The 72,089-nt window shown below is 40.4% G+C and overlaps 2 protein-coding genes, 1 long non-coding RNA gene and 1 pseudogene across 3 annotated transcripts; 3 read left to right on the forward strand and 1 right to left on the reverse strand.

Moving 5' to 3' along the window:
* Nucleotides 1–26,488: 26,488 nt before the first annotated feature.
* Nucleotides 26,489–28,400, forward strand: LOC138932789 (uncharacterized; annotated as a pseudogene).
* Nucleotides 28,401–31,956: 3,556 nt separating this feature from the next.
* On the forward strand, nucleotides 31,957–32,790 carry LOC138932791 (uncharacterized). Its single transcript, XM_070294954.1, has one exon. The coding sequence runs from the start codon at nucleotides 31,957–31,959 to the stop codon at nucleotides 32,788–32,790; it is 834 nt and encodes a 277-aa protein (XP_070151055.1).
* Nucleotides 32,791–34,904: 2,114 nt separating this feature from the next.
* On the forward strand, nucleotides 34,905–35,797 carry LOC138932793 (uncharacterized). Its single transcript, XM_070294964.1, has 2 exons — nucleotides 34,905–35,017; nucleotides 35,062–35,797. Exons 1-2 carry the CDS (start codon nucleotides 34,905–34,907, stop codon nucleotides 35,795–35,797), a joined length of 849 nt encoding a protein of 282 aa, XP_070151065.1.
* Nucleotides 35,798–67,428: 31,631 nt separating this feature from the next.
* LOC138932143 (uncharacterized) lies at nucleotides 67,429–67,956 on the reverse strand. Its single transcript, XR_011446748.1, has 3 exons — nucleotides 67,918–67,956; nucleotides 67,714–67,843; nucleotides 67,429–67,512 (listed from the first exon to the last, which is right to left on the reverse strand). It is a non-coding gene; the product is annotated as an uncharacterized lncRNA (long non-coding RNA).
* Between the last annotated feature and the right edge of the window lie 4,133 nt (nucleotides 67,957–72,089).

Raw genomic sequence — 72,089 nt, forward strand, 5'->3', positions numbered from 1 at the left:
ATCCTCGGTGAAACACTCCTACGCGGAAGTCCCTTCAACTTGGCAGACCCGTTTGCCTCCGCTAAGCGTGTTAGCCTCACCATTGTCTACGCTCATTGTCCCTTCTCCTCCTCCTCACATCTACTCCGTGTCACATTAAGTTAAAGGGCAGCCAAGCTAGAGGGGACAAATTAGCGGCCGCGTTAATCAGTTCCTTAATTTTCCCCAACAGTCGTCTCGCCGAGGTGGAAAATGGAGGAAATGCAAGATTCCTGCGCGAGTTTTTGCCGGCCGGAGAATCGGAAGCGGAGTCGGACGTGGCATGGAAGAATCTATTGTTCGCGAGGTATGTTCCTTCTCTAAAGTTTTAATGACTGAGACTCGCGTTCGAAATTTCAGTGATAAAAACTCTACGCTCATATAGACGCTGAAGAAATCACTGAACGAGAATCTTTCGCGGGGCTCTTTATAAGACGGCGATTTGTAAATTACGGTCATCTGAGAAAAGCGCACGCATTGAAAAGCGCAGGGTTTTTCCGAAAATTTTCTGTCTAAACTAGCCAAATGGCGCAATTTTTATGCATTATACAACGACGAAGGACGAAAGCGTTGGCTTTTAGATACGCGATGCATGCGCAATTTCGTAGAAATCGCCGTCGAGGGACGACACTGGCGCGAAAAGTCAGCCGGGTAATCTATAAAATCCTCGGCTCTCTCGTATCTCTCTCGTCTCTTTGTCTCCGAATTCACGATAAAATTGGGGAAACCAGGCATAACGCGCCTGGGATTTCCTACCGAGCAACGACGCTCGGGTGGATCGTTGGGTCGGTCCGGGACTGCGAAGCAAAAGTGACGGCGACAAGGGAAAGAGACCGGGGAGGAGGAAACTTACGCTTTATTGCGTATTTATGTGTTTCGCCGCAACCCCGCGAAGTTTCATAAAATTCAACGTCTTTACGAGAGTCGGCGGCGCGACGCCTCGTCAACACTTTATTTATACCTTTGAAATTTTCGCGACAAAGATTCGCCCGACAACGTGACCCGGTCGGACTTCCGTCTCGCGCCAAGTCGTCCCTACTTTTATTTTTCCCGGAGCGTTCTCGAAAGAGAGAGAGAATCGCTTTAAAAGGAATTTCCTTGCGATGGGCGGAGATTGTCTAAAGCTATGGCAAATGCGCGAATACGAAGCACTACGTGGGAAACGATTCCGCGGGTTCCGCGACGACCGTTTCCTCATACTCCCTTCCAATTGATATGTATGAGAAACATATTGTGCATGCGATATACATGTATTGTACATTCCTTTTGAATATCTTTGAAAATATACTTCCAATTCGATATGGACGCGAGTCGTTGCAAAATTGATAACCAAAAAGACAGCATATACGAACGATGACATGTTTAGAAATGCACCGCAATATCTCCATCCGCTGTAAATTATACGGCATTATTTTACATTTACTTCAAAAATGTATAAATTCTATAAATCATCTCTCTATTATATTACAATTAAAAAAATAAAATTGTAAGGAAAATTGTATTAAAAAATGATCTCTATTACATGAAGCGGCAAATATCATCAAAAACTTGTAAAAAATAATTTAACTCATATTATGTTTCATTATATCCTCATCCAATAATTCTTTTTTGTACCAACACGTACGGCAAAACGCTTTACACCCCTCCCGGGCATAATTTTAATCCCCCGTGTTGCGCCGCATCGAGCAAGTGTCATCGATTTTTCTTGTCAGCTACGCGACCGACCGCCCGACCTGTTGGCAGATAATTTCCACGGTCGGCAAAACGCGCCGGAGAGGGAAAGGGAATTCATTGAACCGGACCATGCGCTTTGTCTTGGCCTGAATTCGGCGCGCGAAGCCGCCTCGTGAAAGTTCCCGTCGCCGCCATACCGCAGAGGATTAAACTTGGTACCATTTCCACGGGGTTGGATCTTTGGGAGGAGAGGAGAAGGTAAATTTCAGTCTGGGGATAGTAGCGGGAAAACTGGTCGCCCCGATGGTCGCAACGTTAAACCTCTCGTTATAAAGTCGAATCGAACAAAATTAATTAGGCCGTTATTTACGAGCGAGACCGGGTTCGGCGAGACCCACCTCCGATGCAGCCTAACCGTCGTAAAACTCGACGAAAGAGTGGATTAAACCGGCTGTCTAGGGTCCGCTTCGAAGAGCCTTCGATTTTGCGCGGAATGAAAAATAATGAGGAGTCCACCACCACTACCGACGGAAGTCTACGTGCGCGCGAACTAGATCCAGCTGGATGATATTGGGCTTAGCCCAACTAATCATCGGATCCGATGGTTAGTTGCGATGAGGTACGGTAACACGTTCCACTTGGACCTGGATAATCTCATGAGCCATCTACGAGCGATGCCAGCCCCAGGGCAATGGCAACCGAACGTGTAAAATCGTATGGGGCACAGATCGAATTTCGAGCGTGTTATATCCCTCACGTGATCCTTGCTATTTGTTTTCCTATGTTTGCTATGCAGTTTCTTTCTTTCCGTTTTAGTTTTGTTCCATCTTTATAATTCTATTTACAAAGTCAAGAGGATGCAAACGCCTTCACATCTTTTATATTTTTTTTATATGCCACATGCAACTGTAACATACAAGAGAGATGACTTAAGGAATTTACATTGAAAATTTAAAATTATTAAAAAGTTATTTTTAAGACATCTCGCGAAAATTTTTTCTAAATCATGGTTTTAGTACAGTGTAGATAGAAAATAGAATAGAAACTAATATATAAATTCTATATAAATCGAATTTTAAAATACAGTACTATAGAAAATATACATATTCGATCGAGTGTTGAAAGCTTTACACGAACGCGATTATCGAATTCGTCAAAAATTCTTGATTTATTTTGTACCGCGATCACGGATTTCCGCAGACCCGAGGAAGTATGGACATACCTCGGGCTTTTCGTGCAGATTTACCAGTTGAATCCAACGAATCAGGATATCCTGGAAAACATGCTGCCAGATCCGGAACGGCCTGCCGGCGCTACATCGCAGGGGAGCCGTAGTTTGCAGGAAAGCAGGCTAATTGAGAGGTCGGCCTCCGGAGAGTAGAACGAATCGCTTAGCTATCCCACTTCCGTCCTCACCGCTTTTTTAGCCTTTCCAGCACTTATTAAAGATCCGCTAAATGGATTATTATTGGATCGCTATATCCTTATTAATAATTCAATATTCAGGAAATGCATCTTTAAGCAGACCCTAAACAGGGTTTATACCGATCCTGATGAACCGACAACTTCGCTGCAGAAGAGAACAATTTAAACTTAATCTCAAGTTAGTTTCTTATTTATCTCGCTATCCACGGTCTCTTTCCTCTCCTCTCCTCTCCTCTCTCTCTCTCTCTCTCTCTCTCTCTCTCTCTCTCTCTCTCTCTCCCTCTCTCAGAAAAACATAAACTATATTTTTTTTTAATCCGGAACGGGCTAACGATGTAAAATCCAATAAACTTTCAAAAGTATTTTATATTGTACGTTATATCGCTATTTAGTTTTTTATCGACATAATGATTTATGCATCACGATGTGAAAATCGGGTAACGTTTTTGATCCGGCTATACGCAATATATTCTATTCATCCCGTATATTTGGTACAGTCCAAATTTAAATGGATGCCCGTACATATTTTAGCATATTTTATTGAAACATATATATCCTTTTTTATGTCGAACAAGAATATATTTAAAAAAATGAAGAATCGAGCTGATAAAATTTAAAAATTCAACATTTAGAATGCGTTATAATATTTGAAGAAAGGAAAAAAAGAAACGAAACGAATCAATCGCAAACGAGACGAAAATGATAGGCTTGAAAAAAAAATCACAGCGGAATTATATACATAATAATCGCGCAGCTCGTTTCATTCAAAGCCATTCGAAGCGATACGAGAAATATCGCTTCGTTATTCGCGTATTGTGTCTCGTTTAAGAGCGCTCCATCGTGATGACGAAGATAGTCGGCGCGATTAATTTCCTCTTACCGACGGCGACGTACACGCACGGAACACGTTTCGAACGACGTAACATTGATGTGACGTATAACGTGCCTCTCCCCCCTTTCCTCCAGTTGTAACGCGACGAACGCTGCGACGTGTCGTGGTGGACGACGTTTGACGTCGGTGTCGGCTGGGTGGTGTTGTTGCTGTTGCATTGTGTTACGCCGATGTCAAGCCGCGAGACACTGAGTTACGAGCCACGGAAGAGAGGTCGCGGCCACTTCCGGTTGTAATGCAGTTTGCGCAGCAATGGGAGCCACAATGGGCCAAGGGACCCACGTAACATTGCGCTCCCTTCGGAGACGTTGGCCTTTGACCGAGGATCAAAGCGCTCCTCTCACCCTCGGCGTTTCCTCCCCCTCCCTCACCTCTTCCTTCTCCTCTTCCCTTCCCCCTCGTATAATTCGTATGAAACCTTTGTCGGCATCTTCGGTGGCGTATTCACGGTTGCCGGTGGATTATAACTTGGACGAGATAGAGAGTGGAGCAATTCCGAATTATTGAACTCTGAGTCTTGTACGAAAGAAGCGACCCGGGAGAGAGTCGGGATGCTCCGTGGAGTTTGCGGGGTGACTTTTAATTGGCGCGCAGCGCAGATTGTATTTGCGAGAGTACTGCGGGTGACGACGTTGTCGTCGATTCGAAAAATCTAGAGTAACGACCTGCAGAGATTCGATTCGGTGCATAAATAATGTTCGCGGAAAGAAAGACGAGCGATAAAAATCTATCGGGCTCATTAAAAGTCCCGATAGTTTGCGAATGCGACGTAAAGAGGGGGGTGGGGGGTAGGGCGTCGTCATTTAACAGATTTTAACTGCTAGTCGCGAAAGTTCTGGCTTATTTCAGATATCTTTAATTAATGTACTTTCGTTGCAAATCTAATCGGCGGGTGTTAATGAAAGCCTCGTTGTTCCGGTCGTTTTCTTTATTATCACAGTCGGGGGGGGGGGGGGATAGAATTGGCGGCGAACGAGCGGCGGGCATTGAAGAAGAGCCCGGCCAAGAAGTTCGCTAGTTTATCATGGAGAGAAAAAGGCGTGGACTCGGCAGAAGTGAATTGAAATGGCTCGCGATTGTTCTCGTAGCGACGATTCGTCGCTGACGTCGCATATGCGAATAGAATCTGAGAATTGATCGTAATTAATGTTGCATACCCGTGTGGCTCCCTCTCTCATGATAAATTAGAATAAGAAAATCCGATAAACTCGCATCGGTGAATATTCATGTTGCCGGCACACGTTTCTTGGCACGGATAGCAAGATAAATGCAAGCGTTACCGTGGAGTGGACAGCCGAAGATTCAATTAATTCTAGATAAGGAATTATAGCGGTCGAAGGGATCGCTTCATGGAGAGAGAGAGAGAGAGAGAGAGAGAGAGAGAGAGAGAGAGAGAGAGAGAGAGAGAGAGATCGTTAGGGTATAACGGAGAAAGAAAGTGTGCGGTGAGAAAGAGGTGAAACGAGAAAAGACTAAAGGCACAAGGTAGTAGACTTCTCTCTCTTCGTTTTTTCTCGAAAACTTTAAATAATGTTTGTAAACTCCGGTCAAAGTAATTCGCGTAAGAAAAGAGAATACGAAATTCGCAGCGAATAGAGCGGATCGAGTTTACAATTTTAAAAATAGCGCCATGATCTCGCGATCGATTATACTTCAACCAGCGAAAAGATGACAGATAAGCGAAATAAATGTCGTAGATCTTGCAAAAAAACGCAATTTATATCAATAAAAATTAATTATTTTCTTATGCGGTAGATAAATTTTATTTATTTTGTTTCGCGAAAATTAAAAAAATAATTCTAATAAATAAATCAATTACAACAAATAATTCTATTAGTAAGTGAATTAAAAATAAACATTACTTATTCTACTGTCATACTGATATTCAATAAAGATGTAAACAAGTTGTTAAAAACATGAAATATATAAAAAATGAGTAAATAATTATATTAATAATCATTTAAGATAAAAAAAATTATATTTTAAATTCTAGAAAAATTAATATCGTAATTAGACTATCCAAATAATCTCTTTGATTTTTATTATCACCTTTCATAGTGAATAATAATTTTTAATATGATATTCTGTAATTTAAAAAATAATAAATTAATGAACAAGTTGTGAATTTTGCCAGCGCAATTTTAATAATAAAAATAAAATTTTAATGTAATTTTTTAAGATCTCGAGACTCTAGATGCGAGTAACCGTTCGTCGTTATTTATTAATATCTTTGGATATATATTTTCGTCGGATTATGTGTTCCGAAAGTGGCTTAACAAACTTTCTTACGAGATTCATAAAGTCCGCAGTCGCCGTCGTTCGGAAAGTTTTTACCGCATGGGACTAGTAATACGAGCGATTTTCGAGAAGCGCTTTATCGCTCGCTTATTAACAATCCCCCCCTCCCCCCAAAGTTTCCCTCCGCGAAACGACGCGATCCGGCGACTATCTTTGATCGAAAGAGAAACCTTAAAACATACTTCTTTTTCTTTTCTTTTTCAAAGATTCAGAAACAATACGCGTTATTGTTCTTCGTGTTGCGAACGAACGTAAAAATACTTTTGCAGAGCGCGATTCGCTGTGTATGTGTATTTGTTTCTCCCTCTCTCTCTATCGCGTAACTAAGATAAAATAGAATAGAATATATCGTGCGGAACGGTATCAAAAACGCGGCGAAATGCAGTCACCGAATTTATCTGACAATCTGGCTTCCAAATGAATGTAATTGTTTGATCGTCGTCTAGTTGATAGATATGTATGTACGATGTCCGACGGCGGGGCATATTGGTATTTGCTTGTCGCATGCGTCAATACCGTCACTTAACTAGCAAATATCCGACCTGAAGCGAGATAGATAGGCGGCCAAACTCCCGGACCGATGGCACAACCACCTACAAATCCTGTGCTTGATAATGTCACCTATTGTGACTGTTCTGGCGCAGATTGCGCGCAGCAAACATCCCAGATTCGGTTACAATGAATTTTAGTCGCACTCAAGTTGTTAAAGCAATTATTATACATATTCTTTAAAAGGGTTCACTGTTTCCTTTTCTATTATTAAAGTGAACGAACATACAATTAATATTTAATTAATTCATAAATATAAATACAAATTAACGTGAAGAAAAGAACAAATTCCTCTAAAGTGCCGCTTTCAAAAATTTAATTAAATTATTTACTAAATTTGTGCGAGAAAGAAGTGGACGTGGGCGAGCGAAGCCCTGCGAGATCGCGTTTGCACCGAACGCGCAAGGGTGCTTTCCGCGAGCGGCGGATATATCTTGAATACCGCGAGCGACGGTGTAAGCGGCGCGATTCCGCGAGCGACGGAATAAGCAGCGCGTTTTGATTGCGCGAGATTAATCGCGAGCGACGAAAAACCTCTTTTATTACTGTCGAAAACTTCGCGTTTCGTAAGCGCGGGTACGAACAGGAAAAGCGAGCGACTTTTCTCTCACGAGAATTTAGACGATATAATAACACACTGTCACGGATGGAGTTCACGATCGAGTGCGCGCGGCAGTTCCCCGAGAGAGCTTATATACAACCGTTCTTGTGCTGCTTCTAGAATGTTCTATGTGTTTTTCGCGCAAGATCGAGCCGGTGATTGTTTTCGATGACTCGGAAAATTAGAACTTGTTATTCGCACTTGTTTGTGATTTTGGCTCTCTCGGGTGACCGCCACGTGGCCCGCTTTGCACGGTATGAGCAATGCCACGGGCCTGGCGCGATTTGCTGAGCGCCGCTGTTACCGCGTGATTTGATTCGCGGCGAGCTGTGCGCCGCGCGAGATGGCCGCTAACGCGCCAATTTTCGAGCGCTCCCGCTCAATCTCAAACAAAATTTAAATTGCGTTTCAAATAAGTTTTAATTCGAATAAGAAAAATCTTTTTCCTCTAGTTGTACGATTATTTTTGTTCCCGCAATATACATTAAGATAGATCGATCGCACTACTTTCTTCCACTAGTTTCGAAGAATTTCCTGGAAAGTTTTGGTCCGAGAAAATTGCAGCGGAGTTTGAACGATTAAGAGCGGGAATAAATTCCGACAAATGAACCCACGTGCTCGTTCCCCGATACAAGTGGCGCACAGAGCGTAGCTTATCGGCGATTCTACGAGCTTAGCGCCTGTTTGTTCTCACCGGCTCGCGTCTTTATTATTTTGTTTTCCCCGAAGAAACACGATCGTCTTTTGGTTTGCATTCAAAGATGCCGGTGCACTTTTATTCCCTATATCCAACTGTATAGAGAGCGAGAGCGCGACGAAATGGCCGGTAGTGCAATAACCCCCCGCTTGATTCGAATATGACGATCTCCGTACGTTGTAGGCTTCATTTCACTTGTATTTTTATTTTCTTTTTTCGACTTTAATTCCATCTCGTTCCGCATAATTATGTAGCCTTTTCCGTTTATTCGAAAAAAATCACGATGCCAATGTTAACAATGAGCAATCGAAACAGCAAATGTTGATCATTTTCAGCGCTCTTTCCGATAGAATGCTTAATTTATTAGATAGAGAGAGATTGATTGATTGATTGATTAATCTTTATTAGCTTTCTCAACTATTTGTAATACAAATCTAGTTTACATTAATTACAATATACTCCTTTAACATTCGCTTAAACTGCACAATTCTTTCATTCCGCTTTATTTCAGCTGGCAAGGCGTTATACATTTTCACTCCTTCGTAAAACATACTCTTTTGCGCACTCCTTGTTCTGCGATATTTTATTGCGATATCCCCAGCTTGTCGTGTTTGCCTTTCACTCTCATTTCCCACAATTTCTAATCTATTTCTTAATTGCTCCGGTAACATGTCCCTTAAAATCTTAAAAATAAATATACACACATTATAATATAGCCTCTGTTTTACGGACATAAACTGCAGCGCTTGCAGCATACGCTCCACTTTGGTATGTCTATCACATTGCAATATGATTCTCATGGCCCGGTTTTGTGCTTTTTGCAATTTACTCAGCTGTGTTTCTCCCATATCAATTAACAGCGTCGCACAATACTCAAAGTGAGATGCTATAATTGTCTTATATACAATACATCTAGTGTATGCCGATATATAATTACTTATTCTATTAAAAAAACTCGTTTTTTTCCCTATTTTCTTTAGCATATAATCACAGTAGTCCTTAAATAGTAGTCTATCGTCAATAATTATGCCTAGATATTTCATTATTTCCACACGTTCAATCTCAGTTCCATCCAAACATTTCAATGTTATATTACCTCGCAGTACTTTTCTTATACTTCTAACAATCATATATTTCGTTTTTCCTGCATTCATTTTTAACTTATTTATATTCATCCACTCTTCTACTATAGTAAATGTCATATTTATTTTGCCTTCTAATTCCGCGCTGCTTTCTCCAGTTACATATATTAACGTATCATCTGCAAACATTTTTATACTACATCCTTCTGGACAGATTTTTATTATATCATTTATATATACTATAAATAATAAAGGTCCTAATACAGATCCTTGCGGTACTCCATATTCTGTGGTAATTAATTTAGACCATTTATTATTAAATTGAACATGCTGTATTCTATCCTTTAAATATGATCTTAACCATTCTATAACCATTCCCCTAATTCCATATTGATATAATTTCTCTAATAATCTTTCTCTATCTATTGTTTCAAAGGCTCGCTTAAGATCCATGAAAATTACCCCTACCATTTTTGCCTCACTAACTATCAATTTCCATTCATCAATGACTGTTTGAATCGCTGTTTCACACGAATACTGTTTTCTAAAGCCCGACTGATGTTCTATTATAATACAATTATCTCCCAAATACGTTTCAATTTGCTTTTTAACTACTAATTCTAACACTTTTTCAAATATTGATAACATATTTATAGGCCTAAATTCACTTGCTTTTCTAGCTTTCTCTATTTTTGGAATCGGTATTATTGTAGACGTTTTTCAACCTTTTGGACAGCAACCTTCCTTCAAAGAATTATTTATTATATCAACAAATTCCTCTTTTATTACGTAAAATACTGCCTTTAATATATTTGTAATATATAGTTATTCCCTCCTCTGTATCTTTCTTTTTCGGTAGTCCCATAACAATTTCCTGTAAATACTCTATACTAATCATTTCAAAATTTTCCATAATTCCCTCGTTTTCAATAACATAAATAATTCTTTTACATGCATTCCCAGTTTTACTCCCATTTATAGATTTTACTATACTATTAATACTTTGTATATAATATAAATTAAATTTATCTGCTATATTGCATCCTTCAGTGCTGTCTAATATTTCAAAATCTATATTCTCTTACCTCCTGGTTCGCCTCTAATTATTTCTTTTAGTGTTTTCCACATAGATGTAGGATTTTCTTTATTAAGATCTATCATATTTTCATAATATTCTTTCTTCTTTGTCTTAATTAATTTAACTACTGTATTTCTTTCAATTTTAAATTGCAACCAATTTTGTTCCGTGTCAGCATACAATGCTTTACTATATGCCTCGTCCCTTTTAGCCGCTGCTTCTCTTATTTCATCCGAAAACCACTTTTTCCTTTCCCATATTCTCGGAATTCTAAAATTTTTTCTAGGTGCTGTAGCGTCCAACGCATTTACTATACTATCAACAAATTTCTTCGCTCTCACACTGATATTCATATCTTGGTTTTTCTCTAATTTATTTTCCACTAATTTAATAAATTCATCTATATTAAACTCTTTATAATTCCTAACACTAAGTTCTCTGTATTTATTATCACATTTATTCGCATTCAGTTCAACTTTTAGACACGCATGGTCCGTTATTTTAGGTTCATGCATTACCTGTATTTCTATTTTATTATTAGCAAAAATTAAATCTATAATTGTTTTACTATCTTTCGTAATTCTCGTCGGTTTATTTACATATTGTTTCATGCCTAAGCTCAACATTGTCGTTTGTAACTTCCTTGTATAAAACGAATCTAACATAATATCTATATTAAAGTCGACTATTACCATAATTCTCCCCGTATTATTAACTCTTCTATTATATCCTCCAGAAATCTCACGAAATCGCCATGCGATGCACTCGGTGAATGATATATTACCATTATTATTCCTCTATACAATTTTTCTTTCACCTCAATCGCAGCACACCAACAATTCGATTCTAATTTTTTTACTAATACTATTTCATATTTAACATCATCCCTTATATATAAAACAACCCCTCCTGTATTTCTATTTTCAGCATCTAATTATACTATTGTATAACCTGGTACGTTCACTTCATTGTTTTCAATTTCAGCAGTCAATCTTGTTTCTGATAACACTATGAATGTCGGATTTACTTTCTTCATAATCTGATGTTGTATCTCATCTTTATGCGCCATCAAACTTTGCGCGTTTGTATTATTTCCAATATTATTTCCGCTTCCTTCTGTAGTTGCTATTTCGCATCTTCCCAGCCGGCTCTCCTCTTCTCCTCCTGTATCGCCCTTTTAAATGTTGGACATTCTGGGCTAAAGGCGTCGTGTTCATCACTTATCTTCAGGTTGTATATTCGAATTTTAAACATACAATTTACACATTTTTTCTTTGTTGCCGTACATTCAATCACTTTATGATTTCCCGCACATTTGTGGCATGTTTCATCTCGCGTACAGTTTTTTGCAATATGATAGTATCCCCAGCATTTAAAGCATCTTTTAACATTAATGTGATTGAATATAGGACATTTTCTCCATCCTACATTTAGTTTTTCTTTTTTCAACATCAATTCATGCGTTTCTTCATCTACTTCAATTATTATCGAACCTTCTTCTTTTTCTTTTCTTCTAAGTTGACTATTATCATTTCTTTTTTCTTTAACTATTTTCTTCACTATTCGCATTTGTAATCCATCATTTATTGCATCAATTCTATTCTGCTTCTTGATTGTAGTTATTAAGTCATCATCATCCAATCTCATTTCTTCTTCGCTGACATTGATAATTTTTATTTTGAGCTTCATCTGCGGTGATTCCGTAACTGAAATTTTCTCCTAGTTTGTCCTGCACTGTGGCTTTCAATGTTTTCATTTCTTCTCCAGTTTCACAACCCATGATCACTGTCCCCTTGTTTCCTTTTTTTAGCTTCGTTATTCCCATCGCCATGTTTTTGATATCTACCTTTTCTTTTATCAATTTTTTTTGTAACTTCACTCTCTTGTTGAATCTTGGGTTTGATAATTATAACATTCTCTTTCTTTTTCTTTTTAACCGCTTCACTATAGCTCCTTTGTATTCCTCCTGTTGATCTACCTACTTCTCCCTGTATCATTCTTTTCAACTCCTTTAGCAGTTCCTGCTTAACATTTCCCAATTCTTCTCGAACTATTTCCTTGACCATCATTTTAATTTCCTTCTTACATGCTGTTTCATCTTTTATTTCTTTTACAATTTTTACCAGCCAATCTATTTTTACGTCAATAGTCGATGATCCACTCGCTCCTGATATTCTATTTCCATTACTTGGCGTCGTAAACGAACCTGTAGATCCTGTAGATCCTAGCCTGTCCCTGCCGTCCCCGGCCACTGCCGATGCCTTCTTCATGTCTGCTTCACTTTCAATTGTAAATCTGTCAAATGGGCCAGAACACGGTACCAATTCTTGATTTTTATCGTAAATCCTATGCTTGCTTACACATCCTGGATAGTAAAACAGCTTAATACGATTCACCTGATAGCAAGACTTGCATGTCACCACCTGATTTTTTATTGTTTTTTTACATGCCGAGCATCGATATTCAGCATATTCATCGTCCATGCCGATAATTATCGGCCAAAACCGCAAATATCAGCGTAAGCAATCAGTCACCTCTGTTCCACTGTCACACGTCAGCACTTTTGTGTCCACCTTTAATGTCTACCTGTCGTGTGAGACTTTGATGTCCCAGACAGGAAATGCACTTCTCACGCCCACAAATCAGCATATTCCGGCTAGATAACACCGGCTAATACCGGTCTATGCCGCTATGACTTGAATAACTTTCTATCACTTCCCGTAACTATTTAACCGTTTAAAAGTTATTACTTTTGCGGAGCGATGTTTGACACGTCTTCTCCACGGAGAGAGAGAGAGAGAGAGAGAGAGAGAGAGAAAAGTTCAATATTTTTACCCAATATCGTAGAGTGGATATCAATCGGATCACTAAATGTCCTGTCTCTCTCTTTCTCTCTCTATGCACCCTCGCGTGTACCCCACTAATATTTCCGCTTTTTCCCGGCAAAACAACATCAAATATGAATTCCGCGCACGGATTCAGTGATCGCGCGCGGATTCAGTGACAACGGCCGAACCGTTAAAAAGTTTTGTTCCGCTATTACGGCCACGCGATAACAGTCGATTCGCGTCAGCGCAACTTGCTGCCCAATGTTGCCTACCGTTTTAATATAATATATCTCGTTTTTGTCCGCGCAAAAGACGCGTTTCCTGACGAAAATAACGCGGCAATTTCCGCCACCGATTAATCCAAAGGTGACGTTATAGCTTTAATTTTGCAACAACCGTGTCAACGACAACGAGTTGTCCGATGTAATGCGGATATTGCGGGGATAAATGGTACGATGAATGGGACAGCATCTGACAACAAGACAATACTCGGATGTTAGTTGTAGAAATGCGCCGATGCTAATTAAAACCGCGAATAATTGACCATTTCTCTCTCTTTCTCTCTCTCTCTCTCTCCGGCCCTTTCCGATAATTAATTCCATCGTCAGAGATAACGTCACGATTCGTATTCGGTACAGATGTAACGCACAACAATCGTATAAACAGCCCGTGTGTTGCGCCGAATATCAAGCCTCGACATATGCATTTTATCCGCTCGTTTGATATTCGTGAAACCGCGCCGTGACGGCCACATCGCATCACATTCGTGCTCGTTCAATTTTCATGCGTATTGAATCAACTTGAAAGGGAGCTAGGGATGTACATTTCGGTTTTCGGTAAATTATTCTTGACATTTAACACGCAAGCATTGCCCCGTGTTTGTTTCCTTGGAACAAATCGATTTTACGAGGCTCGAGATCAGTTCCGGCTATTTGAGACTTTTTTTAAATTAAATATCGCCCCATGTTCCGTTTCCAACACCGTATAGAAAAATTCAACGTAATCCGTCTATTAATATATTATCTCAAGCTACTTGAATCTTTTATGCAGACAAAATAGTTGAACGCTGTTATTTATATAGAGATATTGTTAAAATTTAAGAGAGATTTATTCTTAGATGTTTTTTTAAATATAGAGAAAACAAAATAATTGAATAACGCGAGCGAGATAAAATATCTTTTTTTTCTTCAATTTGAATGTATAATTTCAATGAATTTCGCTGGGTTTAATAATGAAATATTATACGTGAGATGTTTCGAACTTTCCGTTACAGTAAAACGATATCAGACTTGCTGAAGTAAACGTAATAATGTTCGCGATCGTCGTGCATTATTTTGTATCTTTCCACGTGATATGGCTATAATTTCGTAACGTGACAAAATACATACGTTTTCATACGCAAGAATTTACGACAAACGATATGAAAAATTATCCTAAATCGATGGTAATAGCAATCGCAATAGCTTTGACGCAAAGAAATATGGAATATATCACGGAATCTCGACAAACACTTCTTGGCTAACTTTATATGGGACGAGAGATATTTCGCGAACGGACGAGATATAATTATAAGTAAACAAAATCATCGTCGGGTGGAGATGTACAGCTGACGTGGAAAAAAAGAACGCGCAGAATTTGCGGTATACGAATCTATACTATGTATGCATTTCTACAACAGATTAGGTAGATCGCCGCGAACGATTGCGGTGCGCTCTCTCTCTCTGCCTCTCTTTCTTTCTCTCTCGCAAGTTTCAGCGGAATTCCAAATGTAATTTCATCAGCGTAAGTGCTTGTTACTCTACAGCAATACGGTATGTACTACATACGGACGTGCATGCGTTTTCCTTCTTCCTCTCCCTCTTCTCTTCTTCGATATATCGCGCCGCATGGTGGTATTCTCAGCACTGCGACACCACGTTAAAAGTACGCTATCGGATTATTTAATACCGGAAGGGGAGAGGCGGCGGGGGACTTCTCTAAGGCGGGCAAGATATATGGCGCGAATAACGGCACAACGCCGGTCATACCGTGCGAGAATACGACGCGCTTCTATCTAGGGTTAGCCCTCTATCTCTATCCACCTATCTACCTACCTACGTACACGGCACGAGTTGGTTACAGATAATTGCCCGGGTCGTAGTGTAATAAACCGCTTTCGCGAGGCGGTCGTAGATAACTCGGTCGGGATCCGGGGCTCGTGAAAGGGTATCGAGAGACGAACGAAAGCCACGTGAGGTAGAATATAATTTATTGCATGTAAGTATGTGTGTATACGGAGTGAGTATATGTGTATAAACGCTGTATGGGTGTGAGCGTGTGCGCTTGTGTGTGAGTGAGATGATAAGCGAGCGAGTGCGTGTGCGAACGTGTAATATCTAAGTATGATGTATAATGTATCGAAAGTATGTGGGTGCGAACGTATAATATCTAGGTAATATGTACAATGTATTGACAGTATATGTGTGAGGCGAATGACGATGTGTGTGCGACACGATGCACTCGTGTATGTGTGAGTGTCGGAATCGGTTAGCGGTGTGGTCATGTCGGTCGCGGTGCATCCGAATTACATGCACGGATGCGCGGCGCGGAGCGCGATTTCGGCGATTCGATATAATATCGATTATACGAGCGGATCTTGATTTCGGCAGAGGCCGCTAACTATCGGGCGATAAGTTCGGTCGGGCCGGAGGGCGGTCCTTAGACGCGCCTGTATCGATTCGGTTGCGTTGATCGATGTCGCGGCAGGATTAGATCCTCCCCCTTGAGCGGGACTTAGCGCGCCGTATTAATGGCGATTCCGATGTCGTAAATGGCGGTCGCGGAATTACGGTCCGTTCGTAAGTAACGTTTTGTCGTGTCGTCCGGGATAGTCGGTCCGTGGAATTCAGGAGTGCAACGGCCGACGGGAACACCCGTCAATGGCAGGGAACTCCCTACCACTGGTAAATCGCCGTTGCACTTAGGTGGACGGATTATGTGAGGCGTCGAGAACTTTCGCGGAGGTTGAGTACGCCCAACCCCGTTTTCCTCTTTTATTAAACGGTCGGAAGGATCGCTCGTGGAGATGCTGCAAACTCTCGGCGGAGGCTAGGTACTCCCAACCCCGTTTTCTCTCTCCTTAAGCGTTTATAGGATCGTAGCGGATTTTCCAGGCGTCGTACTGACTCTGGCGGTTGCGGAAGATCTGGTCTCGAGATGTGAAATGTGCCCTTATTTATACCGCTTTTCCGGCGGGTGCGCGTGCGTAATATGCCTGACTGTTTTATGGCATATTGTTTAATGTTGAACCGCCGCGCGCGACTCGGGCGGTTTTGGGAACGGTCGGTACGGTTACTCGAGCGCGGCGACGGTTCCCGATAAACAACGCGTCTTAAACGGCGGTTATAAATTCGAACGTTTTCTATCTCTTAAAAATAGGCGCTCGGCGCCTCCGCATTATGCCCGACTGGTGTTTGTCGGGCGGCGGACTTCTGGCGGATCGACGGCCGGGTAACAGTGGAGGGATGCATCGTTACAGTAGAAGTCGGGCTATTCGGACGAAATTGTTAACTTAATTCTATTCTCTAATTCAATTAACGCCGGCGAGCGTCAGACCGCGTGCGCCCACCCCCTGCCCTCCCTTCAACCTTTGGTCTCCCAGCTGCGTGATTAAATGGAAAGTACTTTCGCGCGGGATAACGGGCGATCTTTCACGCTTTCCACATTTCCGAGCGCGGTAACACAACCGCGGAGCAGGCGGACTGGAATGTCCTCCTCCACTCGATAGTCTACCTCGGTAATCTACCTTAGCGCAACCGGGCATTTATTTCCGGCTCGTCGTCCTTTCTCGCGTCATTTCAGCGTCACCGTGACATTACGACCCGCTTGTATTTGTTATGACATTTGTTGTCGCCGTCGAGGTACTCGGACAGGCACTTTGAAAGTTGTGACGTTGATTATTCAACGTTACTCGCGCGGCCAATCTTTTCCCCGAAAGCTTTTTTCACACGATGGACATAAAAACCTGTTTAAGATGCATAACATCTTGGATGCATCGAGAAAAGAAACAACCATTTTAATTTTGATAAAAGAAAAGTCGTGCAAACTTTATATTAATTAAGGCTTATTAATTTTAAATATTAAGATAATCCCTTTATTGCGATACAGATCTCAATATTCAGGATATTTTATTTCCCTAGACGCGTTTTAATCGGCGCGGTTATTAATTTCGATTATATCGAACCTCTGCGATTTCTCGAGGACGCTAGACATACCGTGCTCGATCGAATACGCGATGTTATGGATGGATATAACATTGTTAAGGTCAATACCGCGTTCATCAGCGAGTTTGTCTCGGGTGACAAGATCGGTGTTAAGACTATCGCCACGAAGAATTATCCGCTTCTACCTCTTTCCGACTTGCGAGAGTGGTACGAGAAGCGAGTGGTCGACGCTATTCTAGCCTCATTGGAGGAATTTCAGGAGCGCGATAGCGGATGGGCGTTATCGCGAATATTCAATTTAACGGTGAATGTGAACAGGTACAATCCGATGTCATGTCGAGATACCGTGAGAGATTATGTTGAAGAAAGCGGTGGTTAATGTGCGATCTATGGATAACGCGTGTTTCGCGTGGGCGGTAGTCGCCGCTCTGTATCCAGTCGAGAAATATACGGAGAGAAGTTCGCGGTATCCTCATTACTCGACGGTGTTGAATCTGGAGGGCGTTGAGTTTCCTATGAGTTTGAACAGAATTACAAGATTCGAGCGTATTAACAACATATCTATCAACGTGTACACTGTTCGGGATAAAAAGGAGGAGAAAGGCGGCTGCCGCATTTCTCTGCGTCTCACTGGCGATAAAAAGGACAGACACGTTAATCTGCTGTATCTTGACGATACGACGCAACGAGATAACGCGGCGCATTTCGCGTGCGGATCAAGAATCTGTCGCGACTCGTCGGCTCGCAACTGAGCGGTAGGCGAAATAAATCGCATATATGCGATCGGTGAGTACGAATTAAAAGAATCGTCGCGCGATGTCGATAATGTACGCGATTTAAAAATGTGCGTTATGTCGCAGATGCATGCATTATTTTCGAACGAGCGATAAGTTATCGGCTCACAGCGTGGACTGCGGAAGGATGAACGAGTGCGCTATAATCCTTCCTACCAAAGACGACAAATGGTTAGAGTTTCGCAACTATAGTAGAAAGGAGCGACTTCCATTCGTGGTGTACGTCGATCTCGAATGCGCGCTGAAGAAGAAAGAGGAGAGGAGAACGTCGAACACATCTATCGTTCAACATCACAAAGTCTAAAGCGCCGGATATTACGCGCGATGCGCGCTCGATGGCGTTAGCTCGACTTACAGAGCTTATCGCGGCGAGGATTGCGTATCGTGGTTCGTTAAAGAACTGCACGATCTAGCGCTTCGTGCGAAGACTATTCTCGATACCGATGGTCCTATGATGGATCTTACACCGGACGAGTGGGAGAGATTCATAGGCGCGACGCACTGCAACATATGCGAGAGACCGTTCGAATCGAAAGACGCTCGCGTGCGCGATCACTGTCATCTGACCGGACGGTACAGAGGTCCGGCGCATTCGAATTGTAATTTAATTATAAAGATATTTACGTAATTCCCGTATTCTTTCATAATTTATCGGGCTACTACGCGCATTTTATCATTAAAGATATAGCTAACGCTTTTCCCGGCAGCGTGGAAGTATTGCCGATAACGAAAGAAACGTACATCTCTTTCACGAAGAACGTCGAGGATGCGTGGGACGAGGGATAGTTCGGGAGACGCTTGAAATTGCGCTTCGTGGATTCTTTCAAGTTTCTAAGCGCGAGTCTCGAAAAATTGGCGTTGTATCTCGACAAGAACGAGTTGAGGATCGCGCGTTCGGAATTTCCCCATCTTAGCGACGCCGATTTCGAGTTTCTCGCGCGAAAGGGCGTATTTCCGTACGAGTATGTCGACGACTGTAGATAAATTGCTGCAGACTCGTCTACCGCCGCGCGAGGCTTTCCACAGTTCGCTAACCGGTGACGCGATGTCCGAGAGCGATTACGCGCGCGCAATAAGAGTCTGGGAGCGGTTTCGTGTCGAAACGCTGGGCGACTATAGCGATTTATATTTAAAAACCAATGTTCTTCTGTTGGCCGATGTCTTCGAAAATTTTCGCGACGCGTGTATGAGGAGTTATAATTTAGATCCCGCGTACTATTACACGTTACCAGGATACACGTGGGACGCTATGTTAAAGTATACGGGTGTGCGATTCGAATTGTTAACCGATATCGATATGGTGATGTTCGTGGAACGCGGAATACGCGGCGGGCTAAGTCAATGTTCCAACAGATACGCGCGCGCTAATAACAAGTATTTACAAACGTACGATCCTTCGGAACCATCGTCGTATCTCATGTACTTCGATATAAATAATTTGTATGGATGGGTGATGTGTCAATCGTTGCCTTACGAAAATTTTCGATGGGTCGATGATGTTACGAGCATTGACTTAATGTCCGTGACACTGAACTCGCCTATCGGTTACATTCTAGAGGTCGACCTTGCGTATCCGTCCGACCTTCACGACTCTCACGCTGACTTGCCGTTCTGCCCGACGCGCGATAAGCCGCCCGGAAAACGAGACGAGAAACTTTTCGCCACGCTGTACGATAAGAGCCGTTACGTGATATATTATCGCAATCTGCAGCAATGCGTTGGACACGGATTACGCGTTACGAAAATACACAGAATATTGCGATTCGCCCAATCTCCATGGCTGCGCGGATACATCGAACTGAACACGCGATTACGAATTAACGCGAAAAACGAATCCGAGAAAAATATGTACAAATTGATGAATAACGCCGTGTTCGGCAAAACTATGGAGAACGTGCGCAATCATTCGAATGTCCGACTCGTGACTCGATGGGATGGGTGATACGGCGCGGAGGCGATGATCGCGAAGCCAAACTTTCACAGTAGAAGCGTCTTCGCGGAGAATCTCGTAGCCGTGGAATTGCGCAAACTCGAGGTTAAGTTCAACAAACCGATCTACGTGGGTATGTGCATTCTCGACGTATCTAAGATTCGTTTGTACGAATTTCACTACGAGTACATGCTACTATTGTATCGAGATAAGTGTAGAATAATGTACACCGACACAGATAGCCTCATTTATCGCGTCGAGTGCGAGGACGTGTACGAGGATATAAAGCGCGATATCGACAGATTCGATATGAGCGATTACGCGACGGACAACGCGTACGGTATGCCTCTCGTTAATAAAAAAATACCTGGTGCGATGAAGGATGAGCACGCTGGCGCGATTATGACCGAATTCGTCGGACTCAGAGCGAAGATGTACGCGCTGCGAGTCGACGGTAGAAGCGATACGAAAAGGATCAAGGGCGTTAAGAGCGGCGTCGTCGCGAGAACGATAACGTTCGACGATTACGCGCGCTGTCTTCGACGAGGGATCAAGATGAAGCGCGAGTAGTTTTGTATAAGGTCCGAGTTACACGAGATGTATACAGTGTCGGAGTTGAAGATCGCGCTCAGTCCGCACGATGACAAGCGATACGCGATATCGGGAACTACGGATACTTTACCGTGGGGGCATTATAAAATACCGCTGTAAGGAGCGAGAAAAACGTATATCGAGAATGTAATAAATATTATTTACGTTTAATAAATACTATTCACGTTTAATAAAATACTCCGTGAGCGCGATAGAAGAGAATAACGAGCGCATGTTTCGCGAGGATCGAACTCACAAGCGCGCGTTTCGCGAGGATCAAACTCGCGAGCGCGCGTTTCGCGAAGATAGAACTCGCGAGCGCTTCGTAATTTTGCGAAACGCGCGTTCGCTATTCTATCTACGACGCACAGTGGGGAATTTCGGCGAAAAGCTAGCCAAAAATCAAAAAACGAAATTTAGATTTGGGATCAATTTTCTATGGAGATCAGTAAAGGACTATTCCCTGCATAGAATCCCGTTTTCCTTAGCCCCCCACTATTTTAAGTTGAGCAAGTATGTTAGTTGAAAGTAGACCTTCGCCAGCGACAGACGTTTCTCGCGCGTTTCGTTAATATTTTCAATATACTTTGAGTGGGAATAACTTTTTAGATAAAAGTGAGAATAAAGTTCTGCAAAATGGATGCTCTTCCTGGAGGTATGTAGAATATTTTATATTGTTTACATTTTTGAAATAGCGTTTACCATGTTAATTTACGACGTATAACCTTAATCCGATAAAGTTCCTACTTTCCTGAATAAATCTTTACTTCGTGTAGACTTTTAGTTGCAGATCCCACAAGATCCCATGTTCTTTCTTTTTTTTTCTATTAGCCTATACTATTAGCAATTAAAATTCGCAATAATTAGCTGCTAATATTTGCTAGCCTTGTTGTACGATATTTTTTTGTAACAGTATGCGCGTCCCGAAAAGGTTAGGTTGTCGCCCGTCTGTCATCGTAGGTAGTCCCGTTTAGTTGCAGCTGTGCCCGGTTCGCTCATAACAATAGTGTTTGAAATCCGGTCTATAAAAATTATCATACCTGAGGTTTTAAGTGTCTTATATCGGGTGTTTACCAAATACAAACAAATTTCTCAGAACCGGTATTCAGAGCGCGAGTTTATTTTGAATATAACATTATGATATATATATGAATTTCGTATATAATATATAATAATATGCGCTTTTTTCATGCATTTTTTACAGGATCTGGCAATCAGTTAATTACCTATAAAAGGAAAGAGATATTCCTTATTATGCAGAATTACTTAAGCAATGAATTTAATAACCAAATTAAACATTTGGAACAGGAGTTGTCCGAACGAATTAACTGTCCTATTCAAATCCATCCAGATGCCAGATCACACATGTCAAAATTCTTCTTCAAACTGCGCACAAAATGGCAAGAGGCAAAAAGGAACATGAATTTTTTTCTTCAGAAAAATGAGACATGGCTAGAAGTAAATATGTCATTCCCTACACGTTCAAATACAGATAAATTAAGCATACGTGGTCGTCCCTCGCTGGATTTCAGTTCATGTAGTGAACGATCAAAACGGCGAAAGACTGAAGAGCTTCGTCGAACTTTTACAACTGAAGAATTGTCATACGCTACGCAAATGAGTCTTTGTTCTTCCGGAAATTTACATTCAGCACAACTTGTACAGGACATTACAACAACCTCACCAACAAGAGCTTTACGAAACAGAACAGCATTTCAAGCGACAGTCGAGATTACGTTATCTGCGGACGTAGCTCTCTCGATTATGGTTGAAGCTAAACTCACCAGAAAGCAATACAACGTCATTAGATCATCAATGAAGGAAAATAACTATCGATTATACCCGAACTATGAAGCGGTGCGAGCGGCCAAGAAATGTTATCCATCTCGATCTAGTATTACTATTACTGAAAGTAGTGCAGATATAAAGTTGCAAGATTTATTAGACCACACATGCGAACGTCTTCTTCTTACTCAGAGAGAGATTATGAAATCCTTGAATATGGAAACAGTTATAAAAGCGGACTTGATCTGTAAGTGGGGGTGCGACGGAAGTTCCGGTCAAAGCGAATATAAACAAAAGTTTAGTGACGAAAGTAATTCGGACGCAAATATATTTTTAACATCGCTTGTCCCTTTACAACTTAAATTTGCCGGAAGTGAATGTAACAAAGAAACTGAAAATATTATTTGGAAAAATCCGAGATCTTCCTCTCCTCGCTTCTGTCGGCCTATCAGATTACAGTTCCTCCACGAAAATACGAAATCTACTGTTAATGAAATGGAGTTTATCGAGCAGCAGATTACATCGCTAGTACCGTTTAAAATCGTAGTAGATGGCACAGAAATAACAATCAATTATGAAATGCTATTTACTATGATTGACGGAAAAGTATGTAATGCTATTACATCTACAACTTCTACTTTAAAGTGTTATTTATGTGGTGCTACCTCAAAAGATTTTAATGATATTGATAAAATCCTGAAAAGAGAAATAAATGAAACAAATTTACGTTTCGGGATGTCCACGTTGCACGCGTGGATTCGTTTATTTGAGTGCTTATTGCATCTTTCTTATAAACTCAGCCTCAAAAAGTGGCAAGCACGAACGGAAGACGAAAAGAAGCTAGTTAGCCAACGTAAATCAGATATCCAAAAAGGCTTCAGATCAGAATTGGGGCTCATTGTAGATCGCCCAAAGCCTGGGTATGGTAGCACAAATGACGGAAATACTGCTCGACGCTTTTTTGAAAATTCGGCAATAAGCGCCTTGATAACTGGTTTAAACGAACAGATTATTAAGAGATTCCACATAATTCTGCAAACTATTTCAAGTGGGTACGATATTAATGTGGATAATTACAAAGAATACGCCCTGGAAACTGCGAGGATGTTTGTATCTGAATATCCATGATATAATATGCCAACTACAGTTCATAAATTATTAATTCACGGTCCTCAGATAATAGCTTCCGCCCTTTTACCAATTGGGCAATTATCTGAGGAAGCTCAGGAAGCCCGAAATAAAGATATTAAAAAATATAGAGAGGGATTCTCACGAAAATGTTCGCGTGAAAAAACAATGGAAGATGTTTTGAATTGGCTGTTGGTGTCGTCAGATCCTTATATATCTAGTTTAAGGAAACTACCTCAAAAAAAATTAAAAGAGTTATTGCCTGAAGCTATTCAATTGCTGTCGAACGATAATATCGAGGATATTATTTCTGCTAATGATTCCGATTCGGATATATAATACATAATTTAAAAAATTGTAATAATAAAGTTTACCTACCCATATTGAGTCTAACATTATTTTTCTAGAAATTCTCGAATTTGATTCGTAATCGGCAACCTCTAAAATTCATTGATATTGATTTTCAGCCAAGATCGGATGAGTATTCGTAATCAGCGACCCCGAAAACATTAATCTATCAATTTTTGTGCATATCTGGTGAATATTTAATGATTTGGTCCGTTATATTGAGGCCGCCATTTTGTTTTTGAGAAATTAAACACCGGATTCGTAATCAGCGACCCCGAAAACATTAATCTATCAATTTTTGTGCAATTCTGATGATTCTTCGATTTATGGCCACGTTTTGGCCGAAATTCCCCACTGTGCGACGCTCTCGGAGACGTTTCTTAAAACATTCAAACCTTAGTAGTTTATTGTTAGTATAAACATATTTTATAAATAATATAACATATTTTATAAATAATATAACATATTTTATAAATAATATAACATATTTTATAAATAATATAACATATTTTATAAATAATATAACATATTTTATATATTCAGCATAGTATTGCCACTGCATTTTCGATATAATATTTCGCGGTCGCGCCGAAGATAGTTCGAGAAGAATCGAAATGTGTGTTTTTAACCAAGATTTTCGAAACCTGACGTTTCTCGATCGAAGAAAAGTATATTTCGATCTAAAATGTTAGGGTGAGAAACATCGGTTAACATTCTACGAATTATCGCGTCGAAAATAGTTCGAGAAGGACTGAAACACATGTTTTTAACTCAAAAAGAAAAGATTATATATTTCGATTTGAACTATTTCGGTGAGAAAACGTTGGTTAACATTCTACGAATTATCGCGAAGAGACGCGTTTCTAAATTTCACATCAAAGTATACAAGTTTTACATCACAGGCTTGTATTCTTTGATTTGGAATTTCGAGACTCGAAACATCGGTGGACATTCTGCGAATCGTCTCGAAGAACGCGCGTTTGGCGCGAATAATATAATTTGTTTTTATAAATAATATAATTTGTATATCCGAAAATGTGATAAATATTCACGTTTAAAAAATCGCGGAAACGTCCAATCAGTCCTATATGTAATAGATTTTGTTAAAATCTATTATAAATAGGACTGATCAGACATTTTCACGATCCTTCTATTATGCTCTCGGAAGTATTTTATATAGAGCAACGCGAAAAAAGTGTTAATGCGAGTTACGATGTTATCATAGTGACGTGATAAAGAATGTATATAGGGCGCGAGAAAGAGTACGTATAAAGCTCGAAAGATAGAACGCAGGATACGGCGGCCGCGTAGCGGCGCGAGAGAGAACCCGTATGGAACGCGATAATTTCGCGATAAATTTTATTTTTCTAACGAATAATTTTATTTAATATATGAAAGTTGTATTTAATATATAGTTGTACTTAATATATGTAGTTGTATTTAATATATGTAGTTTAATTTAATAAAAATACATTTTTATCATAATACAGTCGTTTTATTTATCCAAGAATTGTGCGATTCGTCCATTCCCAGCCATTTCACGTAAACCTCGTCGCCCTTTCGACGCAGCACCTTTTCCATGAGATACACGTCGGGATCGCCGACGCGCAGCAATTCGTGCTCGTAGAATTCTCCGGCGATCGGCTCGCCGCGCGAATCCTTCAACAGATACGTTACGGGATTAATCCGTTACATCTTACAAGGGGAGGGCGCGACGTTGGGGTCACCGAATTTAAAAAGGTTTTTATATAGTGTAGTACTCTACCAAAAGAGTACTTGAGCAAAGCGACAGGGCGCAACGCTCAGCCATTTTCAAGAAAAATTTATTTAAAAAATACAGAGTTCCTCATACCCGATTCCGTTAGATCGATTATCGAGAAGTCGGCGTAGGTCGGGCGTTAAGCGCGTGACTATCACGCAGCAGACTCGGGTTCGATTCCTGTCCGTCGCATTTTTTTTTTTAATACATTCCAGCAACGAATGTTTATTTATATAAAATAAAATTAATTTAACTAACCATTTTTTTTAATTTGAATTTTCCAAACGCAATTTTTTTTAAATTTACTCCGAAAGTAGGCATAATTTTCATTCAACTTACAAACATTATTTTATACATTCTACCCGTATTTTCTATATAAAATGAAGCAAATAAAACTATTTTAACATAGTTATAATTTAATACAAAAACTATTTAATTTATCATAATTTTGTTTGGTGTCTAATTTTTTGTCAACTTCGTTATACCGCTCCGACTATAATATTTTTGTACCTGATTTGACCGTAACTGCTAACGGTTTCTGTTCCCCTTCCAGACTACTTCCCTAACGTATATTTCTATACAAATTCTATTCTTCGAGATCTTTTGAGATCCTGTTTGATCCAGTCCGGTCTTTTACGAAGCCAGTGATCCACCAGTTTAACGTGAGCTAGTGACAGCGTCGATTGATACTAGAACGCGAAGTTTGCAAAAAGTGCTTTTTGTAAGTGTATTTAACGAAAATTTTCTACGATACGTCCGTGATAAAAAAATGGAAAAAGATAGGACCTTTGACCAGTCGGGAACTTGATATGGATCTCGAAGAAAGATCATTTTTGGACGAAAATTTCAAAGGAGAATTTACGAACGCTCTTTTTGCTGCCAATTGTATTTATGAAGAACAGAATCTTTTGACAAACAAGCCTCATGAAAAAATCAGTTCTGTTTCTTTGGCCATGGCAGAAAAAATAAGCAAAGCAACACTAAGTGTGCTCAATGAAGGCATTGTTACAACAGAAGAAGAATTAATTATGTTTCATGAAAGTGATGAAGAAGGAGAATTTGAGGAGGTATGTTTTATTGTTTTTTTTACTATTATAATAATTTGTTATTTAATTTCTTAATAACTGTAAAAAAACATCTAATTTCATTCTTTTCAGTGCACAGATGATTCAGCGGTCGACTCCGATTTTAATCCAGAAGATTTTGAAGAGCCTTCTAAGGAATATATTTCGCTGGAATATAAAGAAAAAGTTATTGCCCTTGCGCAGGCACATCCGAAATGGAGTTTAGCCGCTCTTCATAAAAACGGTGCCTCCCGTTTAAAACGAAAAGATCACCTTCAGCGATGGAAGGAAGACGTTCAAAAAGGTGGAACGCGAATCGATAAGTTAAGAACGATAGATTCTGAAACTTTCGATCGTTTCACCGAAGCAAGACGTTTGGAGCAGGTAAAAACATAAAAGATAACTTATAGAAAAAACAACAAATTTATTGCGTTTTTTCCATTATGTTTTCAAAAATATTTATATGATAATATTATATTTATTCTATGTAGCATATATTTTATGTAAATCAAATATTTACAGGTTACTACTAGGATATTGCAGCAATGGGCGATGGCAGCAGCTTTTCCTTTTCTTTCGGATAATTTTCGATTTGAAGCTAGTCTTACGTGGGCGAAGGTCTTCAAGCGAAAGCACAAAATAAGGCAACGGAAAATTACTAAATACGTGAGCAAAAGAGACATCGTTACTCTCGAGGAGACAGTGAAAGCTGCGGAAAAATTTCAAAAGCAAACGAGGTTCCTGATTCCTAGCTTTGATTTGGACTTGGTGATCAATACGGACCAAACAGATTGTCAATACCAGACGACTTATAACAGATCATTGGACTTCCAGGGAGCCAAAACCGTATTTGTAAAAAAATAGAGTTTGAATAAGATCACACATTCATACACCGCACAGTAGAGCATAACTGCGTCAGGCAAGTTGCTTCCCCGAGTCTTTCTGTGTCTACAAGAGCCCACGAATAAATGTGGCCCTATTTACGAAAACTGTTAAGAAATTAGAAGCAGAATTTAAAAATGTTGTGGTTACTTGTTCTAAATCAGGAAAATTAACGAAAGATTTATATAAACAGTTTCTTGAAACTATCGTAGTGCTATACGTGACAAATAATAAATTTATGCTGATTATTGATTCCTGGGAGGGGCAAACAGATTGTAGTTTGCATGATGATATTTTTGAAAATGACTCTGGGGAAACAACTTGTACTTTGAAATTTATTCCTCCAAAATGTACGCCTCTTTGTCAACTATGCGACGTATATTTTTATCGGCAAGTAAAAAATTTTATAAGACGAATGCAAAATGCACCTGCTTTACTGAAAGATCAGCGAGAAATAGCATCGAGCGAAGATGCTATAAAAATACATTCAATAGTTCACCACCAATTGAGCGCTCCCGTCTTTTTTCCTATGTTAAAATATGCTCGGTTTGCTGCGAAATTAATAGAGGAAAAATCAATTTTTTCTAATGTAAATAATGTCTGCTTCCATTCAACACTTTTGAAAAAGCATTGTGCGTGTCGGGATGTATCTTTTGTAAAGTGCGCATGGTGTGAGAAAAGCCTTTGTTTTACATGCTTTTATGACAAGTATCATCCGAACAATTGTAAACGATCTGCAGAAAGTGTTGATAAGAATGATAACGAGGATGAATAATAAAATAAATAAAAGTTTTGGCACAATATTCTTCGCATTTTTCTTTGCAATTGTGTATTAATAATAAATTATAACTATATTCAAAGTGTACTGTTAGCAGTTACGGTCAAATCAGGTACAAAAATATTATAGTCGGAGCGGTATAACGAAGTTGACAAAAAATTAGACATCAAACAAAATTATGATAAATTAAATAGTTTTTGTATTAAATTATAACTATGTTGAAATAGTTTTATTTGCTTCATTTTATATAGAAAATACAGGTAGAATGTATAAAATAATGTTTGTAAGTTGAAATTATGCCTACTTTCGGAGTAAATTTAAAAAAAATTGCGTTTGGAAAATGCAAATTAAAAAAATGGTTAGTTAAATTAATTTTATTTTATATAAATAAACATTCGTTGCTGGAATGTATTAAAAAAAAAAATGCGACGGACAGGAATCGAACCCGAGTCTGCTGCGTGACAGTCACGCGCTTAACGCCCGACCTACGCCGACTTCTCGATAATCGGTCTAACGGAATCGGGTATGAGGAACTCTGTTATCTTTAAATAAATTTTTCTTGAAAATGGCTGAGCGTTGCGCCCTGTCGCTTTGCTCAAGTACTCTTCAGGTAGAGTACTACACTATATAAAAACCTTTTTAAATTCGGTGACCCCAACGTCGCGCCCTCCCCTTGTTAGTTATTCGAAAAATTTCGGTGGTCCAGTTAGGTGTGAAACCTTTCTCGAAGATCGTCTTAAATTTGTTAACGCGTACCGGATCGGCTACTTTGAATTTCGCCGCGATCTTTATATTGCTGTACACAGTATTTAAAAGTTTATCGGCGATCGCTGGAGTCACGTCGACGAGTCTCATACTGTTCAGAAAATATCGCGACTTTTGCGCAATCTCCTCAACATCATCTCACTCACTCTAGTCCTTCTCTTTAGGGTTCTTTCTCTCTTCCTTTTCTCTCTTGTACGCGACCTCAACCCAATCCCGATGCCGGTCTTATCATTCTAATCAGCATCGCGCCATGCTATCAGCCAATCATAATCAAGCTCTCAGGACCTTTTCCGCGCTCCTGCGTCGATATCGACCCTTCCGGTGATCCTCGATCATTCCGTGAGTAACGGTCTTTCATAGCGCACGCTGTCTTTGGAAAAATCTACAAAGCTCTCGGAATTTGGTTTGCGATTCGGATCGGATTTAGAAAGCAATCTCACGGTGTTCTCAAGGATCTCAGTGAACATAAGGACATTATCAACCGGAAATCAATCATCGAAGTAAGTGTAAGTGTGAATATTCGCGACGTGCGGCTTGGACCAACGTACGTGCGCGTGGACTCTAAACGTTCTTCCCGACACCCCCCGAAATCAGAAACTCCTCGGGTACTTTATTAAACATTTTTTGGTCCTTTGAGCCAGATCGGTGGGTGCGGTAACGAACATATCTGTGTGCGGACGTAGAAATTCGAGTGTGTGCTTTCCACGTGCTAACGGCGAAAGTTCGAGAACGATCCGTGTCGTGCTTTCTCTCTCGCTCTGACTTCCGTCGGGCTCGGTTGCACGTGCGTGTTCGGAGACGCTCGGGCGGACTCGGGCGCTCGGTAACGGATCTCTGCGACAAGTGCTCAGGCTCACGCTCCCGGCGGCCATCTTGTGAGCCTCGTGCGCGCGATACGGACGGCTCATCGCACACTCTCTCCTCAGTGAATCGGATCGAACATCTCTGTGTGCGGACTAAGAGAACCAAGTGTGTGCTTTCCAAGTGCTACCGGCGAAAGCTCGAGAACGAGCCTCGGCGCGTTCTCTCTCTCGCTCTCAGACTTCCGGCGCGCCCGCCAGCTCGTGCGTGTTCGGCGACGCTCGGACGGATTCGAGCGCTCGGCAACGGATCTCCGCGACGCGACCAGGCGCTCTCTCTCGCTCCCGTATCCGCGCGGTGCTTTGACTCGCTCTCTCCCCGGCCATCTTGTGTCTCGTGCGCGGTATACGGACCTCTCCTTCTCACCCTCGGAGACGCACTGCTCATCGGACACTCTCTCTTTAGTTAAGTTAATCAATTGGACATCATCTGACAAAACAAGCATACCTCATCATGTCCAATCTCGAAGCAATGTTCTCTCTGCAGCTGAATCGGTACAACTACATCAAATCGGTAGTTTTCGAGAGTAAGGAACCGACGTTCCCCACTCTCCAACTGCAAATGCTCAGGGTGAAACTCGACCTCATAGACAGCAACTGGCAAAAGTTTGAAGCGACTCACGAGCGAATGGCAGAATCCAAGGCTGAACTCCTCCTGGATCACGATTACTTTCAAAAAAAGATATACGATCAGTGTCTTTTGTATTATGTTGACGCAAAAGCCGCATTGCTCACGTAGATTGACAAAAAGGAACGGACTCATCCTCTCTCTGACTCGCAGTTAGCCAACCTCTCAATGGGCGGGCAGACATTAGCGCGACGGCATCTTCCAGAGATAACTCTGCCACAGTTCTCGGGTGACTTCTCAGCGTGAAGGCCATTCCACGACTTATTCTCATCGCTGGTTGGCAGGAATGCTGACATCTCCAACGTGGAGAAAATGCATTATCTCCGGACCAGCCTCATGGACGAGGCGGCTCAACTTATCTCCAACCTCCCAGTGTCAGAGGACTCATTCCCTCCGCTTGGGACTTGCTTGTCAGTCGCTTTGAAAACAAGCGGCTTCTCATTTCGGCCCAGGTGGATAGATTATTCCGCACTAAGACCATCTCACAGCGGTCCGCCAAAGAGCTCAACACACTCCTCAACACCACAACGGAAGCGCTCAATGCCTTCGGCGCAATGCTCTCGGAGCCCCTGTTCAACACTGGGATCATCTCTTGGTTCACCTCATTGTCCAACGGCTCGACCCAAGCATCCGAGAGGCATGGGAAGTCAAGCTTGGCTCCACTACGGACCCCCCATCATACAAGGACATTTGCACATTTCTCACCGGCTGTGCTCGAGCCATGGAAAGTATGGAATTCGGAACGTTGAGCGTCTCTCCAGCGGACAACCCAGCGTCCCCGGCATTACGACACAGCAGCAAACCATCTACGGCCACCGCTCATGTGGCCATTTCACCCCCCTGCGGGACTTCGGAGACCTCTGGATGTGCACTATGCTCTGGCCCTCATTACATTGTCTCTTGTCCTCGTTTCAAAGATATGTCTCCTCATCTGCGGCGCAACATAGTAATCGAACGTCGACTCTGCTTTAATTGCTTGGGCAGACATAACGCACTCGCTTGTCAAAACTCCAAGAGGTGCAGAGACTGCGGCAACAAGCATCATACCATGATACACATAGATGGTCAACCGCCCCCACGTCGGTCAGCTACATAAGGCAGGGTAACCTCCTCGACCGTAGACCCACAGACGCCGGCGCTAGCCTCACCAACTGAGAGCACTACATCAGCGGTTTCGGAATGACTCACGCACGCAGTTCTCGCTCCATCTCACTCGGCAGCTCTCACTCGTCCGGCAGTCTTACTTGCTACTTGTTGCGCCATCATTCGATCACCTGGCGGCTCGCCTCACTCGGTCAGGATGCTCATCGATCCCGGATCGGAACTCACCTTTGCTTCTGGACAACTTATCAAAACCCTTCAGGTACCTCGACGGCACGCCTCTGTCCCCATCATAGGTATTGGCGGATCTCAGTCGGAGCGAACTCGGGGTGTCGTCCCCCTAACATTTCACTCAATTTACTCTTCGCAATCCATCAAGGTTACAGCTTACATCCTCAAGAATTTAACAACCTCACTCCCGTCTATAGCGACAGCGGAGTATAGTTGGTCTCACTTTCACGGGCTCCAGCTGGCAGATCCGGATTTCCTCACCCCCGGACTAATAGACTTAATCCTCGGTGCCGACTCCTACGGATTATTCATCCAGCCCGATATCATTAAAGGGTCGGAAGAGGAGCCCATCGCTCAACACACTATTTTTGGATGGATTGTCCTCGGTCCGACCTCTACACCATCGGCCACAGCTCATAGTTCTCATCATGTCGCGGTGGATCATGAGCTTCACGACCTGCTCACAAAGGTCTGGATTCAAGAAGAGGTTCCCTCATTTTCCGCAACTCAGCTTAACCCTGACGAAAAGGAGTGCGAAACTCATTTCAAGGACACTCATTCGCGAGATAGTGCTGGGCGTTATGTCGTACGGCTCCCCCTCAAGTTCCAGACCAGCCATCTAGGGGAGTCGCGAGCAACTGCTCAATGTTGCCTGCAACGCATGCTACGGCGCCTCTCAACGGATCCGACCTACCAGAATCTGTACTCATCATTTATTCGGGAGTACGAAGAGCTTCAGCACATGGTCAGGGTTTCCCCCTCCACTTCAGAACCTTCACCGGTGTTCTACCTCCCCACTTAAGGATGACAGTATCACCACCAAATTAAGAGTGGTATTCAATGGGTCCAGCCTCACCAGCATGGGATCTTCCCTCAACGATATTCTGCACACGGGTGCAAACCTCCAAGCTAACATTAACTAGACGTCTCAGATATTTTATGGGTGCGACGACACCGGTACATTTTTATCACGGATATCACCAAGATCTTCCGCCAAATTCAGGTTCATCCAGACGATTGGGATCTCCAACGGATCCTTTGGGTCGACGATCAACTCAACATCACCCCGTACCAACTCACGACGGTCACGTACGGCACCCGATCAGCCCCCTTCTTGGCTGTTCGCGTCCTCCTTTAACTTGTCGAAGACGAAGGTAGGAACTACCCTTTAGCGGTCCCCCCTCTCCTCAAGGGACGGTATGTGGACGACATCTGCGGTGGCGCTGACACTCTTCCGGAGCTGATCTTTATCGCTCACTAACTAGTAAACCTCTGCAAGGCGGGCGGCTTTCCTCTGGCGAAGTGGCAGAAGAATCATCCGAAGCTATTTCGGGCTCTCCTTAGGGACGGCGCAGCAGTAGAGCCTCACTCGTTTGCAAACACGCAGGGTAAGATTTTGGGACTCACATGGCAGCCTCACTCAGATCAGTTCGTCTTCCAGAGCAAGGCCTCCAACCGGCCCGTCATCACCAAACGGACCATACTATCGAAAGTAGCGCAACTGTTTGATCCTTTGGGATTCTTATCTCCGGTAATCATCAGGGCGAAGACGCTCCTCCAGGAACTATGGCTGGAAAAGGTCGGCTGGGATGACTGTCTTTCGCCGCAACTTTGAGATTGGTGGACGCACTTCCGTTCAGAGCTGTCGGACATCACGATTCCTCAGTGGATGTCTCTCACGCCGTCAGCCACGGTCGAACTTCATGGATTTTCGGATGCTTCGCAACTTGCCATGGCGGCTGCAGTTTACATCAAGGTCACCCCTCACATGACAGAGCCAATCATCACACTGGTGTGCGCCAAAACCAAGGTCACACCTCTCAAAAGGCTCACCATTCCCCGGCTGGAACTCACGGCGGCGGTTCTACTCTCTCGTCTCATCAGCTATGTTTAACGAACACTAGAACTCGCGGGGATACCAATCTACCTGTGGACGGACTCATCAGTATCGCTCACCTGGATCAACAGTCATCCCTCTCGCTGGAAGGACTTCGTTCGGAATCGAGTGGCGGCAATCCAGGAACGCGTACCTCAGGGCCATTGGCGGTTTATTCCCGGCAAGGAGAATCCAGCAGACTGTGCTTCTCGCGGTCTCTCTTCCGCGCAACTCTCTCGGCATCATCTTTGGTGAAACGGTCCCTCTTGGTTAGCACAGTCTCCTCAACATTGGCCAAGCACGGTATCACAGCTAGATTCGGCGGCGACTCTTGAGGAGCGGCCCGGGCTTCTTCTCACCTCCTCAACAATAAGGCAACACCACCTCTGGGAGCTTCTCTATCGTTACTCATCGCTCACACGGCTTCTTCGGATTACGGCTCACTGTCAACGGTGTTGCGCAATCCTCAAAGGTATACCACAGTCCTCTCTGGCCACACCTCTCACACCTGCAGATCTGGAAGTTTCACGACTATATTGGATTCGGTCAGTCCAATCGGCGTACTTCTCATCGGAACTGACACTCATCGCAAGCGGAGCACACTTGTCAAGGTCTCATCCTCTCGCCAAGTTTACGGCCTTCATCGATCATTCGGGTATCCTCAGAGTCGGAGGCCGACTCAGGCATTCTCAATTGGACTCTGAATGCAAGCACCCAGCCATCTTGCCACGGGATTCATATCTGTCCCGACTCATTATATCGGACGCCCATCTAAGGACTCTTCACGGCGGAACTCAGGTAACCTTGACTTATCTTCGCCAGGCTTACTGGATCGTTGGTGGCCGAGCTCTAGTAAGATCTCACATTCTCCGCTGCGTTCGGTGTGCTCGACAACGAGGCGTAAGGGCACAGCAACTCACGGGTCAACTGCCATCATCTCGCATTACGCCCTCTCGTCCCTTTCTCAACACAGGGGTTGATTACGCCGGCCCCCTCACTCTTAAAACTTGGCGAGGACGAGGGGCTAAGTGTCACAAGGGATGGTTAGCCATCTTTGTTTGCTTCTCAACTTCGGCGGTTCATCTGGAGGCAGTGACGGACTACTCGACAGACGGATTCATCGCAGCGTATCGGCGGTTAACGGGACGGCGAGGTATCTGCCAAACTCTTTTTAGCGACTGTGGAACCAATTTTCAGGGGGGCAGATACATTTCTTAAGCAGCTATTCAACGCGGGATCAAGGGAATTCTCGGAACTCGCTCAGCTACTGACCCATGACGGCGCCACTTGGGTCTTCAATCCTCCAGCAGCCCCTCACTTCGGCGGTAAATGGGAGGCCGCTGTCAAATCGGTCAAGCATCATCTGCGAAGAACTATAGGCGAGACTGCCCTAACCTATGAAGAACTTACGACTCTTCTAGTTCAAATAGAGGCAGTCCTCAACTCCAGGCCATTGTGTCCACTTTCAGACGACCCGGAAGACCTGGCAGCCCTCACCCCCGGGCACTTCATCATCGGGGCAGCGCCAACTACAATTCCGGAGCCATCCCTCTCCGCAGTGCCCCTCCCAAGATTATCTCGGTGGCAGCTCATTCAGCAACAATTCCAACATTTCTGGTCACGTTGGTCAGCTGAATGTCTCCAACGTCAGCTAGCAATATCGAAATGGCATCATCTCTCCACGCAAATCAAGGTCGGCTCTTTTGTACTTCTCACGGATGAGAGATTCCCCCCATCAAAATGGCCTCTTGCTCGGGTCACACAGCTTCATCTTGGCTCAAACGATCTCTGTAGAGTGGTCACCCTCAAGACGGCCACAACAGAACTCAAGCGGCCTATCACCAAGTTGGCAGTGCTTCCGACGACACCAGACCAACCCTCACCCACGGAGCAAACAGCAACGGATCCGGCCTCACCATCACCAATAGCATAATTTTTCAACGCTGTTGTAGAAGGCGGGCGGAATGTTCAGAAAATATCGCGACTTTTGCGCAATCTCCTCAACATCATCTCACTCACTCTAGTCCTTCTCTTTAGGGTTCTTTCTCTCTTCCTTTTCTCTCTTGTACGCGACCTCAACCCAATCCCGATGCCGGTCTTATCATTCTAATCAGCATCGCGCCATGCTATCAGCCAATCATAATCAAGCTCTCAGGACCTTTTCCGCGCTCCTGCGTCGATATCGACCCTTCCGGTGATCCTCGATCATTCCGTGAGTAACGGTCTTTCATAGCGCACGCTGTCTTTGGAAAAATCTACAAAGCTCTCGGAATTTGGTTTGCGATTCGGATCGGATTTAGAAAGCAATCTCACGGTGTTCTCAAGGATCTCAGTGAACATAAGGACATTATCAACCGGAAATCAATCATCGAAGTAAGTGTAAGTGTGAATATTCGCGAGGTGCGGCTCGGACCAACGTACGTGCGCGTGGATTCTAAACGTTCTTCCCGACACTCCCCGAAACCAGAAACTCCTCGGGTACTTTATCAAACACATACCTATAGTGCGATGTTTTCGCGCTTTATATTCCTCGACGAGTCGAGGTAACTCGTCGATCCACTTGTACGTTTCATTCAGCGTGAAGTACTTCCACATAGAGTTTTTAAGCGTGCGATTGAATCGTTCGACTATCGACGCCTTCATCACCGAGTACGTCGAGTAATGATTCACTCCGCGTTTCTTCGCGAAATTTCGCACCTCGGCATTGTAGAATTCCTTTCCTTTATCGGTCTGCAAATTTTTCGGACACCGTTTAGAATCTCGCATTATCTTGGATAACGCTCGAGTAACCTCGTTCGTGCTCTTGCTTTTAAGCGGTACGGTCTACGCGTATTTGCTTAATGCATCGATAACGGTGAGTATATAGTTGTGACCTTTGTTGAGTCTCGCGTAAGGACGCATCTCGACCACATCCGCCTGCCATAGGTCGTCGTACCCGCGCACCGCGACGCGACGACGCGGGAAGTTTCTTCTCGCGGGCGCGTGCAATTCCTCGACTAGTCTTCGTTTTTCGACGCTCATAATTCTCTCCTCTTTCTCTCAAGAATAACGCTAGGTGGAATCTCTCTCACGAGCGGCTCGACTCTCCCGCTAATCTTCGCCAGTTCTCTCACTCTTCCCGATAGCTCGTCCGCGTCTCTCTCCAATCGCGCCGTTGAATTTTCCAATTCTCGTATCTTCGTCTCGAATTTCGCCGCGGAATTCGCCGCGATGCGCGATTTTTGGGTTAGTTTCTGTATTATTTTACCTTGATTGAACAGTATTTTATGATTGCTCGCGCTTCTCGTCGGGAGTGGTGCACTTGGACACAGTATAATTGGACACGGTGCAAATGGACACGTTACAAATGGACACGAGATTTTGCACACGGTTCAATTGGACACAGTGCATTTGGACACAGTAATTTTGGATACAGTAGCTTTTGGACACATAAGAAAATACGCATCGTTTACTTGGACACCGCTCAATTGGACACTGTTCATTTGGACACCGTTCGTTTGGACACAGAAAGATGCGCACCGTTCATTTGGACACCGTTCGTTTGGACACCGTTATTTGCCCACCGTTCGTTTGGACACCGTTCATTTGCCCACCGTTTGTTTGGACACCGTTCATTTGCCCACTGTTCGTTTGGACACCGTTCATTTGCCCACCGTTCGTTTGGACACCGTTCATTTGCCCACCGTTCGTTTGGACACCGTTCGTTTGGACACCAAAATTTGATTTAAATTATACGACGTAATCCACACCAAATTTTTGTTTTAAATAAGAAATAGGTTTGGGTTAGGTTATATCTTCCGGAAGTGGAGCCCCCCCGCAGGGGGGGCGGAACCCACTGTATCCATGCATGACATCCAAATATGCGAAAGGCTAAACAAAGTGCTAAAAGCAATGTAAAATTAATGACATCAGTATCAGAAATATATAAGTATGAATATATTTTATTTTGACAGATATTATAACCTTCAAATGTATTTCCTTTTCACGATTTCATATTTTACATAGATTTACCAGTATAAAGTGTTATAAGAATACTGATTATATTTTCCCAAAATGATTTTTATTTCTCTCCATCTGTTACATATTCAAACAAACAGTGCGCATGTTTCTGTGTACAAATGAACGGTGTCCAAACGAACGGTGGGCAAATGAACGGTATCCAAACGAACGGTGGGCAAATGAACGGTGTCCAAACGAACAGTGGGCAAATGAACGGTGTCCAAACGAACGGTGGGCAAATGAACGGTGTCCAAACGAACGGTGGGCAAATAACGGTGTCCAAACGAACGGTGTCCAAATGAACGGTGCGCATCTTTCTGTGTCCAAACGAACGGTGTCCAAATGAACAGTGTCCAATTGAGCGGTGACCAAGTAAACGTTGCGTATTTTCTTATGTGTCCAAAAGCTACTGTATCCAAAATTACTGTGTCCAAATGCACTGTGTCCAATTGAACCGTGTGCACAATCTCGTGTCCATTTGTAACGAGTCCATTTGCACCGTGTCCAATTGTACTGTGTCCAAGTGAAGGCCACTCCATACTGACACGTAACAGAGACGTTCCGAACTAACAAAACTTTCGTACATAGCGATCTCAGCTCTATGCTCAGAAAAGCGTTTCTCCTGAATGTCCTTGATGTTGTACAAGAATTTTCGACAAATTTCAATTATTTACACGTAACTAAAACGGTCCGAACGAACAAAACTTGCGTACATAGCGATCTCAGCTCTGTGTTCAGGAAAGCGTTTCTCCTAAGTTTCCTTGATGTTGTACAAGAATTTTTGGTAAATCTCACTTACTGGCACGTAACTAAGACGTTCCGAACGAACAAAACTTGCGTACATAGCGATCTCAGCTCTATGCCCAGAAAAGGGTTTTTCCTGAATGTCCTTGATGTTGTACAAGAATTTTCGTCAAATCTCATTTAATGACGCGCAACTAAGACGATCCGAACGAACAAAACTTGCGTACATAGCGATTATATAACTGTGAATAGAGAAACGTTTCTCCTAAGTTTCTTTCATGTTGTACAAGAATTTTCGGTAAATCTCACTTACTGGCACGTAACTAAGGCGTTCCGAAAGAACAAAACTTGCGTACATAGCGATCTCAGCTCTGTGTTCAGGAAAGCGTTTCTCCTGAATGTCCTTGGTGTTGTACAAGAATTTTCGACAAATCCCACTTATTTACACGTAACTAAGACGTTCCGAACGAACAAAACTTGTGTACATAGCGGGCATAGCACTGTGCGTAGAGAAACGTTTCTCCTCAATTTCCTTGATGTTGTACAAGAATTGTCGACAAATCTCACATACTGACACGTAATTAAAACGTTACGAAAGAGCAAAACTTGCGTACATTGCGATCATAGCACTGTGCGTAGAGAAACGTTTCTCCTCAATTTCCTTGATGTTGTACGAGAATTTTCAACAAATCCCACTTATTTACACGTAACTAAGACGTTCCGAAAGAACAAAACTTGAGAACATAGTGATCTCAGCTCTGTGCGCAGAGAACCGATTCTCCTCAATTTCCTTGATGTTTTACAAGATTTTTCTACAAATCTCACTTACTGACACGTAACTAAGACGTTCCGAACAAACAAAACTTGCGTACATACCGATCTCAGCTCTATGCTCAGAAAAGCGTTTCTCCTGAATGTCCTTGATGTTGTACAAGAATTTTCGGTAAATCTCACTTACTGGCACGTAACTAAGACGTTCCGAAAGAGCAAAACTTGCGTACATTACGATCATAGCACTTTGCGTAGAGGAACGTTTCTCCGAAATTTCCTTGATGTTATACGAGAATTTTCGACAAATCTCACTTACTGACACGTAACTAAGACGTTCCGAACGAACAAAACTTGCGTACATAGCGATCTCAGCTCTGTGCTCACAAAAGCGTTGCTCCCGAATTTCCTTGATGTTGTACAAGAATTTTCGACAAATCTCACCTACTGACACATAACTAAAACGGTCCGAACGAACAAAACTTGCGTACATAGCGATCTCAGCTCTGTGCTCAGGAAAGCGTTTCTCCTAAGTTTCCTTGATGTTGTACAAGAATTTTTGGTAAATCTCACTTACTGGCACGTAACTAAGACGTTCCGAACGAACAAAACTTGCGTACATAGCGATCTCAGCTCTGTGTTCAGGAAAGCGTTTCTCCTAAGTTTTGTTGATGTTGTACAAGAATTTTCGGTAAATCTCACTTGCTGGCACGTAACTAAGACGTTCCGAACTAACAAAACTTGCGTACATAGCGATATCAGCTCTGTGCTCAGAAAAGCGTTTCTCCCGAGTTTCCTTGATGTTGTACAAGATTTTTCTACAAATCTCACTTACTGACACGTAACTATGACGTTCCGAACAAACAAAACTTGCGTACATAACGATCTCAGCTCTGTGCATAGAGGAACGTTTCTCCGAAATTTCCTTGATGTTATACGAGAATTTTCGGTAAATCTCACTTACTGGCACGTAACTAAGACGTTTCGAACGAACAAAACTTGCGTACATAGCGATCTCAGCTCTATGCTCAGAAAAGCGTTTCTCCTGAATGTCCTTGATGTTGTACAAGAATTTTCGACAAATTTCACTTATTTACACGTAACTAAGACGTTCCGAACGAACAAAACTTGCGTACATAGCGATCTCAGCTCTGTGCTCACAAAAGCGTTGCTCCCGAATTTCCTTGATGTTGTACAAGAATTTTCAACAAATCTCACTTACTGACACATAACTAAAACGATCCGAACGAACAAAACTTGCGTACATAGCGATTATATAACTGTGAGTAGAGAAACGTTTTTCCTCAGTTTCTTTGATGTTGTACAAGAATTTTCGGCAAATCTCATTTACTGACACGTAACCACGAAGTTCCGAACGAACAAAACTTGCGGAAATAGCGATCATAGCACTGTGCGTAGAGAAACGTTTCTCCTAAATTTCCTTGATGTTGTACAAGAATTTTCGTCAAATCTCACTTAATGACGCGCAACTAAGACGATCCGAACGAACAAAACTTGCGTACATAGCGATTATATAACTGTGAACAGAGAAACGTTTCTCCTAAGTTTCTTTGATGTTGTACAAGAATTTTCGGTAAATCTCACTTACTGGAACGTAACTAAGGCGTTCCGAACGAACAAAACTTGCGTACATAGCGATCTCAGCTCTGTGTTCAGGAAAGCGTTTCTCCTAAGTTTCCTTGATGTTGTACAAGAATTTTCGGTAAATCTCACTTACTGGCACGTAACTAAGACGTTCTGAACTAACAAAACTTGCGTCCATAGCGATCTCAGCTCTGTGCTCAGAAAAGCGTTTCTCCCGAGTTTCCTTGATGTTGTACAAGATTTTTCTATAAATCTCACTTACTGACACGTAACTAAGACGTTCCGAACAAACAAAACTTGCGTACATAACGATCTCAGCTCTATGCTCAGAAAAGCGTTTCTCCTGAATGTCCTTGATGTTGTACAAGAATTTTCGACAAATCCCACTTATTTACACGTAACTAAGACGTTCCGAACGAACAAAACTTGTGTACACAGCGGTCATAGCACTGTGCGTAGAGAAACGTTTCTCCTCAATTTCCTTGATGTTGTACAAGAATTGTCGACACATCTCACATACTGACACGTAATTAAGACGTTACGAAAGAGCAAAACTTGCGTACACTGCGATCATAGCACTGTGCGTAGAGAAACGTTTCTCCTCAATTTCCTTGATGTTGTACGAGAATTTTCAACAAATACCACTTATTTACACGTAACTAAGACGTTCCGAAAGAACAAAACTTGAGAACATTGTGATCTCAGCTCTGTGCGCAGGGAACCGATTCTCCTCAATTTCCTTGATGTTTTACAAGTATTTTCGACTAATCTCACTTACTGACATGTAACTAAGACGTTCCGAACAAACAAAACTTGCGTACATAGCGATCTCGGCTCTGTGCGTAGAGGAACGTTTCTCCGAAATTTCCTTGATGTTATACGAGAATTTTTGACAAATCTCACTTACTGACACGTAACTAAGACTTTCCGAACGAACAAAATTTGCGTACATGGCGATCTCAGCTCTGTGCTCAGAAAAGCGTTTCTCCCGAGTTTCCTTTATGTTGTACAAGATTTTTCTACACATCTCACTTACTGACACGTAACTAAGAAGTTCCGAACGAACAAAACTTGCGTACATAGCGATCTCAGCTCTATGCTCAGAAAAGCGTTTCTCCTGAATGTCCTTGATGTTGTACAAGAATTTTCGACAAATCCCACTTATTGGCACGTAACTAAGACGTTCCGAAAGAGCAAAACTTGCGTACATTACGATCATAGCACTGTTCGTAGAGGAACGTTTCTCCGAAATTTCCTTGATGTTATACGAGAATTTTCGACAAATCTCACTTACTGACACGTAACTAAGACGTTCCGAACGAACAAAACTTGCGTACATAGCGATCTCAGCTCTGTGCTCACAAAAGCGTTGCTCCCGAATTTCCTTGATGTTGTACAAGAATTTTCGACAAATCTCACTTACTGACACATAACTAAAACGGTCCGAACGAACAAAACTTGAGTACATAGCGATCTCAGCTCTGTGTTCAGGAAAGCGTTTCTCCTAAGTTTCCTTGATGTTGTACAAGAATTTTTGGTAAATCTCACTTACTGGCACGTAACTAAGACGTTCCGAACGAACAAAACTTGCGTACATAGCGATCTCAGCTCTGTGTTCAGGAAAGCGTTTCTCCTAAGTTTCCTTGATGTTGTACAAGAATTTTCGGTAAATCTCACTTACTGGCACGTAACTAAGACGTTCCGAACTAACAAAACTTGCGTACATAGCGATCTCAGCTCTGTGCTCAGAAAAGCGTTTCTCCCGAGTTTCCTTGATGTTGTACAAGATTTTTCTACAAATCTCACTTACTGACACGTAACTATGACGTTCCGAACAAACAAAACTTGCGTACATAACGATCTCAGCTCTGTGCATAGAGGAACGTTTCTCCGAAATTTCCTTGATGTTATACGAGAATTTTCGATAAATCTCACTTACTGGCACGTAACTAAGACGTTCCGAACGAACAAAACTTGCGTATATAGCGATCTCAGCTCTATGCTCAGAAAAGCGTTTCTCCTGAATGTCCTTGATGTTGTACAAGAATTTTCGACAAATTTCACTTATTTACACATAACTAAGACGTTCCGAACCAACAAAACTTGCGTACATAGCGATCTCAGCTCTGTGTTCATGAAAGCGTTTCTCCTGAATGATCTTGATGTTGTACAAGAATTTTCGTCAAATCCCACTTATTTACTCGTAACTAAGACGCTCCGAACTAACAAAACTTGCGCACATGGCGATCTCAGCTCTGTGCTCAGAAAAGCGTATCTCATCAATTTCCTTGATGTTGTACAAGAATTTTCGTCAAATCTTACTTAACGACGCGCAACTAAGACGATCCGAACGAACAAAACTTGCGTACATAGCGATTATATAACTGTGAGTAGAGAAACGTTTTTCCTCAGTTTCTTTGATGTTGTACAAGAATTTTCGGCAAATCTCATTTACTGACACGTAACCACGAAGTTCCGAACGAACAAAACTTGCGGAAATAGCGATCATAGCACTGTGCGTAGAGAAACGTTTCGCCTCAATTTCCTTAATGTTGTACAAGAAGATTCGGCAAATCTCACTTACCGACACGTAACTAAGACGTTCCGAAAAAACAAAACTTGCGAATATAGTGATCTCAGCTCTGTGCTCAGAAAAGGGTATCTCATCAATTTCCTTGATGTTGTACAAGAATTTTCGTCAAATCTCACTTAACGACACGCAATTAAGACGATCCGAACGAACAAAGCTTGCGTACATAGCGATTATATAACTGTGGATAGAGAAACGTTTTTCCTCAGTTTCTTTGATGTTGTACAAGAATTTTCGGCAAATCTCATTTACTGACACATAACTACGACGTTCCGAACGAACAAAACTTGCGGAAATAGCGATCATAGCACTGTGCGTAGAGAAACGTTTCTCCTCAATTTCCTTGATGTTGTACAAGAATTTTCGTCAAATTTCAATTAATGACACGTACCTAAGACGTTCCGAAAGAACAAAACTTGCGAACATAACGATCTCAGCTCTGTGCTCAGAAAAGCGTATCTCAATAATTTCCTTGATGTTGTACAAGAATTTTCGTCAAATCTCACTTAATGACGCGCAACTAAGACGATCCGAACGAACAAAACTTGCGTACATAGCGATTATATAACTGTGAATAGAGAAACGTTTCTCCTAAGTTTCCTTTATGTTGTACAAGAATTTTCGGTAAATCTCACTTACTGGCACGTAACTAATACGTTCCGAACGAACAAAACTTGAGTACATAGCGATCTCAGCTCTTTGCTCAGAAAAGCGTTTCTCCCGAGTTTCCTTGATGTTGTACAAGATTTTTCTATAAATCTCACTTACTGAGACGTAACTAAGACGTTCCGAACAAACAAAACTTGCGTACATAACGATCTCAGCTCTGTGCATAGAGGAACGTTTCTCCGAAATTTCCTTGATGTTATACGAGAATTTTCGGTAAATCTCACTTACTGGCACGTAACTAAGACGTTCCGAAAGAACAAAACTTGAGAACATAGTGATCTCAGCTCTGTGCGCAGAGAACCGATTCTCCTCAATTTCCTTGATGTTTTACAAGAATTTTCGACAAATCCCACTTATTGGCACGTAACTGAGTCGTTCCGAACGAACAAAACTTGCGTACATAGCGAACTCAGCTCTGTGTTCAGGAAAGCGTTTCTCCTATGTTTCCTTGATGTTGTACAAGAATTTTCGGTAAATCTCACTTACTGGCACGTAACTAAGACGTTCCGAACTAACAAAACTTGCGTACATAGCGATCTCAGCTCTGTGCTCAGAAAAGCGTTTCTCCCGAGTTTCCTTGATGTTGTACAAGATTTTTCTATAAATCTCACTTACTGACACGTAACTAAGACGTTCCGAACAAACAAAACTTGCGTACATAACGATCTCAGCTCTATGCACAGAAAAGCGTTTCTCCTGAATGTCCTTGATGTTGTACAAGAATTTTCGACAAATCCCTCTTATTTACACGTAACTAAGACGTTCCGAACGAACAAAACTTGTGTACATAGCGGTCATAGCACTGTGCGTAGAGAAACGTTTCTCCTCAATTTCCTTGATGTTGTACAAGAATTGTCGACAAATCTCACATACTGACACGTAATTAAGACGTTACGAAAGAGCAAAACTTGCGTACATTGCGATCATAGCACTGTGCGTAGAGAAACGTTTCTCCTCAATTTCCTTGATGTTATACGAGAATTTTTGACAAATCTCACTTACTGACACGTAACTAAGACTTTCCGAACGAACAAAATTTGCGTACATGGCGATCTCAGCTCTGTGCTCAGAAAAGCGTTTCTCCCGAGTTTCCTTTATGTTGTACAAGATTTTTCTACAAATCTCACTTACTGACACGTAACTAAGAAGTTCCGAACGAACAAAACTTGCGTACATAGCGATCTCAGCTCTATGCTCAGAAAAGCGTTTCTCCTGAATGTCCTTGATGTTGTACAAGAATTTTCGACAAATCCCACTTATTGGCACGTAACTGAGTCGTTCCGAACGAACAAAACTTGCGTACATAGCGAACTCAGCTCTGTGTTCAGGAAAGCGTTTCTCCTATGTTTCCTTGATGTTGTACAAGAATTTTCGGTAAATCTCACTTACTGGCACGTAACTAAGACGTTCCGAACTAACAAAACTTGCGTACATAGCGATCTCAGCTCTGTGCTCAGAAAAGCGTTTCTCCCGAGTTTCCTTGATGTTGTACAAGATTTTTCTACAAATCTCACTTACTGACACGTAACTAAGACGTTCCGAACAAACAAAACTTGCGTACATAACGATCTCAGCTCTGTGCATAGAGGAACGTTTCTCCGAAATTTCCTTGATGTTATACGAGAATTTTCGGTAAATCTCACTTACTGGCACGTAACTAAGACGTTCCGAAAGAACAAAACTTGAGAACATAGTGATCTCAGCTCTGTGCGCAGAGAACCGATTCTCCTCAATTTCCTTGATGTTTTACAAGAATTTTCGACTAATCTCACTTACTGACATGTAACTAAGACGTTCCGAAAGAACAAAACTTGAGAACATAGTGATCTCAGCTCTGTGCGCAGAGAACCGATTCTCCTCAATTTCCTTGATGTTTTACAAGAATTTTCGACAAATCCCACTTATTGGCACGTAACTGAGTCGTTCCGAACGAACAAAACTTGCGTACATAGCGAACTCAGCTCTGTGTTCAGGAAAGCGTTTCTCCTAAGTTTCCTTGATGTTGTACAAGAATTTTCGGTAAATCTCACTTACTGGCACGTAACTAAGACGTTCCGAACTAACAAAACTTGCGTACATAGCGATCTCAGCTCTGTGCTCAGAAAAGCGTTTCTCCCGAGTTTCCTTGATGTTGTACAAGATTTTTCTATAAATCTCACTTACTGACACGTAACTAAGACGTTCCGAACAAACAAAACTTGCGTACATAACGATCTCAGCTCTATGCACAGAAAAGCGTTTCTCCTGAATGTCCTTGATGTTGTACAAGAATTTTCGACAAATCCCTCTTATTTACACGTAACTAAGACATTCCGAACGAACAAAACTTGTGTACATAGCGGTCATAGCACTGTGCGTAGAGAAACGTTTCTCCTCAATTTCCTTGATGTTGTACAAGAATTGTCGACAAATCTCACATACTGACACGTAATTAAGACGTTACGAAAGAGCAAAACTTGCGTACATTGCGATCATAGCACTGTGCGTAGAGAAACGTTTCTCCTCAATTTCCTTGATGTTGTACGAGAATTTTCAACAAATCCCACTTATTTACACGTAACTAAGACGTTCCGAAAGAACAAAACTTGAGAACATAGTGATCTCAGCTCTGTGCGCAGAGAACCGATTCTCCTCAATTTCCTTGATGTTTTACAAGATTTTTCTACAAATCTCACTTACTGACACGTAACTAAGACGTTCCGAACAAACAAAACTTGCGTACATACCGATCTCAGCTCTATGCTCAGAAAAGCGTTTCTCCTGAATGTCCTTGATGTTGTACAAGAATTTTCGGTAAATCTCACTTACTGGCACGTAACTAAGACGTTCCGAAAGAGCAAAACTTGCGTACATTACGATCATAGCACTTTGCGTAGAGGAACGTTTCTCCGAAATTTCCTTGATGTTATACGAGAATTTTCGACACATCTCACTTACTGACACGTAACTAAGACGTTCCGAACGAACAAAACTTGCGTACATAGCGATCTCAGCTCTGTGCTCACAAAAGCGTTGCTCCCGAATTTCCTTGATGTTGTACAAGAATTTTCGACAAATCTCACCTACTGACACATAACTAAAACGGTCCGAACGAACAAAACTTGCGTACATAGCGATCTCAGCTCTGTGCTCAGGAAAGCGTTTCTCCTAAGTTTCCTTGATGTTGTACAAGAATTTTTGGTAAATCTCACTTACTGGCACGTAACTAAGACGTTCCGAACGAACAAAACTTGCGTACATAGCGATCTCAGCTCTGTGTTCAGGAAAGCGTTTCTCCTAAGTTTTGTTGATGTTGTACAAGAATTTTCGGTAAATCTCACTTGCTGGCACGTAACTAAGACGTTCCGAACTAACAAAACTTGCGTACATAGCGATATCAGCTCTGTGCTCAGAAAAGCGTTTCTCCCGAGTTTCCTTGATGTTGTACAAGATTTTTCTACAAATCTCACTTACTGACACGTAACTATGACGTTCCGAACAAACAAAACTTGCGTACATAACGATCTCAGCTCTGTGCATAGAGGAACGTTTCTCCGAAATTTCCTTGATGTTATACGAGAATTTTCGGTAAATCTCACTTACTGGCACGTAACTAAGACGTTTCGAACGAACAAAACTTGCGTACATAGCGATCTCAGCTCTATGCTCAGAAAAGCGTTTCTCCTGAATGTCCTTGATGTTGTACAAGAATTTTCGACAAATTTCACTTATTTACACGTAACTAAGACGTTCCGAACGAACAAAACTTGCGTACATAGCGATCTCAGCTCTGTGCTCACAAAAGCGTTGCTCCCGAATTTCCTTGATGTTGTACAAGAATTTTCAACAAATCTCACTTACTGACACATAACTAAAACGATCCGAACGAACAAAACTTGCGTACATAGCGATTATATAACTGTGAGTAGAGAAACGTTTTTCCTCAGTTTCTTTGATGTTGTACAAGAATTTTCGGCAAATCTCATTTACTGACACGTAACCACGAAGTTCCGAACGAACAAAACTTGCGGAAATAGCGATCATAGCACTGTGCGTAGAGAAACGTTTCTCCTAAATTTCCTTGATGTTGTACAAGAATTTTCGTCAAATCTCACTTAATGACGCGCAACTAAGACGATCCGAACGAACAAAACTTGCGTACATAGCGATTATATAACTGTGAACAGAGAAACGTTTCTCCTAAGTTTCTTTGATGTTGTACAAGAATTTTCGGTAAATCTCACTTACTGGAACGTAACTAAGGCGTTCCGAACGAACAAAACTTGCGTACATAGCGATCTCAGCTCTGTGTTCAGGAAAGCGTTTCTCCTAAGTTTCCTTGATGTTGTACAAGAATTTTCGGTAAATCTCACTTACTGGCACGTAACTAAGACGTTCTGAACTAACAAAACTTGCGTCCATAGCGATCTCAGCTCTGTGCTCAGAAAAGCGTTTCTCCCGAGTTTCCTTGATGTTGTACAAGATTTTTCTATAAATCTCACTTACTGACACGTAACTAAGACGTTCCGAACAAACAAAACTTGCGTACATAACGATCTCAGCTCTATGCTCAGAAAAGCGTTTCTCCTGAATGTCCTTGATGTTGTACAAGAATTTTCGACAAATCCCACTTATTTACACGTAACTAAGACGTTCCGAACGAACAAAACTTGTGTACACAGCGGTCATAGCACTGTGCGTAGAGAAACGTTTCTCCTCAATTTCCTTGATGTTGTACAAGAATTGTCGACAAATCTCACATACTGACACGTAATTAAGACGTTACGAAAGAGCAAAACTTGCGTACACTGCGATCATAGCACTGTGCGTAGAGAAACGTTTCTCCTCAATTTCCTTGATGTTGTACGAGAATTTTCAACAAATCCCACTTATTTACACGTAACTAAGACGTTCCGAAAGAACAAAACTTGAGAACATTGTGATCTCAGCTCTGTGCGCAGGGAACCGATTCTCCTCAATTTCCTTGATGTTTTACAAGTATTTTCGACTAATCTCACTTACTGACATGTAACTAAGACGTTCCGAACAAACAAAACTTGCGTACATAGCGATCTCGGCTCTGTGCGTAGAGGAACGTTTCTCCGAAATTTCCTTGATGTTATACGAGAATTTTTGACAAATCTCACTTACTGACACGTAACTAAGACTTTCCGAACGAACAAAATTTGCGTACATGGCGATCTCAGCTCTGTGCTCAGAAAAGCGTTTCTCCCGAGTTTCCTTTATGTTGTACAAGATTTTTCTACACATCTCACTTACTGACACGTAACTAAGAAGTTCCGAACGAACAAAACTTGCGTACATAGCGATCTCAGCTCTATGCTCAGAAAAGCGTTTCTCCTGAATGTCCTTGATGTTGTACAAGAATTTTCGACAAATCCCACTTATTGGCACGTAACTAAGACGTTCCGAAAGAGCAAAACTTGCGTACATTACGATCATAGCACTGTTCGTAGAGGAACGTTTCTCCGAAATTTCCTTGATGTTATACGAGAATTTTCGACAAATCTCACTTACTGACACGTAACTAAGACGTTCCGAACGAACAAAACTTGCGTACATAGCGATCTCAGCTCTGTGCTCACAAAAGCGTTGCTCCCGAATTTCCTTGATGTTGTACAAGAATTTTCGACAAATCTCACTTACTGACACATAACTAAAACGGTCCGAACGAACAAAACTTGAGTACATAGCGATCTCAGCTCTGTGTTCAGGAAAGCGTTTCTCCTAAGTTTCCTTGATGTTGTACAAGAATTTTTGGTAAATCTCACTTACTGGCACGTAACTAAGACGTTCCGAACGAACAAAACTTGCGTACATAGCGATCTCAGCTCTGTGTTCAGGAAAGCGTTTCTCCTAAGTTTCCTTGATGTTGTACAAGAATTTTCGGTAAATCTCACTTACTGGCACGTAACTAAGACGTTCCGAACTAACAAAACTTGCGTACATAGCGATCTCAGCTCTGTGCTCAGAAAAGCGTTTCTCCCGAGTTTCCTTGATGTTGTACAAGATTTTTCTACAAATCTCACTTACTGACACGTAACTATGACGTTCCGAACAAACAAAACTTGCGTACATAACGATCTCAGCTCTGTGCATAGAGGAACGTTTCTCCGAAATTTCCTTGATGTTATACGAGAATTTTCGATAAATCTCACTTACTGGCACGTAACTAAGACGTTCCGAACGAACAAAACTTGCGTATATAGCGATCTCAGCTCTATGCTCAGAAAAGCGTTTCTCCTGAATGTCCTTGATGTTGTACAAGAATTTTCGACAAATTTCACTTATTTACACATAACTAAGACGTTCCGAACCAACAAAACTTGCGTACATAGCGATCTCAGCTCTGTGTTCATGAAAGCGTTTCTCCTGAATGATCTTGATGTTGTACAAGAATTTTCGTCAAATCCCACTTATTTACTCGTAACTAAGACGCTCCGAACTAACAAAACTTGCGCACATGGCGATCTCAGCTCTGTGCTCAGAAAAGCGTATCTCATCAATTTCCTTGATGTTGTACAAGAATTTTCGTCAAATCTTACTTAACGACGCGCAACTAAGACGATCCGAACGAACAAAACTTGCGTACATAGCGATTATATAACTGTGAGTAGAGAAACGTTTTTCCTCAGTTTCTTTGATGTTGTACAAGAATTTTCGGCAAATCTCATTTACTGACACGTAACCACGAAGTTCCGAACGAACAAAACTTGCGGAAATAGCGATCATAGCACTGTGCGTAGAGAAACGTTTCGCCTCAATTTCCTTAATGTTGTACAAGAAGATTCGGCAAATCTCACTTACCGACACGTAACTAAGACGTTCCGAAAAAACAAAACTTGCGAATATAGTGATCTCAGCTCTGTGCTCAGAAAAGGGTATCTCATCAATTTCCTTGATGTTGTACAAGAATTTTCGTCAAATCTCACTTAACGACACGCAATTAAGACGATCCGAACGAACAAAGCTTGCGTACATAGCGATTATATAACTGTGGATAGAGAAACGTTTTTCCTCAGTTTCTTTGATGTTGTACAAGAATTTTCGGCAAATCTCATTTACTGACACATAACTACGACGTTCCGAACGAACAAAACTTGCGGAAATAGCGATCATAGCACTGTGCGTAGAGAAACGTTTCTCCTCAATTTCCTTGATGTTGTACAAGAATTTTCGTCAAATTTCAATTAATGACACGTACCTAAGACGTTCCGAAAGAACAAAACTTGCGAACATAACGATCTCAGCTCTGTGCTCAGAAAAGCGTATCTCAATAATTTCCTTGATGTTGTACAAGAATTTTCGTCAAATCTCACTTAATGACGCGCAACTAAGACGATCCGAACGAACAAAACTTGCGTACATAGCGATTATATAACTGTGAATAGAGAAACGTTTCTCCTAAGTTTCCTTTATGTTGTACAAGAATTTTCGGTAAATCTCACTTACTGGCACGTAACTAATACGTTCCGAACGAACAAAACTTGAGTACATAGCGATCTCAGCTCTTTGCTCAGAAAAGCGTTTCTCCCGAGTTTCCTTGATGTTGTACAAGATTTTTCTATAAATCTCACTTACTGAGACGTAACTAAGACGTTCCGAACAAACAAAACTTGCGTACATAACGATCTCAGCTCTGTGCATAGAGGAACGTTTCTCCGAAATTTCCTTGATGTTATACGAGAATTTTCGGTAAATCTCACTTACTGGCACGTAACTAAGACGTTCCGAAAGAACAAAACTTGAGAACATAGTGATCTCAGCTCTGTGCGCAGAGAACCGATTCTCCTCAATTTCCTTGATGTTTTACAAGAATTTTCGACAAATCCCACTTATTGGCACGTAACTGAGTCGTTCCGAACGAACAAAACTTGCGTACATAGCGAACTCAGCTCTGTGTTCAGGAAAGCGTTTCTCCTATGTTTCCTTGATGTTGTACAAGAATTTTCGGTAAATCTCACTTACTGGCACGTAACTAAGACGTTCCGAACTAACAAAACTTGCGTACATAGCGATCTCAGCTCTGTGCTCAGAAAAGCGTTTCTCCCGAGTTTCCTTGATGTTGTACAAGATTTTTCTATAAATCTCACTTACTGACACGTAACTAAGACGTTCCGAACAAACAAAACTTGCGTACATAACGATCTCAGCTCTATGCACAGAAAAGCGTTTCTCCTGAATGTCCTTGATGTTGTACAAGAATTTTCGACAAATCCCTCTTATTTACACGTAACTAAGACGTTCCGAACGAACAAAACTTGTGTACATAGCGGTCATAGCACTGTGCGTAGAGAAACGTTTCTCCTCAATTTCCTTGATGTTGTACAAGAATTGTCGACAAATCTCACATACTGACACGTAATTAAGACGTTACGAAAGAGCAAAACTTGCGTACATTGCGATCATAGCACTGTGCGTAGAGAAACGTTTCTCCTCAATTTCCTTGATGTTATACGAGAATTTTTGACAAATCTCACTTACTGACACGTAACTAAGACTTTCCGAACGAACAAAATTTGCGTACATGGCGATCTCAGCTCTGTGCTCAGAAAAGCGTTTCTCCCGAGTTTCCTTTATGTTGTACAAGATTTTTCTACAAATCTCACTTACTGACACGTAACTAAGAAGTTCCGAACGAACAAAACTTGCGTACATAGCGATCTCAGCTCTATGCTCAGAAAAGCGTTTCTCCTGAATGTCCTTGATGTTGTACAAGAATTTTCGACAAATCCCACTTATTGGCACGTAACTGAGTCGTTCCGAACGAACAAAACTTGCGTACATAGCGAACTCAGCTCTGTGTTCAGGAAAGCGTTTCTCCTATGTTTCCTTGATGTTGTACAAGAATTTTCGGTAAATCTCACTTACTGGCACGTAACTAAGACGTTCCGAACTAACAAAACTTGCGTACATAGCGATCTCAGCTCTGTGCTCAGAAAAGCGTTTCTCCCGAGTTTCCTTGATGTTGTACAAGATTTTTCTACAAATCTCACTTACTGACACGTAACTAAGACGTTCCGAACAAACAAAACTTGCGTACATAACGATCTCAGCTCTGTGCATAGAGGAACGTTTCTCCGAAATTTCCTTGATGTTATACGAGAATTTTCGATAAATCTCACTTACTGGCACGTAACTAAGACGTTCCGAAAGAACAAAACTTGAGAACATAGTGATCTCAGCTCTGTGCGCAGAGAACCGATTCTCCTCAATTTCCTTGATGTTTTACAAGAATTTTCGACTAATCTCACTTACTGACATGTAACTAAGACGTTCCGAAAGAACAAAACTTGAGAACATAGTGATCTCAGCTCTGTGCGCAGAGAACCGATTCTCCTCAATTTCCTTGATGTTTTACAAGAATTTTCGACAAATCCCACTTATTGGCACGTAACTGAGTCGTTCCGAACGAACAAAACTTGCGTACATAGCGAACTCAGCTCTGTGTTCAGGAAAGCGTTTCTCCTAAGTTTCCTTGATGTTGTACAAGAATTTTCGGTAAATCTCACTTACTGGCACGTAACTAAGACGTTCCGAACTAACAAAACTTGCGTACATAGCGATCTCAGCTCTGTGCTCAGAAAAGCGTTTCTCCCGAGTTTCCTTGATGTTGTACAAGATTTTTCTATAAATCTCACTTACTGACACGTAACTAAGACGTTCCGAACAAACAAAACTTGCGTACATAACGATCTCAGCTCTATGCACAGAAAAGCGTTTCTCCTGAATGTCCTTGATGTTGTACAAGAATTTTCGACAAATCCCTCTTATTTACACGTAACTAAGACATTCCGAACGAACAAAACTTGTGTACATAGCGGTCATAGCACTGTGCGTAGAGAAACGTTTCTCCTCAATTTCCTTGATGTTGTACAAGAATTGTCGACAAATCTCACATACTGACACGTAATTAAGACGTTACGAAAGAGCAAAACTTGCGTACATTGCGATCATAGCACTGTGCGTAGAGAAACGTTTCTCCTCAATTTCCTTGATGTTATACGAGAATTTTTGACAAATCTCACTTACTGACACGTAACTAAGACTTTCCGAACGAACAAAATTTGCGTACATGGCGATCTCAGCTCTGTGCTCAGAAAAGCGTTTCTCCCGAGTTTCCTTTATGTTGTACAAGATTTTTCTACAAATCTCACTTACTGATACGTAACTAAGAAGTTCCGAACGAACAAAACTTGCGTACATAGCGATCTCAGCTCTATGCTTAGAAAAGCGTTTCTCCTGAATGTCCTTGATGTTGTACAAGAATTTTCGACAAATCCTACTTATTGGCACGTAACTGAGTCGTTCCGAACGAACAAAACTTGTGTACATAGCGGTCATAGCACTGTGCGTAGAGAAACGTTTCTCCTCAATTTCCTTGATGTTGTACAAGAATTTTCGACAAATCTCACATACTGACACGTAACTAAGATGTTACGAAAGAGCAAAACTTGCATACATTGCGATCATAGCACTGTGCGTAGAGAAACGTTTCTCCTCAGTTTCCTTGATGTTGTACGAGAATTTTCAACAAATCCCACTTATTTACACGTAACTACCCAATAAACACTGTTGTGTAACTTTTACAGAACATTTACAAAACAGCTGTTCGCTATTGTGGTAACCGTTATGTCCACGATTAAGTAACGTTTAGATGGAAATGTCAGCAACATTATTCTTGTATATCAAACATAATAGATACATGAAATTAAAATGTAATAGATACATAAAATTTATATATGAAATTACATAAAACTATAACAGAACATAGTAAACACTGTTCTGTAACATTTACATAACATTGACAGAACAGATATGGTAACCATTATGTCAACTTTTAAAACGTAATAGATACATAAAATTTATATATATAAATTACGTAACTGTAACAGAACATAGTAAACACTGTTCTATAACATTGATAGAACAGATATGGTAACGATTATGTCAACTTTTAAATGATGTTTAGATGGAAATATCAGCAACATTATGCCTGTATATAATACGTAATAGATACATAAAATTTAGATATAAAATTACGTCATTATAATAGAATTTAGTACACACTGTTCTGTAATATTTATATATTATTTACAGAACACATATTATCTGTTCTAGTAACCATTATGTAATTTACAGGTAACATTTAGATCAAAATGTCACGTATTATATACAGCAACACTACGCTGTATATAATATGTAACAAAATGATAATAACAAATAACAAATATCTAAAATTTAGACATGAAATTAAGTAACTATAATAGAATAGTCTTTTTTCAGTCTAATCATTGATAAATATATATATTAATAATACATATATATTTATCAATGATTAAAATGAAGAAACTATTCTGCTATAGTTGAATATACAGCGCAAAATTATTGATTGGATAAAATTACTAATGGTTGTTTTTTTATTAAAATTAAGAGAATTAACTTATATTATTTATGTTTAGAAAATCGTGTATATATAAAGATATGGATATATATAACAATAAAAACTTGATTTCTTGAACAACTCTTTATTTCCACATATGCTAAATTGTTAAATAAATGAATCTTGTAACAAATTTATGAATAAATCTTTTAACAAATATTATTAATATTTATAAAACTAATTTTTGTTTCAAATTACAATTATAATGATAATTTAAATTATATTACATAATTTTAGATATTTTTTTTAAGAGAAAACTTTAAATATACTAATAGCTAATAATAATTTCAAACTTAAATAACAAATTGCACTTATATTGTATTAATTAATATACTTTGCAAACAATTAGAATCACAAAATTAAAAAGAATCAAATTCACGTATTTTTGCAAAAAAAATGTCGTATGGTCGTAGAACTGTTTAAAAAAAGCATTTTAAAGAGAAAATGTTAAGTTTTATTACAATTAATAGAATTGATGAAAAAATTGTTCTCTACGTACTCGCCTATTAAAGTTGAAGTTTTTTTCTACAATTACAAAGCTCATTTTAAAGTAGCACCACTTGTAATAAAATCTGTATAAGAAAAATCGTTAGAAAAATCTCCGTTAGAGCATTGGAAAGTTATGTTTTCTAGCCTTAAAATCTGTTTTAAATATCACTCTGTGATAATTTTTTCGAAAAGTATATCAATTTGAATTTCAGCTTTTCTACGCCTTTTTACGCCGAAGTACAATAATTTCCTAATTTTGTTGCAAAATATAGTACACTAATAACAATTAATAATATTATAAATTAATTAAATTTAGAAATATTATAAATTATAAATTTATTATAATAGTAATTAATATGATAAATTTAAACTTCACGGTACACTCGAGTATTCACGATATTATTTTTTGTTTTAACGCTATACATCAATAAGAAATGAGTTTTTTAGGCTTCTCCCCACATGAAAACTATAATTTTTACATCCATAAACTTTTCATAAACACACTTGTCAAAATCTTTGAGATTCATGTATGATTCGTTAATTATAACACATTTGTTAATAATATAAGTGTGTACCGTTAGAATAAATCTAATTTAAACAAAAATGGAAACGCAATTCGATTTTCATTTGAAAGAAAAACAATAAAGCAATTATACTTTTTGTAATTAAAAAGATTGTTAGATAAACTATTAAATGTATCAACATAATGCATACTTTAATTCTACTAATTCTCCTAAAAGAAGTATTTAACTCAAATAATGACGTTGAGAACTCAAAATGAAAAGAGTGCAGACTATGATTTTAGATTTTAGAACATAAAAATTTAAAAACTTAAGAATTTAACACTAAATCTACCGACAACTTATTTATACCAAATGCAGAAATTTTTAAACTTTGATAACGTTTTGACCGATTGTTTAACCAGTCGTGGTAGGTTTAGTGTTAAAATCATTCAATATAAAAAAAAACATTAGTTAAAAAAAAAATTTCTTATGTTAATTAAGACTCTAGACCAATAAAAAAAAGATCATAAGCCGAAAGCTCATAGACTAATAAGAAAAAAGATTATAATGAAAAAATAATAAGCTTTTGAGACATTTAAATAACTTGCGGATTTGCTTCTTCAGAGTCTTTTTGTTGTCTGCTAAGCCTTTGACCACCTTGGCGAAACCATTCTTTCGTGATGTCTTCAAACTCTTTGTTTGTGAATTGATGTTGAGCCAAAATTGTTGCTGAATTATTAAAGAAATTTTACATTAAATTAAATTGCATATTTTATAAATTTATTTATAAATATAAAAATATATTTTACCTTGTATTCCCGTCAATATAGACTTTAAACTACTTATTTTTAAATGATTACGTAGTCCTTTCCAGGATTGTTGTGCCTCTAGCCGCTAAGGAAGAGGTCTTTTGGGATTTGTACGCCCAAAGGATTAGGATCCACGCTCGAAATAAGACACTCCCGGACGTTAGGTATAATTTAGTATATTTTGCAAGATTTAATACACTTTCACTTATTCGCGATTATAATAGTCGGGCGCGATACGTACGGTACTTCGATAATATTGAACGAGCGAGTAGTCTGCGAGTCGTCTCTCGCGAGTCGTCTCTTTTTCTTCCCCTCGCGAGGTGCATCTCGCGCTTATTATATCTCTTAATTAATTAGATCGTTGATTGGGGAGGAGTGTGGTGTCCCTGACCGGAGCATGTTCGTGCTCCGCTTGTCAGTCTGTCTCGTCAGCTGCTTACTTAGCTTCCGAGAACTTGACCGTGACTTCCTTCTCTTTAGTCACGTATCTTACTTTTATTTTATTAATATCCTTTTATTACTTTGCTCTTTCTTAATTATCTTTCCTTGATCTCTTTTCTAATTTTAATGCTTTGCTTTACTCAGCTCTTTCTTACACTTTTCTGTTTAACTTTATTGTTTTATTCTTTAATATATTAAGAAATTGGTCGGGTTACGACATCCCTCCCCCTTTGGAAAAAGAAAATTAACTATACGTGAATTTTCGTCTACATATTTTTTCGGTATACATTTTTCGCATTTTACAATTGTTTCTTATATTTACTTTATTTTAATATAACATCGCAGTGTTAGTTATCGCGGTGTCGGTTTCTATCTCAGCTGTTCTATTCGATCCGCTTGCGGTGCCGTAGATGTGCTCTTGAATTATTTTCGGTTTGCACATCGGATTTATGTTAGTTTCTGATAATTTTTTCTTTTCCGTCTTACATTTTTTCTTAGCGTATATAATTGCTATTATGGTAATTATTATTATTATTGTTATTCCTGTGCAACTTGAAGCTACGGGATATATAATGTGTCCGTTAGTAGGGAAATAATTGTTATTTAAGTCTTCGTTTGTGTCGTCAAGTCTTTCGCTTAGGTCCCTTAATTCTGTCGGGTTTCTAATGACTTTTCGCAATTTTATCGGTCTAATTTTGTCAAATGTTTTTTCGTTTCGTTCGTTGTGTGTTATCGTAAGATTGTAGTCTGGTAGCTTTGTCTGTACGATCGTTATTATCGCGGGCTTTTTTGTCCGTATTATGACGTCTTGTGTTGTTAGTTTACATTTTTCTTTTAATGTGATTTGTCCGCTTCCTTTTATTTCTATTTTTCGCGTTGCGTCATTTTTGCACGTTATTTCTATCGGTTGGTTTGCTCGTGTAGAGTATAACCATGAGTTCGCATTATACTCAGCGCTATCCATATTGTTGTATTCGTGTGTATGTGTCGAATATTACAATTGTTTGTGTATGTTTCTAATTGTACATATGCTTGTACATAGCATATGTACAATTAGAAACGCTGCTTCGCATAGCGCTCCTTCGTCTAAATGATGTACGGGATAATTCTGTTCGCAAACGTATTGATCATCGTTTCGCACGCATTTATTTAGATCGTTTTCTTCAGGCGTAAAATATGTTCGGCTATCTACGTCTATCGCTATTAGTGGTTGATTTACCTCTATAAATATAAATGTATTGTTATATTTGTGCGTAGGTAGTGGGATTGCCTTTATTATTTCATACTCAGGGTATGTGATTAGCGGAATCTTTATAATTGTAAATATATTTGTATTATCGTAATATGCGCTAATTGTTAAGAACTTTTCGATGGTTCTCCAATTTTCTGCGGATATTTGAAATGGGAAGTGTGTTCCCTGCGGTATTTGTGATGCTGTTTCCTTGAGGTTCTCTATGATGCTTTCTATGGGTAGTAATCTTATGTCAATTACTCCTCCTTTCGCGTTGGTCAGATGCGCGATAATGTCCGTAAGATCGTTTGTTAGGTCTTTTATTATGGCATTTAATATTATAAAGTGTTCGTCGAGGTCTTCTCGTTGTCCATATCCGGCTTCTGCTTGTATCCAGGCTTGTCGCATCTTCTCTGTTATATTTAGAAATTGTTCTTCATTTTCTTGCAGAATTTTCTCAACATTATCCACATGTGCAATTGTTGCGTTTAATATTTTAATCTGATTTTTCATCGCGTGTTGCAGCGTTTGCTGATTTCTTTGCATGAGATTTAATTGCTCTTTTATAATTTTTTCGTCGTCTGCGTCCATTGTGCCGAAGAGTGTTTTGGCTATCGTTCCTAGACCGTCGATTAACCCTCGTTTTGTCTTCTTGGGTGCTTGGTACGCGATTTTCAGACGTTTCAGCAGTTTTTCTGCTTGTTCTCTGTCCTTTTCTGCTATCTGTAGCAGGTTGTGACAGGTTTCTTTCATTTTTATTTGCAATGGTTTATCGTAGCATAGAGCTCTCGTCTGTGCCATATAGTTTTTTAATTGTTCATGTCGATGGTCCATTGCGGCGATATCTAGTTTTATCACCATTTTCCATGTGGATTCGATTTGGCTTATCTTGCCCATTTTTTCGAAGTAGATACCCGGCTCATATTTAAATTCTTTTATTTCTCCTTGGGTATCGGGTTTGGTTTCCTTGCAGGTGCTCCATGTAATAAGACTCCTGTAATAGAAAACTCTGTATTATATTATAATATTTCTTAGAATCATGCGGTGCACTTCCTTTTTTCTCTGGATGCATATGCAGCTACTTTTGCTTTTGTCTAGCCCTCTCCATGCTATTTATTCATTCTTTTATTCAGTCTGTCTTTCGACGTCGTCTTGTCTTGAGCGTTTCCGTTTTATTTTCTCTCGCGCTGTTTTATTGTGTTTTCATGGCTCCGAATTCGAGTGAGCTTCGTTTCGCTGTGAGGCAGGATTCGGTGCATGATAACGAACGTCGCGCGTGGCAGGATCCGGAGGAGCACGACCATTTTGCTCGCTCCTTTCGCGATCAACTCTCGACGCCCGCGCTTGTTCGCGAGGTCGACTTGCTGGGTCTTCCAGATTTGGTGGTCGATCGTGACGTTGCGTTTGTGCCGGAAGTGCCTGTGGACGCGCCGCCGCCCCATATCAATCGAGGTCGCGGACTCGCGTTCCGTCTGGATCCGGCGCCTCGATTTGTGGGTCGCGGTCGTTTCCTTAACCCTGAGTCTCGGCCGTAATGCCCAATTTTTCCGCATTTTTGACATTGCACGTTTATTTTATTTTCTTGTTTATAGTTCGGTGTGAAATTTATTTTGCTTCGCGTACCGGTCGCAGGTGGTCCTTTAACCTTTTCTTCCGCGCTGGCCGCTGCTATTGCTTCTTGCAACGTAGCATATCCTCGCGATCGAACAATTGTTTTAATTTCGTCCTGCAATCCTATCTGGAAATTCTCTAAAGCTTGTTGTTGTATTATTTCCATTATTGCGCATTTATTATCTACTGTATGATGTCGTCCTTCCATCATTGATTCGTATAGCTCCATGGCTAATTTATCTGCTCTAAGTCCGTAAGTTCGTGCGCTTTCTCCGTTTTTCTGTTTTAGCGTATTGAATTCAATTTGTAGATGTGTCGTACTCTTTTTACTCGCATAGCAGACCTCTAATTCATTTTTTAATTGTGCGAAGTCTCGAATTTTTCGCGTTTGGAAATCTAGCATCGCTCTGCCTTTTAATATCGTGCATAATACTGCTCCTAATAGTGTTACTTCATCTAACGGGTCGATGTGTTCTACTGCATATGTGGTCGCGCTCAAAAATTCTTGTAGTTTATTAGGTGATCCGTCGAATTCCGGAATCATTCCACGAGCCTCTTTTAATGGTAAAAATCCGCGTCCTCTTTGATGTCGTACATCCTCGGGTGTGAACTCGTATACGGTCTCGGTTCTTTCTCCCGGCGGAGTTCTATGCCCGTTGTTTTGTCGGGGTTGCGGTCCTCTAATTTTCAAATCGTATATCTCGGCATGCATTGCGACGCCTTTTCCTACCGTCTCGCGGCTGAGCGATAAACGCGGCCGCCGACTCGTTCTCTCCGTCGCGCGGGTGTAAATTGCGCCGACGAACAGGAGCTAATTCGCCGACTGGGAGAGGCGGACTGGTCGTTGACAAAAACGGGAAAACGGAGAAAAGGATCCACGCGCCAGGTGGGAACGGGATGTTAGGAGTTCCGCGCGTACCGTGACGAGATCCGAGAGATAATCGCGAGAATCGAACTTGGGCGCCAGATACGATCTTTCACGTATCAATTCACGAAACAAGCGAAATAAACGCGAAAGAAACGCGAAAGAAATTTGTCGGAATTCGCCACGGGCTGACTAGCTCGCCTAACGGTAGAGGGGCAGGGCGAGTGTTGATCGAACGCGATAATTTATGCAAGAGGCGACAATTACGGAAACGACAAACACAACTGAAAAGAAACTCGCCAATTAAACAAATAGGTTAACAGATTTATTATAATAGCGGGGGCCGCAGCTTCTCGAGAATAGTAATGATAAACCGCGCGGATATACGGCTGCAGTAAAAGAAACGCGGCTGCGAGACTGGGTGTTAGACGCGGGGCGCGAAACCCCGTAATGCGTACGCCGAGACCGACCCGTTAGATCAGCCGGAATGTTCGCTCGGCTTGAATTACGCCTCGCACTGCGAAGAAATTGAATATTACGTTCTTCTATAATTCGGGTGCAAGACCGCATCAATTCTCGATATTGCCTCGCCAACGGCGATATTATCGCCCGCTATTACCGCGGAATTATTACGACGCAACTTAAGATTAACAGGCACTTAATACAACGCAGACAGGCTTCGATTTCGGACGGACATATTACGCAGAATCGAATGCTCGGCACACACACGCACGCAATTCAGGCAAGAATCGCGAGGAAAGCCTCACCAAAACGCGCTCACAATTTCGAGACGCGGTGCTTTACAGCCGATATGGTACGTCGAATTTACGCAATTCACACTCTCACGTAACCCGTATAATATTCGCGAAAGAAAGGTGCATCGGGCGTGTACGCACAGTTTCGACGCGAAGATTCACAAACGAGAGACAAAAAGAATATAACAAATTGACGCGAAACACACTCACACTCAGACGACCGACATACAGTACGAACGAGACTTAAACGCTAGACGTGCGAGACCCAACGCAAATATAATCTATGGAATCCGAATCTCCAGAGAGACGACACACGGTTTATTAAAAACGCGAAGTAATGTCTCGATCCGCGGAAACCGATACTTTCGAGGCTCCGGGGCCCGAATCGCTTGACGACGTGGCCGTGACGCGAAAATCTACACTAAAGAATCGGGCTTAGCCCGTACACCAAAGTACGAATTCACGGCGACGACGACAGAACGAGACGATTCCGGGCGCAATCGCGAGTGGCGAATATGGCGGAGGGCAACCTCACCGGTATTTCTCCTCCCGTCGTGACGGTCAGGGGTCGACGAAGTCCTCTCGCGCTCACACTTCTCCGCCGTCGATCGCCGGGATCCTCTCGACTACGCCGCTACTCGCACGCGAGCTCACCCAGTCTCTGCCTGGATCGTCGCGATCCAGAATCGATACTTGTCGGCCAGCCGGGGCTGCGCACCCGGGGTGCGTATTATCGCGACCAATCACGCGTTATCATGCGTGGTAGCCGGCGGGCGGCGCGCTCACGGTCGTAACGGGGGTGCGCGCGCCCCCGGTATTACGAACAATAATTCGCTGGGGCCCGTTCCGCGGGGCCGTCGCGGGGTCTAAGGCGAACGGCCTGGCCGGAAACATCGCTGCCACCTTTCTTTCCGTCTCTTCCAGGGCCGCGTCACGCCATCAGGTGCAGGATTGTAGTCCCTCCGCGGGGACCGGATCCGCACGGGCCTGAGTCCTTGCGCGAGGATTTTCTCGCTGTCCCGTGCGTCGCGCATCACGTGTGCGGGTCCTGATCCCGTCGTGACGTAGCCAGCTTGGCCGTTAGGTAATTTGGATTTCCAAATTGCTGGCTCCTTGCCTCTCTAAGATCTTCCTTGATTGGCGATCGTAATTTCCGTGACGCTTCAGCGACTCTCCACTCCTTCGCCGACGAAGGTCCCAAATGAATTATTCATACGAAAGAAAATCATAAACGAAATTAATCTTAAGCTCGAAATCTCAATTAATGACGCCTCTCTGGAGGTAACGGTACGGTTCTCGCAATGGTTCGACTGACGCGGCCCTTTAGTCCGCGCTTTTCGATCGGAGAGGGACTCGGCGGACGCGCGCGAGACGGCAACGTCACAGCATACTTCTAATTTCTCGTCTAATTTCCTCTCTCATTTCCCGCAATATTTCCCTAAAGTCGTCGGCTGCTTCGTCCGTTTTTTTCTGCGGTTTGTGCTGAGCTTGCGCGTTTGATTGTGTCGCGTTTCTGATTGCTTCTTCTTGTAATCGCCTAATTCCCTCATCGATATCTTCTGATGTGATGGGTTGCGATGCGGAAGCGTTTGAGTTATACATGTCTCGAATGCGATAGATTTCGTCGGGGTCAAAGATACTTGAATCGTATGACGTTAGTGAGAATTCGCGGCGGTGTGTTAGTCTACTAGACGCGCTTATTGATGATTCGACCTCAACATCTAGTTCTATATTGTTCGCTATTAAACTGTTATCTAATTCGCCAAATGGAAATTTGCGTTCGATTACAACGTTTGCTCCGAGTTCTGGTTCGGACAAATTCTCGCTTGAATTTAATGCGCTTAGATTTCTTCGTACGTTATCGCGTATATCCCGGAGTGCTTCTACTGCTACTCTTATGAGTGGCCTTCACTTGGACACAGTACAATTGGACACGGTGCAAATGGACACGTTACAAATGGACACGAGATTGTGCACACGGTTCAATTGGACACAGTGCATTTGGACACAGTAATTTTGGATACAGTAGCTTTTGGACACATAAGAAAAAACGCATCGTTTACTTGGACACCACTCAATTGGACACTGTTCATTTGGACACCGTTCGTTTGGACACAGAAAGATGCGCACCGTTCATTTGGACACCGTTCGTTTGGACACCGTTATTTGCTCACCGTTCGTTTGGACACCGTTCATTTGCCCACCGTTCGTTTGGACACCGTTCATTTGCCCACTGTTCGTTTGGACACCGTTCATTTGCCCACCGTTCGTTTGGACACCGTTCATTTGCCCACCGTTCGTTTGGACACCGTTCATTTGTACACAGAAACATGCGCACTGTTTGATTGAATATGTAACAGATGGAGAGAAATAAAAATCATTTTGGGAAAATATAATCAGTATTCTTATAACACTTTATACTGGTAAATCTATGTAAAATATGAAATCGTGAAAAGGAGATACATTTGAAGGTTATAATATCTGTCAAAATAAAATATATTCATACTTATATATCTCTGATACTGATGTCATTAATTTTACATTGCTTTTAGCACTTTGTTTAGCCTTTCGCATATTTGGATGTCATGCATGGATACAGTGGGTTCCGCCCCCCCTGCGGGGGGGCTCCACTTCCGGAAGATATAACCTAACCCAAACCTATTTCTTATTTAAAACAAAAATTTGGTGTAGATTACGTCGTATAACTTAAATCAAATTTTGGTGTCCAAACGAACGGTGTCCAAACGAACGGTGGGCAAATGAACGGTGTCCAAACGAACGGTGGGCAAATGAACGGTGTCCAAACGAACAGTGGGCAAATGAACGGTGTCCAAACGAACGATGGGCAAATTAACAGTGTCCAAACGAACGGTGGGCAAATAACGGTGTCCAAACGAACGGTGTCCAAATGAACGGTGCGCATCTTTCTGTGTCCAAACGAACGGTGTCCAAATGAACAGTGTCCAAGTGAGCGATGTCCAAGTAAACGATGCGTATTTTCTTATGTGTCCAAAAGCTACTGTATCCAAAATTACTGTGTCCAAATGCACTGTGTCCAATTGAACCGTGTGCAAAATCTCGTGTCCATTTGTAACGTGTCCATTTGCACCGTGTCCAATTATACTGTGTCCAAGTGCACCACTCCCTACTCTTATAGGGTTTACTGCGCTATTTCTAATGGCTCTATTCGCTGGTTCGCTAAATAGCCACGATTTATTCGCTACGCTTTTCTGTGGTGCGTTTCGGTTTTCCGACATTCACGCGTTTACAAATTTTGATTTCTCGACTTACAATAATACGATGAGCAGCATTCTCTCGTTCGATGTCGGCCGTCGGGCGGTGATCGTCGCGTGCCGTTGAGATAGGTCGGTGCGCCTTCTCAGGTTGCGCTTCTCGTTGTCGCCTCGATATACCGGGTGTCTCGAAGTTCCTGCTAGACTTTCTTTTCCCTCGGTTGTAGGTGTCGACTGTCTGACGGAGTTATCCTTGCTGTCTCTCGTTCTGTCGATTCCACGGAATTTTCTGCTTCGTGGTTATGGACCTTTACCGGTGTTGATCTTGTTAGAGCTGGCGTATCCCACCCGCTGCCACCAATTAATGTTGTGCCTCTAGCCGCTAAGGAAGAGGTCTTTTGGGATTTGTACGCCCAAAGGATTATGATCCACGCTCGAAATAAGACACTCCCGGACGTTAGGTATAATTTAGTATATTTTGCAAGATTTAATACACTTTCACTTATTCGCGATTATAATAGTCGGGCGCGATACGTACGGTACTTCGATAATATTGAACGAGCGAGTAGTCTGCGAGTCGTCTCTCGCGAGTCGTCTCTTTTTCTTCCGCTCGCGAGGTGCATCTCGCGCTTATTATATCTCTTAATTAATTAGGTCGTTGATTGGGGAGGAGTGTGGTGTCCCTGACCGGAGCATGTCTCGTGCTCCGCTTGTCAGTCTGTCTCGTCAGCTGCTTACTCAGCTTCCGAGAACTTGACCGTGACTTCCTTCTCTTTAGTCACGTATCTTACTTTCATTTTATTAATATCCTTTTATTACTTTGCTCTTTCTTAATTATCTTTCCTTGATCTCTTTTCTAATTTTAATGCTTTGCTTTACTCAGCTCTTTCTTACACTTTTCTGTTTAACTTTATTGTTTTATTCTTTAATATATTAAGAAATTGGTCGGGTTACGACAGGATGATACCTTGGCAACTTCATTAGAAAATAAAGTTCGATATATACGAATTAAATTTTCTTTAGCGGACCCTCCGCCTATGCGAGATATATACAGCATCTTTAGAAATAAAACATACCAATAATATAATTTACATTATTCTATTTAAATAAAATTTGCATTTAAATAACTTAATTAAACTTACAAATTTGTTGTACTCATCTGCATTTTCTGATAAATTCTTTTCAAAAGCTATTATTTCATTTATACTCTTAAACGGAAAAGATTTTTGTATATTTGATGTATCCCTGGCAGAGTCTTTAGACTTATGTTGGTTATGTTGTGTTTCTATGTTTTTTAAACGAGTATCTATAGTTTGTATGTCTAATGAAATTGTAGTTATAGCTGTACATATTTTTTCAAAATTATCTAAAAAATTAATAATATTGAGTAAACAATGCCATAAAGAGATATTAATAAGATTATAAGATAAAAAGTTAATACAAAACCTTCCATTTTATCTGACATTTCTGACATTAACGTATATACATCCTGCATATCTAGAAATATTAAAAAAGTATTAGATTACTCATAATAAACAATAACTATAATTTAAAAAAAACCGTTTTATTATAGAGATAATAAAAATGGAATAAAAGAATTAAAATAAAAATTACTTTTGTGAGGTACTATAGTTCCATCAAGAATTTCCATATCAATATTATTAATAATTGTTGAATCCAAAATATTTGAGATTGATTGAATATTTTTGGCTGATTGTGAGACATTGTGGATTGATGGTGGATTTGGTATAATTGAACGTGAGTCAGCAGAATCAGATTCAGATTCATTATCATAAACTGTATTTAGTCACCGTTTTGTGCATGACTTCTTTATTTGATTTGTATTATTTTCATCGCTTGAAGAATAATTCGTTGCTCTTTGTCTAGCCTCATCTAATGAATCTTGATTAGGACAAAACCGTAATTTACAAATTACATTATTTTTTAAAAATATTAAAAAAATAATTACATAAATTCTGAAGTAAAATATAAATTACCATAATATCCATGAAATTTGATAGGATAAAGTGTTCATTTAGGATCATTAGTAACAGGTGGAGTTTGTTTCACAATAAACATGTTTATATTTTTTACCGATGGCCACCAGCATTCTGTTAAATTGGAAGAAAGCCATAAAGATGGAACTTCTGATACGATCTCTTCTTCATTATTCCCATCGCTTGGAAAAGTTACGACAGCGAAATTTTTTACCATTATTAATAATCTGTAAAAAAGTAAAACTTGTTAATTAATTTAATATTGTTTTCAATTATATATTCTATCAATATGAGTACTCGCCATAAACATATATCTTGTTGGTGCAGTAAAGGCAAGATCACAGTTTCTTCGTCACATAAAGGCAGTTTTACACATTTTAATTTAATATCAGACGATGGAATAGTGATTAACTCATACTGTGACTCGTTAATTTTTTTAATTCCGATATTTAAAGAGTTGCATGGAATGCGAAAAAATGATTTAATATTTAAATACTTTTTGCCAATAATGTAAATCTGTTTATTTTTAAAATAAATTGTCGTAAGTGAAATCGTTGTACCATCTAACAAAAGACAACAATTATCAGCAGTTCTTGTACTTAGATAGAAACCTTTACATTGAACTGATTTTATTATCTTTTTGCCATTTATAATACGTACTTTTGGTATTGGATAATTCTTTTCTACATTTGTTATATTAAAATTATCTTCTTCTTTACAACGATTGACTAATTGTTCTAATGGCCGACTCGAAGATCTAATTCTTGATTTAATTTTTTGCATGTAATTTTCGAACTTAAACGCACTAAATTTATCTAACACTCCCCATAATTTTACATAATAACACAAATGAATTAAATTATGAACGTTATATGATAAATATTGACGACCATATAATGTGCAATAATTTTCAACAAAATACAATAATAAACTGTGTGCATAATCAAGCAGTTGTACGCAATATTCTTTGCTACATAAAATTCGAATTGCTATGCTCAGACTTAAAAAATGAACATATTTATTACGTGATAATTTTTTAAAAAAGATTATTGGCCCAGTATATAATAATAATTGTCTTAATTCGGTGCCTTTAAAGCGATCAACCTCATCTAATTTCCTTGGCTTTCTAGCAAATTCCTTAGGTAGGAATAATGACATAGATAATAAAGAAGTTGAAGCAAGAGTTATCTGAGTTGCAACCATACGAACATTATGTTTACCTTTAATCCAAAACTGCAACAATTTTTTCATTACTCCTAATAGTACGAGATGCATGTAGTCTAAAGGAAATTGAGTAACCATTCCAATGTTTAAATCTTCAAGATTTGAAGTGATTTTATGGTGTTCTTCTTGTTTTCTTAATTTAAAAGATTCATCTGATCTTAACATTGCATTAATTTCTGGGTACGTTACTCGATTTTCTATGTAATCTCCCTCTTGAATACAATTACCGCATCCAAAATACGCATTATGTCCTTTAGTTCCCTTGATAAACGATTTTGCAGGAGCATCGCAGATAAATACGTTCAATTTCACAGTTATTTTTTTGCCGTATTCTACAATGCCAGTTCGGAAAATTTCTAAACAATCATCCTTAAAATATTTCAAAAAAGTATTGCAACATTTTGGCTTTTCAAAACCATGATAAACACCAATTATAAACGGTTCGGTGTAAACATCTGCAACTATACTACCTAAAATAGGCCAAAATTGACTCCCAGAAGATTTTGTTAAAGGAAGACCATCTATATTCACATTAATATTTATCTGAGATGGTAAATTATTTCGACAATAATGCTTACGAATAGATTTTTTCAAACTATCATCTAAACCTGCATGATAATATTTTCCTGGTGTCATTTCAATAATGTCTACTTGTTTGGGCGTTTGAAATAGAGTTCGAGCATCAATCGGAACATTATGGCCGTATTTTACTAGAATTTTCAGTAAACTACTAATAGCAGAATGACTGACACGATTTTCAATAGCCCATAATCGGATGTCGTTAATAAGTTCTGTTTTACAAAATTCTGTTTTAGAAAATTTATCACTTGAAATACTTAACTGAAGACTATTTTTATCAATACTAATTTCCGAATGTTCAGAAACTAAATCATGATTATTTTCTGTACACTTATGAGTGTTTATTACATTGGAATAATCGATATCAATTTCTTTTAGTACATTTTGCTGCTGAGGTAATTGTTCGATGTTACCTGGCCCATTCGATAAACTTACGATATTATTTTGAATTTCCAAATTTGAATTAATAGTCATTTGGCAAATATTACGAAATTTTTTTAAGAAAATACGTCGCCGCTGCTTTGGCGTTAAAGAATTAATGTCTAGTCTTAATTTTGATTTGGACATAATATATAATTTTATAAAGCAATAGGAAATAGATGAATTGCGATTATGTATATGAATATAGGTTTGGGTTTGCCTGATATTATTGTTTATATTATATTTTCCTTTTTCATTGAAACAATATATAGGAAGCTTATATGGAGAATTAAAAATATTTTGACAAATAAAAAATGTTTTAAGACATTTGCAGTTTTTTATAGAAACAAACTAATTCAATAATTAAAATATAATTTATGTAATATTTTAAGGACGCTAATAGAAAATTTCAGAAAAAATGCAATCTATATTTCTTAAATAGTATTTCATTTATATATGAAAAATTTGATTTCTCACAATTATGGTGAAACAACCTACATAATTTTTTAATGTCTTTTAACGGAAATATTTTTGTAATGTATTTTAGTGTTGTAATTAATTAAACACGAATAATTTTTTTTTGTTACGTTGCATGTTATTATAAACTATAAATTATAAATTAAAGTAATTATATAAGCATATTGCACGCATAATATTTACAATTTTTTAAGACCTATAACTTCATTATGTAATGACTTGTAATAATTAATGCTATCATGTTTAAATATTTTACTTGAATAAAAATCAGTTTACATCAAATTAATTCACGATCAAATACCAAATTGAAAAATTAAGACTCATGCATAGAAAATATTTATTAATTATAAGATTCTATTTCATTTGCAAAAAATTATTATGAAAACAGTCAATAATAAACTTTCAAAATATATGAAGTATTCGAAAAAATATATCTACAGTTTTTTCTAATGCAGATATCTTGTTCAACAATATAAAAGCTATATTTCATAATTGATATCATTTATCATTGGAATTACCATTACGATCATTATAAAAAAATTATAAACCGGAATTTAGTATGCCGCAATGCAATAAAAAATAAAAAATCTATAATTAAGAAATGATGTAACTTTACACTCGAAATATTCAAGCTTCTGATTCAAAAAGTAGTGCAAATAAGAGATTTCTTGTTTTTCTCATTATATGACCGTGCAACAAATATTGTAAAAAAAACATGGGAAAAATAATGTTGCATAAAATAAATCGTACTTACTATAAAAATGCCAAAATATAAAAATAATGAGGCAAAACTAGGTGTATCTTTCGCCGGCACGAGGTCCTTTGTCCTTTGTTAGGCGCACGTGGTTTTCACGTGGTACGCGATGTATCTTTTGTTCACTGCACAAGAGGAATTCAATCTTTAGCATAGCTTTTTTACCACAAGACAACAATTATCATTTGTTGGCATTAATTATTAAGTTAATATTTATTTCATACTTACCAATATCTCGATACTGTTCACACTTTCAACACAATTTTTTCACACGCACAACTACTGTTTTCGTAGATTTGACCATATTGAAAAGTAAAGCCTAGCGCGCAGAAACTTGGGATGCTTTGTACGATGATTGCGCACTAGAGCTGCGTTCGGAAACATTACCCGTGTGCACACGAGCGACGTTCTATCTTTGTTTAACTTTTGGTACATAACAAAGATAGAACGACACTCGTGTGCACACGAGTGATGTTTCCGAACGCAGCCTTGCACGCATAGACATAGTATATCTAGACCGAGCGTTTGCCTTTATTTAAGGAGTGGGGGTAAAGATATACGTAGAAAAGGACATACTCTGTTCTGTGCTCCTTGCGTTCTCTCTCGCTCGCAAGTAGCAGCGACTATGTCTATGCTTGCACGTATACTTAATACGACTAACAATAAGCCAATCACAGACTTACCCCCTAGGGCATGTTCACATAACTTACACAGATGCATAATGTAGAGAAAAATTTACTAATTATGCGTCTTGCACAAAGAACATAAGTAATTTCAGTAAACGTATATTTACTTAGTAATTACATAATATTCTATATGTTATAAATGAACAAAACAAAACTATGACGTATCAGTTATGTCAATAACGTAATGAATCTATAATTGTTACATAGAAATGTTATGTCATTTTGTCGTTACTCTATTATGTAACATTTATGCAATTTGGTGAACATAAATGTGTATACTCTAAAAGTTTCGTGAATGCCACGTAATTTTAACGACATAATTGACACGTTATG

The sequence above is a fragment of the Polyergus mexicanus genome, unplaced genomic scaffold, assembly GCF_030449975.1.
Source record: "Polyergus mexicanus isolate NDT 795.1 unplaced genomic scaffold, iyPolMexi1.0 SCAF_4, whole genome shotgun sequence".
In the NCBI taxonomy this organism is placed as follows: domain Eukaryota; kingdom Metazoa; phylum Arthropoda; class Insecta; order Hymenoptera; family Formicidae; genus Polyergus; species Polyergus mexicanus.

Excerpts from the sequence above, each read along its gene's own strand:
- LOC138932791 (XM_070294954.1), top strand. The coding sequence starts at position 31,957 with ATGCTCATCGATCCCGGATCGGAACTCACCTTTGCTTCTGGACAACTT.
- LOC138932793 (XM_070294964.1), top strand. The coding sequence starts at position 34,905 with ATGGTTAGCCATCTTTGTTTGCTTCTCAACTTCGGCGGTTCATCTGGA. Across the intron at positions 35,018-35,061 it reads GCGGTTAACGGGACGGCGAG|GGGGGCAGATACATTTCTTA; the intron begins GTATCTGCCAAA and ends ACCAATTTTCAG.